This window comes from Dipodomys merriami, unplaced genomic scaffold (genome assembly GCF_024711535.1).
Source record: "Dipodomys merriami isolate MVZ:Mamm:240054 unplaced genomic scaffold, mDipMer1.0.p SCAF_628, whole genome shotgun sequence".
Lineage (NCBI taxonomy): Eukaryota > Metazoa > Chordata > Mammalia > Rodentia > Heteromyidae > Dipodomys > Dipodomys merriami.
Genome location: NW_027206211.1, coordinates 554 through 72642, shown reverse-complemented (window position 1 = coordinate 72642; position 72089 = coordinate 554). Strand labels below are relative to the sequence as shown.

The window sequence follows — 72089 nt, the reverse complement described above, 5'->3', positions numbered from 1 at the left end:
ACATGGCGCTGCTGGCTCGGACCCGCCGAGCTGGTGCACCCCTGGCCTGCTTTTGCCCCTGACTTGATTCCAGCCATCGGCCCTCAGACTCCCGGCCCGCACCCGGAGTCCCAGCCTACAGCTTCTCGCAGCAGCTCACGTGAGTGGCCAACCTGCACTCCCGTACTCCACGACACCCCTGTAAACCCCGTCCCCCAATCTACCCTTCCTCCCCACTCTCTCGGACCTGGACCCTTGCCTCTCCCCTCCCAGTCCAGTCCTGCCTGCGCCTCCCCCATGCGCCATAGTATGTCCTGCCTCTGCCAAAAATGCACCCCAAGGGTGGGGTTTGGAGGTGGGTGTCCACCCAGGTATCCCACTCTCATCCCTAGTGGCCAGTGTCCCGGAAAAGGGGAGTTGCAGGGATGGGTGAGGAGAGGGCACCACAGAGCCCCAGGCCTGGAGCAGTGGGAGCCACACAGCCTTTCATCTGCATCCTTTCTCTCCCTGGTGGGAACCTGGGGGATTTAGTCAGAGGTGGGGAGCAGCACCCCACATCTGCCTTCTTAGGTCTTTTCCTTTTTGCTGGGGAGGGGGGTGTTGGATACAGAAGATAGGCCCCCCTTGCTGTGTGAGCCCTTGTCTTCTGTGCTCAGTTACCCTTTCACCTGAGGACATTCCCAGAAGAGCCCACTAGAGAGGTGAGGGCACTGGGGTCAAATAGAAGGTGGATATTTGGGAGAAAAACACACCCCCTCTGACACACATACAACTGGCCTGTACCCCCAACCCCAGCTGTCAACAGTTCTGACTGGGTGATCACATTTCCCAGTTCTGCCAGCTTCTTCTAGTGCTCCCAGTCCATCTGGTCTCCTTGTCCTCCCCAAGAATCTGCCAAGTCTCCCAGAAGTATGTAGGCTGGAAGTAGGGAGTCCATCCATGTCTATAGCCTTTAGGACCCCATCAAAGTCCCCAACAACGCCCCCACCCCAGGTCAGATACCTCTCTGGAGGCACCATGACCCCCTGCTTTGTTTTCTGTCCAGGCTCTGAGGAGCCACGTGTCTCAGGACTCCTTCACCCAGAGTCCTAGCCTAGGGTTTTGGTGAATGGGGAGTGAAGGCTGGTTGTTCCCAAGGGGAAGGGTCTGGCCCTGGAGAAAGGGGGAGGCAGGGTAGTTCTACATTATTAGAGCATTGTTCCCCTTGGGTGGTTGCCCCTGGTTCTGACAAGGGAACCCCAGTGCTTGAGCTGGTATATTGCCTAGATGAGAAACCAACAAATTCAGGAGAGGCACTGCTCTGAGTCTGTGTGTATGAGAGAGAGAGAGAGAGAGAGAGAGAGACAGAGAGAGAGAGAGAGAGAGACAGAGAGAGAGAGAGAGAGACAGAGAGAGAGAGAGAGAAAGAGAGAGACAGAGACAGAGAGAGAGACAGAGACAGAGAGAGACAGAGACAGAGAGAGATCATCTTTCTCATTGTACAGTCAGCATGTCTAAAAAGAGCAAAAGCATTTTTTTGGGGGGGTTCTGGTTGTGGGATCTGAACTCTGGGCCTGTGCCCTGTCCCTCAGGTCTTGAGCTCAAGCTAGCACTCTACCACTTGAGCCACAGCACCACTTCCGACTTTTTCTTTTTGCTTACGTGGTGCTGAGGAATCGAACTCAGGGCCTCGTGCATGCAAGGAAAGCGCTCTACCACACAGTCACCTTTCTAGCCCAAGCGAAAGCATTTTATTTGTGGGCATGTGTGTATTTGTTGTTCTTTTTTCATTTATGCCCAGTATGAGCCCAGCCACAATTTTAGTTTTCTCTTTCACAGTGTCATGGCTCCTTTAGAGAAGGTTTCAATAGATATTCCTTCCCACCACTTTCTCCCCCTTTCCTGCAGCCCAAAGTAACTGCTGGGCCTGCGTGGGTCTCTTCTAAGAGGCCTGTGTGAACCGCAGACCAGCGTGGATACCTGCCCTTCTGTCTTTAGCCAGAAGGCTCATGAGGCTACTGTGACCACAGCCACACTCTTCCAGCCAGAGAGTCTGCTCTCATGTGTATAGTTGGAGCTAATTCAAAGTTGGGAATGTGTCTGCCAAACATAAATAGGGAAGGAGATAGGGGGAGTAGGACAGGGGCTGTGAAGCTACGAGGGTCTAGAAAGTGATGAATGGTGTGACATGGCAGATGGTTCACCACAACCGAGGATGAGAGGGGAATCTTACGCAGGGCATTGATGGTGTCCATGGGCATCAGAGCAGGGGGCGTTGGGCTGCCAATGTTGGCATGGATTTCCTCCCAGGGCAGTGCACTGGTGGGCAGTCCTCCCTGGAGTCCTGCAGACTCCAATCTGTGTCCCTCCTGAGCTGTTTCCAGCTGGGCAATGGTAGGCAAGTGTGTTCCCCCTGCTGGAGCCTGCTTGGGATCAGGACATGGCAGTTAGCTAAGGCTCTCTGAATGCCATTTTCTGTAACCTGCTGTAGGCTGTCTGGAAGGAAAAGGGGACTACTGATTTTGGAACTCATTAAGTTTGATTGGGACAAGTGAAATGCCAGCTTTTCCAGGTTTTTTTCTTGAAGCTGGCAATTTCTACTAACGCCGGGGATTCTGGGTCAAATTAGATGGACCATTTCAGCCACCAAACAATGACTTTCAAAGCAGCACAGGCAGAGTTTCCGAGCCAGATGGTTTCCTGCTACGAACGTCGTGCCTTGACTACCTTTCTCCAGCAGCTGCTGATTATCCCCCCGGCTCTCTCTAGGGTGACCACCACAGTTGAGGATGTCTTGGGGAGCAGAGATTGTGACCTCACCATCCACAGCCAGCCAGCTGAGAGCAGAGAATTCCCAGCACCTGCACTGGAATCTGGGAGATTCAGAGACCTAGGATGCCTCAAGGATCCTTTCTCTGCAACATGAAACTTGGGGGCCGGATATAGTGGACCATCCTGTCTGCCCCAGGGAGTGGAGAGGAGGTCCCTTGAGCCTGGTGTTTACTTCTCAGCAACCTTGTTCACACCTGAGTGGGGAATGGAGTGCCACAGAGCTGGTCAGTGGCTGGACAGAGATCCTTAAGAAGATAAGCATCCCAGAGGCCCTGGAATCCAGGGAGGACATCATGGCTCATGTCCTTGGAACCAAAACAGTTAAGTGCGGTGGCACCAGGAGGGTGGGAAGAGGGAGGAGGAAGAACTGTTGGAGAGCTACATCAGGCTTTGCCCCCACCCAGGATGCTTACCTGAATTAGACGGGACTTTTCTGTAGTATTGTCATAGACAGATGTTCATTTATTTATCCAACAAACCGTTATAGTGTGTGCCAAGCCTGGGGGGGGGGGTCATACAGGATGAAAGGTTCCAATGCTGGTTCCACAGCACATGAAGAAATCTTGGTTTGAGCTGGATACCATTGCTTCACTCCTGTCATCCTAGCTACTTAGGAGGCTGAGATGGGAGGATTGAGGCTTAAAGCCCATGCAGGAAATCCTATAAGACTCTTATCTCCAACTAACTACCAAAAAGAAAATGCCAGAAGTGGATGAGTGGCTCAAGCCATAGACTGTTGGCCTTGAGTAAAAAGGCTCATGGACAATACCCAGTCTCTGATTTTAAGGCCCAGGAGTGACACGAATAGAGTAAAGAGAAAGGAGTTAAGGATGGAGGGAGAAAAGGAGGAAAGGAAGGAAGAAGGGATCATGCAGGCCTTGGTTTGGAGTTCTTGGATCAAGGGAGCCAACCATTCACAATCTCTGTGGGGACATTTTCAGAGCCTAAAGCCAGTATGTAGGAGCAAGCCACTGTTCCCTCAGCAACTTCATAGCATCCAGGATCTGAGTGGTTGCTGACTGCAGAGGGAAACAGCCTGGGGTAGACCCTAGTGCCCAGGGTGGGCCATGGAGTTTCAATCTCCCCTGGCTCACTGAGTTTATTTTCTGATCAGATAAGAAGAAAGTGTCCAAAGGCTAGGGAGGATAGGGAGAGGGAGTGTCCAAAGGGGGGTGGCAAGGGATAAGCAGGAAGATGAAGAGGGAGGACAATCTCAGATCAGGTGTGTCAGGCCATTGAAGCCATGACCTCACCTGATAACCTAGACCATCAGTGATAGAGCTTTTGACCCAGCCACATGGCTATTAAAAGTCCTGGCACTCTGAGTTCACCGTTGACGACCTTGCTGTCATCCACTGCAGTATGCCTGTGCAGTACATCCTTGGGGACTGGAATTTTTGCTGGGTCAATCTTAAGATGACACCCCCAGAGCTCATTCCTCGATCAGAGACAGAGGTAACCAGGCCACTGGCACAGGACAGCCTGTGAGGGCAGGAGTCAGATCCGTGTTGCCCCCAGACTTCTTCTAGGGGACTCTAGGGCCCCGTGACTGCCATTCTCAGAGGTAGAGGTGGGTCTCCTTGCTGGCTCAGCCTTTAGTCTAGAGGGCATATGTGGGATTTAGAGAAGGTCGACTGAAGGTCGAGGCTGGTGAGAAAACCAGAGGCACTGGGCTCTGAGCAGGGTTGTTTCTTTGAGGATACTCAAACCCAGGAATATTGCTGAGATGGATCAGCCCTTTTCTCCTTCCCAAGAGAGAGGGACCTAGAGCCCTCCAGTCTGCATTCCTTGGCTGAGAAATTCATTCATTCCTATATCCTTTGGTTGGATAACTAGATCTCACCTGACTGCCCAGTGTCAAGGCAGGACAGTGAGAGTTCTTGAGTCTTTGATGAGGTCACGGGATTCTCAGTATGAGATTGTACTTGAATGTCCTGACTTGGTGCATGGTCAGTCCCATTTAAGACTGCCATGACCTAGGACATAGAATCTATAGACACAGAGCAGGATGGTGTCTATTCTGTGAGTCTGGAGTATTATGTGTGAGCTTTGAGCTCCCGTGTGCTCACCTTCTTCCCTTTTTTGAGTGGGTCTATGCTAGAAAAAGCTTAAAACTAGGGCCTGGGTCCCATCCCTTGTTTCATGCTCAAAGCTAGCACTCTACCATTTGAGCCAGAGCTCCATTTGCAATGTTTTTGGGTGTTTAATTGGAGATAAGAGTTCTCAATGACTTTGCTGCCAAGAGTGGCATTCAATTGCAGTCATCAGATCTCAGTCTCCTGAGGGGATAGGATGACAGGCATGGAAAAGCATCTTTGGCTGGGTGCCAGTGGCTCATGGCTGTCATCCTAAGTACTCAGGAGCTGAATCTTAGGATCATGAGTAAAATCCAGCTTGGGCAGGAAAGACCCTCAACTCTTGTCTCCAATAAAGCACCAGAAAACCGGAAGTGGTGCTGTGGCTCAAGTAGTAGAGTGCTGGACTTGCGCTGAAGAGGTCAGGGATAGAACCCAGGCCCAGAGTTCAAGCCCCACAACCAACAAAAAGAAAAAAAGTAAAACATCTTTGCCTGAAAAGGATGGTGGAGGTGTGTTTGTGTACGTGTGTCATCACTTTAGATGGATTGTCCCAACTCTTAGTTCACGGCAGCCGATTCTTCACCACAGGTGAAGCTCTGGGTTGGATGTCGACCATCAGCCCTCAGTCTCCTCACGGGACAGTTGTGAGGAAATAAGGAGGGATCTTCAGAGCAGTGCCAGGCACAGAGGGAGCAGGTGTCAGATACAGTTCTCAACAATTCTGTGATTATATGACAGGAAGTTACCAGAAAGGACTCAGATGGGGTCTGTTTTTAATAGTGCAACAGGTGTGGGAATATGAAACAAAACATGTCTGTCTTTCATCATTACCCCATTCCCATGAGGAAGGGGATCCTTCACTGTATTCAGTCTTGCAGCTGGGGAAAATGAGTCATAGTGAAGCCAGGTGAACTACTCATGACCCCCAGCTGACAGGAAGCTTGGCCTGATTTACCTGCCATGCTTCCTAGGACAGTGGGTGTTATTCAGTCCACTTCTTTTCGTGCAAAGTCCACTTCTTGTCATTTGTGGGGTTTGAATTCTGGATCTGGATGCTGTCCCTGAGCTCCTCAGATCAAGGATAGCGCTCTACCACATGAGCCACCGCATCACTTCCGGTTTTCTGTTGGTTCTTTGAGGATAAGTGTCTCACAGATCTTCCTGCCAGGGCCAGCTATGAGCCATGATCTTCACATCTCAGCCTCCTGTGTAGGTAGGATTATAGGCCTGAGCCACTGGCACCTGGCTTAAATGTAATTCTGGTACTCTCTCTCTCTCTCTCTCTCTCTCTCTCTCTCTCTCTCTCTCTCTCTCTCTCTCTCTCTCTCCCTCTCCCTCTCCCTCTCTCTTCCCCTCCCCCCTCTCTCTCCCTCTCCTTCTCTTTCTCTCTCTCCCTCTCTCTTTCTCTCTCTCAGGAACTGGTTGAATGTGTGCTGGAGGAGGTAGCCCAGCATCCCCATGTGGCTGGAACCCACAGTGACCCTCTCATTCTGGGGGTGGGCTGTGATTCAGGAGTTGTTTTGCTCAGCCTGTTGAACCAGCTTCATGAGGTAAGCCCCTCCATGCCCCGGCTAGACCATGACAGTTATTCATTGTCTATCTCATGAGTCATTCCCCACATCCCTCTGCTACACCATTGAAGGAAAGTGCATGAGAAGGTGTCAACTTGTCCCCCTGCCCAGCACAATCCCGGGCCTCTGACCTATACCCCCACTTATCTGACAAGACCCTGGCTATAAGACAATAAAAACACTCTGTGTGTACTACCCTTTGCTGGAGAGTGTCATTTTGGTTAGGGGGGAGGGGTTCAGAGGAAATACCCCAGACCTGACACCTTCCAGGGGACATTTGTTCTTGTGACAGAGCCAAGTCATTGCTGTGGATAAGGATAAAGCCTCCATCAGACTGACCCAGAACAATGCTCAAAGATAGGTAGGCTGTTGAAGTATCAAACCCACTCATGTCTGCTTCCTACTCCCACAAAGGAGGTGTAGTGTGGGTGGCCCGGCCCTGGGCCTAAGGGATTATAAATGGATGGTGGCAGTCAGGAGCTCATGGCTCCGACCCATCATCCTGGCTCTTTGGGAGGCTGAGGTCTGATGGTTGTGACTCAGAGCAGCCCGGGCAAGAAAGTCCATGAGATTCTTATCTCCCATAAACCACCTCCCTCTCCAAACCCACACATAATCCAGATGTGCTGTGTCTCAAGTGGTAGAGCCTCAGCCTTGAACAAAAGAAGCTCAGGGATAACACGCAGGCCTTGAATCCAAGTCCTAGGACTAACACAATCATAAAATAAATGAACAGTGTACACCTTTTATCTGACTACGAAGAAAGATGGATACAGTCTTCTGCTGGTACTTGTAGCCAAAGGTAAGGGGCTCCCCTTGTTGTTTCCCTAAACCTCTCCTTTTCTCCTTTATCTGTCCAGGCTTAGGCTGCAGGACAGAATTCCGATCATCCCCCTGGATGTGACCTTAGGTACCCTGCCCCCCCCCTTCCTTGGGGTCAGGATCCTGGATGCACTCCCTACTAGGAGGATGAGGCACCGCAGAGATGAGGGTAGGTATTCTGGACACTTTTACACACACACACACACATACACACACACACATACAAACACATACGAACACACAAACACCCCTAAGCCAACTCAGACTAGCCTTTTTCAAAGACACTTTATCTCCTTGGATTAACTGACCTAGGAGAGAGTTTTGATCCCCTGTAACTGATTATTTTAAATTGGGCTTGCTAGTTGACAGGAGATAAACAGGAGCAAAACAAAAAGCCTTTGGTGCCCATCACCTGAGGCTCAGGCTCATGCCTGTCATCTGGCTACTCAGGAGGCTGAGATCTGAGGATCACAGCTTGAAGCCAGCCATAAGCTGGAAAGCCCGTGGGACTCTACTTTCCATGGAACCACCAAAAAGCTAGAAGTGCAGCTGTGGCTCAAGTAGTAGAGCACCAGCCTTGAACAATAAAACTCAGAGAGACAGCTCCCAGATCCTCAGCTCAAGCCCACATGGAGAAATGGCCCCATCTTATGGCCCACAGATTGCCCTGGCCACGAGCCCCCACTCATGGAGTGTGATACAACACCTGTCCCTGGGTGGTGTATCAGGGCCTTCAGAAATCCAGTGATGGAATCCACGCCTTTCCCTTCGTGCACTATCAACCCACACTGGCTGGAAGGCAAAGCCTGACAAGGCTGGCAGCTCTGCCAAGGTGATCAGAATGGTCTTCTTGGAGGCAGCACTTGAAAAGGGGGTCTCACTTAACAAGGAGGATCTGCCCGGAAGCACAGAGAGCAAAAGTGCTGAATATGATGGACAACACAGCAGAGCATGCTCATTTCCAGCCAGGGCTGCTGGTGAGAGACTCGGTATAGATGTGTGACTTGGTATAGATGTGTGAGACTGTCCCGAGATAGGTCTAAGGGGTCATAGAAGAACAGCTATCCAGGGCCGGGTTTGTATCTTAGAAGTAGAGGGCTCACCTAGCACGCAGGAAAGCACAGGTTGGATTCCAAGGTCCTGCATACACAGAAAAAGCTGGAAGTGGCACCACGGCTCAGGTGAAAGAGCACTCCCCTTGAGACAAAGAAAGTCGGGGACATCGCTGGGCCCCAATGTCAGGCCCCAGGGCTGTCACCATAAAACAGTTCTCTCAGGGACCTTGGTGACAGGTGGATGGCTATGCCCTGAAGCTCTCAGTAGATCCATCTGTGCTTTGTGTCTCCTTTGACAGAAGGGAGATGGATACTCCTTTTGCCCTGGGCACCCCTGGGCCCGGTTATCAGCAACCCTCCCAAGGTCTTCCACCGGGACATGGAGCAGGTGGCCCTAGAAATCCTCAGGTATCGGTTGGGTGGGGCAGTAGGATATAGGGCAGGCCCCAGAACTCCTTGTGGGTCTGATCTGCCCTGGAAGACCAGGCAATCAGGAGGAGGCAGATGGGAGCTTAGAGAGAGCTAGTGATGTGAGGGGGCCCTTTAATCCCCATGGCCCCACCCAGATTCTGAGCCTTCCTTTGCTGTCCCTGAGGGAGGTAGAGGGGTGTCTAGGTGGTAGCTTCTAGGAGGAGTAGGTGGAAATTCTGAAGGACTAGACACCTTAAGCCAGTCGCTCACCCCTCTTCTCCCACACCTGTCATCCTGGCCACTCGGGAGGCTGAGATCCAGAGGATCTCATTTCCCAACCCAGGCAAGAAAGTACCATGAGAGGCTCATCTCCAATCCAACTGGATGTGGCACTGTGGCTCAAGTGGTAGAGTACTGGCCTTGAAGAAAAATCAACCTCAGGGACAGTATCCAAACCCTGAGTTCAAGCCCCTCAACCAAGAAAGAAGAAAAATAAAAGAAAACAAAAAAAAAAACAGGAAAGAAAGAAAGGCATCCCTTCCTTGCTTGCAAGAAATGTTGAAGCAGTGGGGTTGCTATGGTTGGGAGACCAGATGCTGGCCTCCCTGGGTTTGCTCCAGTATGAAGCTGTAACAGGGTGGGTGGTGCCTTACCAAGAACTCCAGAGGTTGTGGCCTGTGGCAGGCAGGGAGTGGGTGAATGGGAGCAGGCGTGGGATGGCAGTGTCAATTATATGCTCTCCATTCATGGTTTTGGATGCTGGTGACAAAGTCTGAAGTGTAGGGTTACATGTGGTTTATGTCTTGATGAGTTGGGTTTTCCCTTGGTATTAGAAGGTGGCTGAAGCCGGTCGTTGCCCGTGGCTCACAACTGTCATCCCAGCTACTCAGGAGGCTGAGATCTGAGGATCATGGTTCAAAGCCAGCTTGGGCAGGAAAATGTGTTTGACTTTATCTCCAGTGAACCACTAGAAAGCCAGAAGTGGTACTGTGGCTTCAGTGGTAGAGCGCCCACCTTCAGCTCAAGAGCTAAGGGACTGTGTGCAGGCCCAGAGTTCAAACCCCATGACTGACAACCAAAAATAATGTAGCTGAGTTTTCTGCATAGTGGTATGTACATTTAGGAAATACCAAGATGTGTTATGAGCCATTCCAGATGTGTGAGATGTCCTCAGTTTTGTCTACACTTGGTCTGAGAATGGTAGTGCCATTTTCTTGGGTGTGGGATGTTCAGGGTGCTCAGGGACTGCTGAGGCCTTGGGCTGTGTGTGTGTTTGTGTGTGTATTTTTCCTTCGTCTCTCTCTGTCTCCTTCCTGGGTGCCTGTCTGCCTCTTTCTGACCTTGGATGGTGCCCCTCCTCCACACTGACCTTGCCCTTTAGCCCCCTATCAGGGTCTACAATGAGTCCTAAATTGCCAGAGGCCTGCATTCCAGTTTTTCTTTGGGGCCCAAGTCCGGCCTGTCCAAATCTTTGGGCACCTCCAGGGGATTCTGGATTCTGGATCAGCATGGCCAGCTAGCATAGGGTCTCTCCTGCCTCTGGGAGGCCTCAGTCATGCGATGTCTTGCCTTTTCCTCAGCTGGGTCTCTGGCTGCACGTCCCTCCCTGCACGCTGGCAGTAGAGTGTGGGATGGAAGTTTTCCGGTGGCTCTGGCCAACTCGAGCTTGATAGCTGACTGAAGGCCATCCAAGCAAGGAGGATCCGGGGCTACATGTGAGGTGAGGCCAAGGTGGCTTGGAAGTATCCGTCAGTGTCTAGGAAATGTCAACATACCTTGTCACAGGAAAGTCTATTTCCCCCTCCCCCTCCCCACAGCTTGGCTGCTCAGGTCCTTCTAGAGAATTCTAGATGCCCAGAATACAGATGCACACATTTAGATTCTAGGTCCAGGGAACTGGGGCATGAGAGACTAGTATGGCCAATACCTCAATGTTCTGGGTCATTAGCCTTGACCTGGCTATGCCCCCCTTGTTGTACGTTCACTCCTTTTTTTTTTAATTTTTTTATTGTAAAGATACTATACAGAGGGTTACAGTTACATGAGTGAGGTAATGAGTACACTTCCTCTTGAACATTGTTACCCCCTCTATTATTTTCCCCCTACCATCCCTTCCCTTCCCTCCCTCCCTTCCCCGAGGTTCTTTTTTTTTTTTTTTTTTTGATTGTGATTAAGTGATTACATAATTTCCGGAAATTCACAGTATTGTGGAATAATGATGCTCATTTAAAGTCACAAGTTCATTCTAACTTTCCTGGAGCAAATTGTCTATCACAGTCTGTAATATATAACGGTGCTCACATGTTATATACCATATATGTGATCAGCAGCATGGGGATATTTGGTTGGGGTTCAACCAGTTGAGTGGGAGTTATTTGTTTCTTAAGTCCTGTTAGTTTTGTCATATCACCTAACATTTTGGATTTAGCATCCACTTAGGGAGACCATGTACTGTTTGTCTCTTCGTTCTTGGCTTACCTCGCTCAACATGATTCCTTCTAGCTCCATCCATTTCCCTGCAAATGCCATTATTTTGTCATTTCCAATGGCTGCATAATATTCCATTGTGTATAGATACCACAATTTTTGGATCCATTCATCTGTGGTGGGGCATCTAGGTTGTTTCCATATCCTAGCTATTGCGAACAGTGCTGCAATAAACATGGAGGTGCACGTGTCCTTGTATATTGGTTCCTGTTGTTCAGGGTAGATGCCTAGAAGTGGTATGACTGGGTCGTAAGGGAGGTCAATCTTTAGCTTTCTAAGGACCCTCCAGACTGCTTTCCAAAGTGGTTGTATAAGTGTACATTCCCACCAGCAGTGTAATAGCGTTCCTTGTTCTCCACATCCCCTCCAGCATTTGTTGTTGGCTGATTTGTGGATGTGGGACATTCTGACTGGGGTAAGGTGGTATCTCAGGGTTGTCTTTATTTGCATTTCCTTCACCACCAGAGATGATGAACATTTCCTCATGTGTTTCTTTGCCATTTTTATTTCTTCATTTGAGAAGTCCCTCTTTAGTTCCCTTGCCCATTTAGTAATTGGTTTGTTAGGTTTGGGAGGGATTAGTTTCTTGAGTTCCCTTTATATACAGGATGTTAACCCCTTGTCTGATATATTGCTGGTAAATATTTTTTCCCAATTAGTTGGTTGTCTTTCTAGCTTGGTTGTGATAGCTTTATCTGTGCAGAAGCGTTTTATTTTAAGGTAGTCCCATTTGTCGAGTCTCTCTCCAACTTGTTGTGACCCTGGGACTCTGTTCAGGAAGTTCCTTCCTGTGCCTATTAGTTCAAGTGTCCCTCCTACTCTGTCCTGCAGTAGTTTCAGAGATTCAGGTTTAATGTTAAGGTCTTTAATCCATTTTGAGTTGATGTTGGTGCATGGTGATAGGCTGGGGTCCACTTTTAGTTTTCTGCATGTGGCTGCCCAGTTTTCCCAGCACCAGCGGTTGAAGAGGCTGTGTTTCTTCCATTGTATGTCTTTGGCTCCTTTGTCGAATATCAGCTGGCTGTAGGCCTGTGGATTTATTTCTGGATCTTCTATTCTGTTCCATTGGTCTTTGGGTCTGTTTTTGTGCCAGTACCATGCTATCTTTGTTATTATAGCTCTGTAGTAGAGTTTGAAGTTCGGCATGGATAGCCCTCCCATATTGTCTTTATGCCCTAGAATTGTTTTGGCTATTCTAGGTCTTTTGTTGTTCCATATGAATTTTTGGACTGTTTTCTGTATTTCAGTGATGTACGTCATTGGGATTTTAATAGGAATTGCGTTGAATTTGTATATTAGTTTTGGAAGTATTACCATCTTTACTATATTAAGTCGGCCTATCCAGGAGCATGGGAGGTCTTTCCATTTCCTAGTGTCTTCTGCAATTTCTTTCTTTAACTTTTTATAGTTCTCATTAAATAGTTCTTTTACATCTTTGGTTAGGTTAATTCCTAAATATTTTATTTTTTGGGAGGTTATTGTGAATGGGGTTGCTCCCTTTATTTCCCTCTCTTCCTGTACATTATCAGTGTATGGGAAGGCAACTGATTTTTGTGGGTTTATTTTGTATCCTGCTATTTTGCCGAAGTGATTTATGATTTCTAAGAGTTTGGGGATGGAGTTTTTGGGATCGTGGAGGTATAGTATCATGTCGTCTGCAAAAAGGGATAGTTTAACTTCTTCTTTCCCTATGTGGATCCCTTTAATGTCTTTTTCTTGCCTTATTGCCCTGGCTAAGGGTTCTAGGACTATATTGAAGAGGAGTAGAGACAGTGGGCATCCTTGCCTTGTTCCTGATTTTAGGAGAATTGGTTGTAGCTTTTCCCTATTAAGTATAATATTGGCTATTGGTCTGTCATAAATGGCTTTTATTGTTTTTAGAAGTGTTCCTTCTATTCCTATTTTCTCCAGAGCTTTTAGCATGAATGTATGTTGAATTTTGTCAAAGGCCTTTTCTGCATCTGTGGCGATAATCATGTGATTCTTGACCTTGGCTCTGTTGATATGTTGAATTACATTTATTGACTTACGTATGATAAACCATCCCTGTGTCTCTGGGATGAAGCCTACCTGGTCATAGTGAATTATTTTTTTTATGTGTTTCTGGATTCTGTTAGCTAGAATCTTGTTAAGGATCTTTGCATCTGTGTTCATCAAGGAGATTGGCCTGTAATTCTCCTTTTTGGTTGGGTCTTTGCCTGGTTTGGGGATGAGTGTGATATTGGCTTCGTAGAATGAGTTTGGGATAGCTCCCTCCTTCTCTATTTCTCTGAAGAGCTTGAGGAGTATGGGTATTAGTTCTTGTTTAAAGGTCTTATAGAATTCTGCTGTGAATCCATCTGGTCCTGGGCTTGTTTTTGTTGGAAGACTTTTGATAGCTTCCTGTATCTCATTGTAGGATATTGGCTTATTTAATTGGTTAACTTCTTCTTTGCTCAGTTTGGGCAACTTGTATTTCTCTAAAAATGCATCCATTTCTGCCCGATTTTCTTCCTTTAGAGAGTATAGCTTTTGAAAGTAGTCTGTTAGAATTATTTGGATATCTTGAGTACGTGTTGTGATGTTTCCCGTGGCATCCCTAATCCTATTAATATGGGTTTCCTCTCTTCTTTTTTAAATTAATCTAGCCAATGGGCCATCAATTTTGTTTATTTTTTGAAAGAACCAGCTTTTTGTTTGGTTTATTTTGGTTATGGTTTTCTGATTTTCTAATTGGTTAATCTCTGCTTTTAATTTGGTTATCTGGCTTCGTCTAGTAGCTTTAGGTCCCATTTTTTCTTGTTTTTCTAGCTGTTTTAATTGCAACATGAGATTATTTACTTGGTTGGTCTCCATTCTCTTGATGTGGGCACTGAGGGCAATAAATTTGCCCCTCAGGACTGCTTTTGCTGTGTCCCACAAGTTTCTTTGTGAGGTGTTTTCATTTTCATTGAGTTGTAGGAAATGCTTTATTTCTTCTCTGATCTCTTCTGTTATCCAGGCATTGTAAAGGAGTGTGCTGTTCAATTTCCATGTATTGGAGAAATTTCTGCGGTATGCTTTGTTATTGAGAGCTAGCTTGATTCCACTGTGGTCAGATAGGATACAGGGGATTATGTCGATCCCTTTGTATTTGCTTAAAGTTCCTTGCATGAACTATGATATGGTCTATTTTGGAGAAAGTTCTGTGAGCTGCTGAGAAGAATGTGTACTGTGTTGTTTTAGGGTGAAATACTTGGTAAGTGTCAGTTAATTCCGCTTGGAGTATGGCCTCTCTTAATTCGGTGGCTTCTTTGCCAATCCTCTGTTTGGTAGACCTGTCCTTTGGTGAGAGTGGTGTGTTAAAGTCTCCTAGTATTATCGTATTGGGATCTATTTTATTCTGTAAGTTTGAGAGCATTTGTTTGACATATCTGGTTGCACCAATATTTGGGGCATATAAGTTGATGATGGTTATATCCTCCTCTTGGATTGTTCCCTTTATTAATATGTAGTGTCCATCCTTGTCTTTCTGTACTGATTTTAATGAAAAGTTTATTTTGTCAGATATCAGGATAGCTACACCTGCTTTCTTACTGGGGGCGTTTGATTGGTAGATCCTTTTCCACCCCTTCACTCTGAGTTTGTTTGTATGTTTGGCTGAGAGGTGGGTCTCCTGAAGGCAACAGATGGATGGGTCTTGTTTTCTGATCCAGTCCTCAGTTCGTTTTCTTTTAATTGGCGAATTCAGCCCATTTATATTAAGAGAAAGTATAGAGAGATGCATTGTTGTCCCTGTCATTCCGTTTTCCTAAGTTTTTCTTCTTTCCTTTCCTCCTGTGCTTGCTCAGTTAGACTTTGAGTAATGCCTGTTTGGGGCAGGCCCCAGTTCCTGGTTGCTTTCTTCAGGTTGTGTCCCCCCTCTTAGAATTCTTTGTAATGCTAAGTTCACTTCTTAATCCAGTGCTGGCCCCACACCGACCACTTGTGGCAGTGCTGTGAAAGTGGCAGGAGTGGAAGTGAGATCCAGGGTGCCCAAAATCTGGATTTATGGCCTGATTGGGGGTGGAGTGGGGGCAAAGGGTGTCTTAAAAAAATCTTAGAGCTGGAACTCAGGGCCTAGGCACTGTCCTTGAGCTTCCATTGCTCAAAGCTAACACTCTACCACTTGAACCACAGCTCACCTTTCATCTTTTTTAGTAGTTTAGTGGAGAGAAGAGTCTCACAGACTTTCCTGCCTGGGCTGGCTTCAAGCTGCCATCCTAAGAGCTCAGCTTCTTACGTAGCTAGGATTGCTGGTATAAGACATTGGGACCTACTAAGGATGTTTTTGTGTGTGCTTTGTGTGTGTGTGTGTGTGTGTGTGTGTGTGTGTGTGTGTGTGTGTGTGTGTGTGTGTGTGTGTGTGTGAATTTACCGGGGCTTGAACTCAGAGCCTAGGTGGTATCCTTTAGCTTGTTTACATAAGATTGGTGTTCTACCACTTGAACTACAGTACACTTCAGCTCCCAGAAGCCCCTGACTATGTGGAGAGCATAAAGCTCAAACCTGATCATATTTCTTCGACCTCAGGGAAGGATATGACTCCTCTGCAGCCTGGAGGAGTAGGGGTGGAGTAGGAGTGATAACTGTAGATGGGTGCTAGGCTGGTAGAGAGGTACTCTGTCTTTTGCCAAGAAGGATAGTGATAGCTCAAGCTCTCATTTTCCTAGCTATTCAGGAGGCTGAGATCTGGGCCAGGAGGGGCAAAAGCTGCAAGATGGCACGGCAGGTAATGCCTGCTCATGCAGGGATCACAAGAGTGCAAATCTGTCAGGCACACCTCGGGGGAGGGGATATTGAGTTGGGCTCATGAAAGACTTGTGTGCTTACAAATCCACAGCCAGCTAGCTGCTACTTCTAGCAGCAACCTGGAGTCCCAGGACTCAGAGCCCTTCTTTCCTCACCAGTGTTTGGGGGCAAATGAAGGTCTGCAATCATGGGCCAACTACAAAGGAGCATTTGAAGTGTTCTTTTCCTTGGTCCTGTGGCCCCATGCATGGATGGAGGGGCGGGTTCCCTGGAACTTACTGCCTTGGCCCAGACCCCTCAGCCCAAGAAAGACTTAGGGAGAAACCACATGATCTGGCTTGAGAGTTTACTATGACTATGCCTCAGGACTTCCCCCAGTTCTGACTCAGCTCATCATTACCACCTTCCTGTGTGTGTGGGTGCATCTTGGTACTAGGGCTTGAACTCAGGTCCTGGGCTCTGTCCCTCAGTTTTTTTTCATTCAAGGCTAGCACTCTACCACTTGGGTCCCAGAAGAATATGTCTCACCAGGCTCACTTTTTTTTTTTTTTTTTTGCCTGTCATCAGGCTTGAACTCAGGGTCTGGGCATGCTCCTGAGCTTCTTTTGCTCAAGGCTAGCCCCAGTGCCACTTTTGTCTTTCTTTGTTTCTGTGGTACTGAGAAATCGAACCCAGAGCTTTGTGCGTGCTAGGTAAGCACTCTACCGCTAAGCCACATTCGCAGCCCAAGGCTGAATTGTAACAGGAGTTATGAGGGTGGGATTTATTGGCTTACCCCATTTGGCATAGAAATCGCTGACTATTTCATATCTTTGCCGAGATTTGGGACCAGTCTGTGACTCGGCAATGAGCAATGATGAATGAATGAGAGCCACCAGACCCCACAGTTCTAGGCTCACATACTACAGAAGGATAGAGAATATAGATCCAGAACCTTCGACCATTCCTACAGCCTAGGAACTCTGAGGGCTTGTCCCAGCTTGCCCAAGTTGGGTGGGCTGAGCATGGACAACCTGCTGAATGCCCATCATCCATCCATACACAGAGACATGGAGTTACTGCTGCCTTTTTTTGGACAGGGGGCAGGTCTGGGGTTGAACTATGAACCTAGGCCCTGTCCCTGAGTTCCTTTTGCTCAAGGGCAGTTACTCTGCAACTTGAGTCACGATCCCACTCATGTTTTTTTTTTCCCTGTGATCTCTTAGAAATAAGTGTCGCCTACTTTCCTGCCCTGGCTGAATTCAAGTTGGCATTCTCTACATCTCAGCCTCCTGAGGAGCTAGGATTACAGGCAGAAGCCACTGACACCTAGCTTTCTTTTCTTGTTCTTTTTTAACCATGATAATCTGAAATCTTCACCGTGTCATTCCAATGGTTTGCATACGATGTAAACAACCCTGGAGTTCGATTGCTAGGATTGCCACCCACAAATGGAGGGAGATCCTGACAAACTCATTCTTATTCGTGTGAATGCTAATGAAATATTATAAAAGTAATAATTAAATTTGCAGCTAATTCATGATTCTATTTTAGAATGCCACACAAATATTATTGGATTTATATCTTCCATTCTAGCACCATGGTATGATTCCCCTAATTGAAGGATTTTGACTAATTTTTAAGTAATGTGTATATAAGTATTCAACCATGATACTTCATTAAATGGTGGCATAATGTAATAACTAATAATCGATAATTATATATATAATTTAATATCATCACATTCCCTCTCTCTCAGTATATATCTATATCTATATACATACATATACTCACACACATATATACATATACATATCTATTAATGTATATATTGGGCACTACTGTGGCTTGATCAAAGGTCTTCAGAATTTCCTGGCAGCTCTGTTTTCTGGAGGCTGGTGTGCTAAGACTGTGACCCCATTTATGGATTGGGCATTGTAGGCCATGAGTTAAAATCCCAGCATGGCCAAATATTTATTCGTGGAGTAAGAAGCCAACTTTGACACATTTTTTTTCCTTTTGTGTCAAAGTCCTGGGTCTCAGTATAATGTATAATCCATATGCAAATATAATCTAGGTGATATGATGTAATAAATGAAGTGTTATATGTGTAACAATACTAAATAAATAAGGGTAGTAAACGTCATACGCAGTAAACCCATGTATGTAAATAGATCTCACATATGAATATTATTTTTTCCAGTGCTGAGGCTTGAATTCAGGCCCTGGGACCTGATTTGAATTTCTTATCTTCAAGGACAATGCCACAGAGTTACCCAGGCCCTGAGTGAAAATCCCAGGCCTGCCAGAAAAATGGTGTAAATTCCAAGCCAGGGCCTTATTATTTATTTATTTATTTATTTTATTTTATTTTATTTTATTTTTTTGGCCAAGCACTTAGGTCTTGGCACCTCTGCCACAGCTGACCCTGGGATCCTAGGACCCGAGTTCAAATCTGAGGCTGGCAAAAAAAAAAAAAAATAAGGAGAAGGATAAAACTGAGAAGTTCAAGGAGGTGGTTTTACTAATTTTTTTCCTTTGTGTTGTGACCATCCTGGGTCTAAATGACAAGGCCCAGAAAGTGCACATGACCTTGCATTGCTGATGTTTGGCGGGCTATTAGGGAAGCCATAGCCAAAACTGGCAACCTAGGCCTGGAGGTCAAATCCCAGGACTGCCACTAATGAATGGTGGGAGGTTCAAAGAAATACATTCCGATGATACATCCGTACAAATGGAATGTTATAAAAGCAACAATTAAATTAGAAGTTAGTGTATGATTTTCATATTATAAGATTATACACAATTATACTACATTAACTAATTTTCAATTACTACTTTATTATATATTCAATCATGATACTTAAAAAAGGAAGGAATAATTCAGTTGCCAATAGTTAGTAGTAATATCATATATGCAATTTCATAATATACAGGCATCACTCTTGTTTTATACATATACATCTATCTATCTATCTATCTATCTATCTATCTATCTATCTATCTATCTATCTATCTATCTACCAATCTACACATTTATTTGTTTATACACTTGTCACTCCTGGGGCTCAGTGGTAGAGTGCTCCCTAGTACATACAAAGCCCTGGTTTCTATTCCTCACTACCACATGCACAGAAAAATTCAGAAGTCGTGCTGTCGCTCAAGCAGTTGAGCACTAGCTTTGAGCATAAAAGCTTAGGGACTGTGTCTAGACACTTACTCAAGACCCAAGACTGGCACCAAAGAAAAGAATGTTCTGAGCACAATGATATAAGGATAGGACTGCAAATACCTCACCACAGAGCAAGCTGGCAGTCTGGTGTTGAGAGCTGCCATCTAACCTGACTTAGCCAGAGATAAACCACTGCAACCCAGCTCCATGGAACCAGATGCTACTGGCTCATTCACTCCTGTCATCTAAGATACCCGGGGTCTGAGATCTGACACTGGTGGGTTTAAAACCCAGCCCTGGCAGGAAGTCTGAGAAACTCTGAGCTGTGGCTCAAAGTGTTAGAGCTCTAGCCTTGAGCTAAAGATCTTAGGACAGTAGCCCCAACTTTGAGTGCAATCCCCATGGCTAACTCCCCCCCACACAAAAATCCCCACCACTTTAAACCATTAGATGTGAACTTTGTGCAGTTTGTGACATGTTTCTGAAAGAATGGTGATACTGATGAAAACACCCTAATTCTAATGACAGCTTATGGGATACAGCTATGTGATGAGACCTTCATGATGTGTTTTGTGCTGAGTCCTTCATGGGGTGCATTCTTTCATCTGGTCCTTGTAAGAGCTCCACAAGTAAGATGATTGTGCACATGAGAAAGTTGAGGCTCAAATATGTCCCCATGTCAGGGCCAAAATTATGTATGTATTGAACTCTAATGAGTTTTCTCCTGGATTATTTTTCTCGGTTGTGAATGTTGAACTCAGGGTCTAGGCACTGACCCTTCCCTATTGGGCTCATGGCTAGTGCCCTATCATGTAGAGCCAAGGACCCTAGGTATCTGTAGCTGGGGTCTGTCATCCTGCCTACTCAGGAAGCTGAGATCTGAGGATCTGGGTTCAAAACTATCCTGGACACAAAAGGTCCCATGAGACTATTATCTCCTACTCACCACTTAGCAACTTTAAGTGGAAGCCAGCACTGCTGACTCGTGCCTGTCATCCTAGCTACTCAGGAGGCAGAGAGCTGAGGAACACATTCCAAACCAGCCTGGGCAGGAAATTCCTTGAGATGGTTATCTCCAGTGAACCACCAGAAAGCCTGAAGGAGTGCTGTAGCTCAAGTGGTAGAGCTTGAGCTGAAGAGCTCAGAGACATCACCCAGGCCTGCCATGGGAGGTGGCACAAATGAAAGCTTCCTGTCAAAACACAGCACTGGGGAGAGAAAGACCTTGGGGTACAAAGAGACCTTTTTCTCCTGGACTTCAGAGCCCACCCACATTCATCCTCACCAATTGCCCCCAGATGAATTGTTACAAAGCTGTACAGGAGTGAGGCTTTTTGTCTGCCTGTTCCAACAATGAGGCAGACTTCCTCCAGCAGCCTGGGGTGCACAGAAACATTCAGGCTACACTGGGAACAGTGAGGGGAGCCCCGGCACATGCACTGTTTTGAAAGCTCTCTCTGTGCTATGAAATCATTCTATTCAAAGCAAATTTCCTAGCTGGGTGCTTTTCTTCATAGAGAATCTGGATGTTCACCAATAGAAATACATGCATTCATACACAGACACATGGAGTTACTGGCTCTTTTTTTGTGTTGCAGGTCTTGAGGCTTGAACTGTGAACCTAGACATTTTCCCTGAGCTCTTTTTGCTCAAGGAAGCATTTTATTGTGCCTTAAACCATGATTACTCTAGGCTGGGGTGCAGCTTTTACACCCACAGATGATCCAGGGATCCTAGGACCCAAGTTCAACTCCCAGCACTGGTAAAAAAAAATCAAACCAACACAAATTTAGGAGGAAAAAACCAGGAGGTTTTACATAACTGTTTTACCTTGTTTCCTTTGCACTGTGACCATCCTGGGTCTCAATGACTTGGCTTGAAAATTGAACGTGACCTTGCATGGCTGAAGGCTGGTGGGCTGTTAGTGAAGCTCAACTCACACACCTAGGCCCTGAGTTGGATTCTGGGACTTGCACCTACACACTGCTGAAGATCCTAGGAAAATTGTTCCATGTATAGGAACACTAATAGGATGTTTGAAATGTACTAATTGAATTACTGATTAGCTAGTCATTCTATAAGTTTGTATGCAATAAATACAGGTCATTGATTAATTTAATATTTATTAAGTCTTGTACTGTGATTAATTAATGGAGGCATAATTTTAGACCAAATAATTGGTAGTAGTAGAATATATAAAAGTAAAATATAGACATCACTTTATATAGAGTTATACACTAGAATCTACATAAATGTCTATCTGTCTCTGCATACATTTATGGATGCATATACATACGTAAATACACACATACACTGAAATCTACACATCTATGTGTTTATATAGTGGCCACTCCTAGGGCTTGATCTCAGGTCCTCAATGTTGCCCGATAACTTCACTTGCATCAGACTGGTGTGCTAATATTGACCCATTCATAAAGTGGGCCTTCTAGGCCCAGAGTTCAAACCACAGAACTGCCAAAAACTTAATCCTGATGGAAGAAGCCAATTGTCCCACTTGTTTTCCTAATTGGTGAAAATCCGGGGTCTCAGGAATGATGTCTAATACACAGGCAAATTTATGTCCGATGTAATAGGATGTAAAAAATATTATATGTGTAATCATACTCACTAAAATATATAATAAATAAAACAAAATAAAATGAATAACTACACTAACTGCAATATGCAGTAAACATGTGTATGTAAATATAAATCATGTATTTAAAATGTATACGAGTGCTAGGACTTGAATTCAGGCTCAGGAGACAGGCCTGATTTTCTTGTCTTCCAGCATGATGACCTCCCCCTTCCCCCACAATGCTGCAGATTTACCCAGACCCTGAGTTCAAATCCCAGGCCTGGCAGAAAAAAATGGCATGAATTCCAAGCCAAGGAGCCTCAAAAAATATTTTAGATATTTTTAATGTATGTATGTATGCATATATGTATGTATGTATGTATGTATGTATGTATGTATATATGTATGCATTTTTATTTTGTCAAGCACAGGGCTTGAACTCAGGTCGCAGCAACTCTGCCTCAGCTTCAATCACTCTAGGCTAGGGTGCAGCCACTGGACCCACAGCCAAACCTGGGTTCCTGGGCCCCAAAGGCTGACAGGAAAAAAATAAAACACTAGGAAAAAAAAAACTCGGCAACTTGCATATGGCTGCAAGTTTTACATTTGTTTTCTTTGCAAGGTGACCTTCCTGGGTCTGAATGACACAGTTGAAAAGTGTTGGTAACCTAGCATTGCTGAAGGCTGGCGGGCTATCAGGGAAGCCATAGGCCAACATGGCAACATAGGCCCTGGGTGGGAAGCCCGGTCCTGACCCTTACCAATGGTGGGAGATCCTAAAAGTCTCGTTCCTATTCATAGGAATACTGATGGAAGGTTATGAATGTCAAGGTTAGAGTGATTTTAGGAGGCCAATGGAGTTTAATGAATATTTTTGGCACACTAAAAGAATACTATTAATTACATGGATGCAATTATTTTGGGACAGTGGTTGATTTAATTAATAATTCAATAAGGATGAAAACAATATTAATTACATGGAGGCATAATAAGTACCCAAGAATTGGTAGGAATGTAGCATATATAACTGAATATTGTATAGACATCTCTGGCACTCTATAAAGATCTATATTTATTTGTGCACTACCATCTACATGTTAATCTGTTCTTATTTTTCAAACCCTGGGGCTCGATCTCAGGTGATGGAAACTACTTGTGGGCTCAATATGCACCAGGCTGGCATGCTGACACTCACCCATTCATGAATTGGGCCTTGTAGGCTGTGAGTTCAGATGCCAGCACTCACAAAAATTGAATCGTGGAGTAAGAAGCCCATGGTGACACATGTTTTCCTTTTCTGTGAAAGTCCTGGATGTCAGATGTGAAGTTTCATACATAGGCAAATCTATATCCTCTGTAATAAATGTAATAAATATTCCATGTGTAATAACAGTCAATAAAATAAATGGCAAATAGATGAATGAAACAAAAAATTTAATGAATAGCTACACTAAGCACAATATTGAGTCAACAGATGGGGCTGTATTTCAGGGCCTGGAAACTGGCTAGGAGCTGAATTGGCTGCTGTGCTTACTATCACCCATTCATGAACTTCTAGGCCCTGAATTTAGATCCCAGCACTGCCAAAAGTATAATCTTGGAGTGAGAAGCTAAGCATGACATGTTTTCTTTTTCTTTGAAAGTGCTCAGTGTCAGGTAGGATGTATAATTTGGATGCAAATCTATATGCTATGTAATAGGATGTCATAAATGTAATAAATGTCATAGGTGGAATAATTGTCACTACAATAAATGATAAAGGGTTGAATTAGTGAATCATTCTAGATTAAATTAGATGCAACAATTATAGGAAGTGTATTAAGTTTTATTAATATTTTATTAAGCATTACCAGAATAAAAATTACATGGAGACATAATTAAATATCGAATAATAGGTAGTGACACATGATGCATAATTTAATTATATAAGACATCTGTCTCATTCTATAAAATATGTAAATATATATGTGTATATGTACATATATGATAAACAATAATGGGATATTGAGTAATTATTAATTAATGCTTTATTAATTGTTCAACTGGGACACATCATTAAATGGAGACATAATTTAATATCTAATAATTGGCAGTAATCCCTGCAACTACTGCTGCCTCCTTCTTGCCCTCATCGCTGGCCTGTCAGTGCCAAAAAAGGCCTCCAGGAGAACCCCTCCACCCCTGCACCAATGTGTCCTGTACTTCCAGTGACTCCTGGTGGTCAGTATGATCTACATGACCACAGAAGAGCATGAGGATATATGTTACACACAGACATGAAGAACTAGTATGATGGCTTGACCTTCATGGCCTCTGAAAATGGAGGTTTGACCTGCATAAGTTTTGCTTCACTATGAATTTTCTATTTTCACACTGAACACCATATACTTTCATTGTGATTCCTTTATTGGTTTTTGTCTTATTCTCTCAAAACAAGTCTATTATCATAGGCTGATACTATGTCTCTGGTGATGGCACCAGCAGATCCAAGTGGAAAGGGAAGTGGGACATAGAGTACCCATCCTTTCCAAAAGAGTCCACCACAGGTCAGAAGAACAAGTCTTAGGAGAGTGGGCACAGCTGATGCTTCCCTCTCTGAAGCATGGCTCAAGTTTGGAGAGGGATTTCAGGACATCTGAAATATTGAATTATTGAAATATTGAATTATCTCCAAGACCAAAGAAACAACCACATCTAGTAATTGAGCTCACAAGTATACCATGGAGATCCAGTGAAAATGATCAATCAGATGAAGATAGGACACTGTTTAAAATACAGAGAAACAATGGGATTGGCACTATTGGCAGGAACAATTTGTGTACAGAAAGAAGATAGGGCCAAGGGAGATGAACTGCAGTTGATTGACTAGAAAATGGACAGTGACAGAGAAGAAACCAGTAAAGGCAATGAATGTGAAGATGGAGAGGGTGCCATGGAAATTTCAGATGGTGCTTCTAGTGCAAGTAGTTATTCTTTGGCAAGTGATAGTAGGAAACCTGAGCTTCCTAAGGCAGGACCTGACTTTATTGCCTAGCTGGACTAAAAGTGAAGATCCTCCTGCCTCACATTCCGGAGTTCTAGGATTACAGTCATGCATTACCACATTCCTGTTTGAAACATTTAACTTTCATGTTAGATTATTTATTTTTCACCTGTGGCCTTTATAAGCCTGACTTCGACATTTTTGGACCTTGGCGTGAACATTTGTCTGGATTATGAGGAAACAATAATTATTCCAACAGTTTCCCATATTGAAACACCCACTCCTTGGGTACTTGTCAACTCACTGTGTTCATCTGGCCTGTGTGGAGATTGTCCATTCTGCTCTGGTCCTTAAGAGGTCTGCAAGATTCTCAGCTGTGTACTAGAAGAACACAGAGATGGAGAGTTTTAGATAGCAATGAGAAAAAAGAAATTTACTTCACTGAAACTCTATTATTTGCCTTATTTTTGCCTGTCATATTTACCTTGCTCACAGTTTACATTCTTTTATGGTATAATGAAGTAATAACATTTATTTTCCTCAGCATTTAAGTTTAATTCTTTGTTTTCATTGAGACAAACTTCTAAGAAAGAACAACTAATCTCATGTTCATTTCCACAAATGGATGTTTTTATTTTCATATTCCCTTGTAAGACAATAATTCTTGGTGTGGCAAGTCAGGAAATAGAAATAGATTAAAATTTTAAACATGATACATTTATTTGTGATGTCAGTAAGCTTTGGAATTTTAGTCACTAAAATGTGTGTGACTACTACGTTTACTCTTGCCCACTCTGGTGAGAGCATCCTTAATTACTAAGTTATTAACAAGTGAATGGATTGCCAGACAAACTTTGAGAGTTTTTGTTTTCTTGGCAGACCATTAAACATTTATTTAGAGGAAAAAATACCACACTATTTCTGCTCTTCATAGAGTCTACTATACTTCAGTTAATTCATCTGTAACTATTAGCATACAACTGAATGTATTTGCTTTTGGGTTTATTGGAACATTCTAGCAGCCACAAATAAGGGAAACCATGCAGCTTGTGTTCTCTGGGTCTGGATTACTTCCCATAATATAATTCTTTCCCAGTCTTTCCACATTATTACAAATGGTAGTCTATCATGCTCTCTGACAGATGAGTGGGATTTCTCTCTGTTTGTTTGTGTGTGTGTGTGTGTGTGTGTGTGTGTGTGTGTGTGTGTTCATACATACATTTATATATATGTATATATGTACATATACACACATATATGTATATATATTTATATCTATATATACATATATAGATATAAAATGTGGTATACATGTATGTAACCTCATACATACATATATATATGTATGTATGTATGTAACCTCATACATATATATATATATATATATATATGTAACCTCATACATGTATACCACATTTTATTGATCCATTCACCATTTTAGGGTTTTCTGGGTACTGGAAAGTGAGAGACAGGAGCCTTATCCCTCTGTTTGTGGGAAGACATAAACTCTTGTAGCAACAGTCCTGAGCCTTGTTACCCTTTTTTATGGCCTGAAGTGGTAAAAGCTGATCGACAATTTGTTCACTTTTGCAATTCCTGGGGCCTGAACTCAGTGCCTGTGCACTGTCCCTAAGCATTTTTTGCTTAAATCTAGCATACTAACACTTGAGCCACTGCAACACTTCCAGCTTTTTCTGGATATGTGGTTACTGAAGAATCAAACTCAGGGCTTCATGCATGCTAGGCAAGCACTCTACCACTAGGCCACCTTCCCAACCCAATATTTTATTTTTTAAAAAACTAACATGTAAAAGAAACAACTACATGAGCAACTGTATTACAGGAGGCAAGCTCCATGACTAGAACCATGACTTCCCTGGCCAGAAACCTGGGAGACCAGGCCTTTGCCACAAGTCTCCTGTGAGGTCAGCTTCCAACCACTGAGCATCATTTCATTGGCCTGAAAGGAAGGAGAGTGTTGAGATGTGAAACATGATGCAAGCAGACAGAGGGAGCCTCATCCCCCAATGTCAACAATGAGGATGGTTACTCACAAACCCCAGATCCTGTGGCACATGTGCTAGTAGACACTAATTATGAATTGTGTAGAGTCATGATCCAATGGGCAGATGGGTTGAGCTATTATGAGAAAGACATAACCTCATTCAGAATCATATGGACTCCAAAAATGTGAACTAGAAAAGGTCTACTTTGTGTTTGAGGTTATTGTTTTAACTTCCTTTATCTGCACTCTGTCCTCTAAAGTCAGCTCCCATGTGTGAACTCTTCATATGCAAGAAAATGAGCCATAAATAAGGCCAAGTAATTGTTAATCTTATGGAAGTGAGCCAGGCATAGAATGGCTGTCTGGGGTTTCTTTTCCTCTCTGAGTTACAAAAAGTGATTTGTTCCTGAGACAGAGCCCATGTTCTAATGGCTGAGCTATTACTGCTGGATATCACATTTCACCATGTGGATATAACTATAAGAGACAAAGCAGCCAGGACTTTGATGTTCCCAAAATTATTGCCATGCTGAGTGAGTCTGACACATGACTTCGAATGACTGCATGAAGGAAGTGAACATTCTTTTGTTTTTACAACATGTAATAGTGTATAAATCAATACATGCTTATTCACTTTACACTGACTTTAATTTTGTCCCAGGTTTTCATTTTGGTTTCAGAGGAAAGTGTCTGGATTTACCATTCCAACAACAGGCTCCCAGATGCTCATGCAGGGTGAGGAGGGGAGAATGGGTCGAAATGATGACTTCCTTCTGTGTTTCCCTGGCAGTGCTGAAAACCAGACCCAGAGCTTCTGGGCTTCAGGTAAACAAGCAGTGGGTAGAGTCTCCCTTCTCAAGAGATGAAATCTTCATGAAAATTGCCCACAGGACACTACAGTTTCCACTGCTTTTTTACTTCCACGCAGTGCACATAGCACACGAACTAATGCTGGAGGGCACAGGTATGGCTGACTCACCACCCTTCAAGAGAGGCAAGAAGGATGAACACAGTGGCAGGGGACCTGTTCCTCAGCAGACAGCCTTGCAAGGTTCTGAACATCACCCTAAGTGAGGCTGGCATTTGAGCACAGTCTTGGACAGATCATAAGCATCTGAAGAGTGTGGAATGTTCTGCTAATACACAGGTTGACTAAGCAGCCTGTCCTTGGGGGAAAAGGATCTACTATAAGTAAACATTTATCAGAAATCTCACTAAACCTTGTTCTTTATATTAAGTCAGTTCTTCAAGGCAGACAAGTGAGAGTGGATAAAGGAGAAGGGCCCTAGGACCACTGAATTTTCCCATCTTAGAGCATCATTTTCTTTCTCAACATATAGTAGGGAAGCCACAGCCTAGTCCTGCTAGCCAATAGAAGTATATTCTCAATAGTATATGCCAATATGTTCAGGTCCAGATAACTCAGTGATAGTGGTTCCACTCTGTTCTCTCAGTAACTTCTCTTTTTTGAGATAGGGTCTAATCTAAGTAGGACTTTGGGCTAAGCTACCTTTGTATGCAGATCATAGGCATGTACCACCATGCCTAGTCTCATTACTTCTTTTTGTTTTCTGCCCTTTGAAAGTCAGCCAATAGCTCTAACATCGTTCTCTTCCATTACATTCTATTCATGCCCTTATCTGGTTCTCTCCATCTGGTCTAACTGGAGCCATCTGTCTCTAGCCAGCACACTGTCATGGTGGTCCATCTTCCCAGCTAGCTCCATACACATCTGTTTGTTACTAGGGAGTCTTTCCTGACTTGTGCTTTTCACTTTTCCAAATGACTGGATGTGCAAGACAATAAAAGGAGTTCCTGAATTTTGCCAAGAGTGTGAATGACATGACTGATTCAAGGCTGTTAACCATTTTCTTTTCTTTTCTTTTCTTTCTTTCTTTTTTTTTTTTGGTCCGGTTGTAGGGCCTGAACTCTGGGCCTGGGCGCTGTCCCTCAGCTCTTCAGCTCAAGGCTAGTGCTCTACCATTTGAGCCACAGCACCACTTCTGGCTTTTTTTCTTTTTGCTTATGTGGTGCTGGGGAATCGAACCCAGGGCCTCATGCATGCAAGGCAAGCACTCTACCACTGAACCACCTTCCCAGCCCCCTGTTAACCATTTTCCACTTAAACACACAAGCAGTGGGCCAGGATTGGTGGCTCATATCTGTGATCTTAGCTAATAGGTAGGCTTAAATCTGGAGGATGGTGGCTCTGAGACCAGTCTAAGCAGAAAAGTCTTGAGATCCCACCTTCAAAATAATCGCAAAAGAAGGGCTGGAAGTATGGCTTACGGTGAGCATACAATATGAGCAAGAGCTGTCATAGTATAGGTCACCTTGTGCTGCTTGTAGCACAGGTCCTTTAGTCCCAGGTCTGTACTAATAACATCTCTTCAATTCCAACTTTGTGTATGTGTGTGTATGTGTACAACTTCACGTACTCATGCACTTGTTGTGTACACTGATAATATTAAGTTGCACGTGCTTATGTTGCAGAGACTTCAAACTAATTTTTATCTTTCCAAACACAATGAACCATCAAGAATTCTACCACTGTCAACATTCATTACAAAGATTCCACTTCCAAAATGCCATTTGGTTAGATGGTGTTTACCTATCCATATTTACTTAGTCTTTCCTCTAGTTGACCCTCATCCTCCCATACCATTGCACCTCCACACATTCCCCCAGATTATTGTTTACAATGATCTTAACATTTTCCTGGAAATAAGGATTCTTTAGTGGTAGAATTAGCATTTAATTGCTAGCAAGTCAGCTTCTTCAGTAATAACTCACAATGAGCTTAAAGATCTACCCTTAATCAGGTAGGGATACGTGGACACAGCATAGTAAAATGGACAAAAAAGCATTTCAATGCCAGGTGGACCACTATGGGACCTGATGCGATACCATCATGTGCTAAACATGGACATCCCAGGTGAGGGCAGAATACTCTCTTGTACGTGTGGGACTCCTGGATATCAGGAAAGTAGGAGGCTGAGACCTGAGTCCAACCCTTACTCTTCTCAAATTGCTGGCAAAGTTTCAGAAAAACTCAGTATTCTGCCCAAGGAAGGTATGCTAGGCTACAGGTGAAGAAAGACAGGAGCCTAAAACGTGGCATGCAATTTCTGAGAAGACACCTTCATACTTACTAAGAACTTATGAGCTTATAGAAATTGATTTGTTGTGGTCAGACAGTGTGGGTATGCAAGCCAAGGAGGGGACTGGCCACTTCCTTACAGTATCATCCTATAGTGACAAGAAGAGGAAAATAACCCCAAATGGGACTGCACTGGTCATCTACTTGATGTCAAAGTATTGGGGCTGAACAGTACTGAGTGTTAACCTGGACTGCTGGTCAGAGAGCTGGAAAAGTAGGGAATAGGATGTGAATTGAATGATAAATAGAGGGATGGGTTGATGGAAAGAATTGTCAACTGCAACATCACATTCAGATCTACCAGAGATCTCTCATAAAGGGCCAGTACAGTCAACCATATGAACCCATTAGCACTGGTCATTCTTGTTTGCTAGCAATCACTTTCTGACTTATCAGACATACACACACACCCCAAATGGCCATGGTTTGGTGGACACAGAGGGCTAGAATATAAATGTCAGTAAATGCCTGACATGTTAGCAGAGAGTATCAAAGTTTAGCCACCCTGCATTTTTCATTCCCAAGATTCTCAGCCTGTTAGGTCCTTGTGGCAAACTCAGTGCTCCAATGGGAAGAGATGCTGCCTCCAGGCCTCCCTTTCTTATCCTCCAGGTCTCAGAAGTCCCCAAAAGGCTGGTCTGGAGGTGTGGGGGAATAATGCAGGCAAAGCCCAAATGTTGGAGACTCCAATTCATAGCAATGATAGGGTGCTGCAGAGCTCTGGATTGTGTTGTGCCTCCAAGGGAAGGAGGCACTGTTGGCACATGAGTGCATCAGGGCTTCCTGATCCTCCCTGCCCAACAGCAGCTGTTCTGGATTGAGCAGCACACTGGGATGGGGTATGAGGCACCCTGAGGACAAGTACCCACCAGTAGAGGGATGGATAGGGCAGGTAAATCTACAGAGAACAGTGCCAGTACTGGGCAGCTGTGCTCTTTTATCAACTTCTCCACATTTCAGTTTTCAAAAACAACTTAGACTTTAGAGTAAGTTTCAACCTATGGAAAATTTACACAAGTGTGTTTCCCTCACTGCCCTAGCTCTCCCTTGATTCACATGTCATAAAACATGTTAATCAAAGTCAGAACATTTCCACTGAAGCCATAGTAGTCATTAAACACAAACCCCGTACCAACCTCAACATTGCCTCCTTCTGCCCTTCTCTCACTCAGGAGTCCATCTGGTCCTGCAGATCGTTGCTCTCCTCTCCTTTGAGGGGCCAAAGTTCCAACTAAACCTCCATCCTTGGCCATTGTGAGGGGTTCTGCTCAGCATTTGCTGTCTTGGTAAGCATAGATTGAGGGATGTCGATGGACTGTTCCTCTTTGGCAGGAGCCTACAGAGCAACAGATGCTGCAGCCATCTCAGTGAATCACACTGGGGCACCGAGGTCACCATGCTTAACCTTGTTCATGGTACTCGTGTTAGAACTCAGAGTATTGTACTTGCTAGGTAGGTGAGCTATATTCCTATTTTGTGCTGGTCATTTTTTAGTTATGGTCTTGCTTCCTATCCAGGTACATGCCTGGGCCTGGACTCACCTATTTTAAGCTTCCTGTTGTAGTGAAGTTGATATTAATTGATAGCTTAAGAGGAGATGTCACCCAGTTTTTGGCTTGGGCTGGTCCTGAATAATGATCATCCAAATCTCAGCATCTTAAATAGTTAGGATTACACATGTGACTCCCAGCTCCAATGTGCCTTCCTTCTCAACCCTACCAACTCAGCAGTGACTGACAGCTTCCTCTCCTCAGTTACTCTTACCCTCTGGAATTTCAGAGAGGAGACACACATTTTCTTCTTCATTGTACTCTAATTGCTCCCAAGATTGCCTGAAATTGTACTATCTCCCCTCATTGTAGGCTCCCCAAGGAAGTGATACCCTTGGATACTGGATATTTCTACATGAGGAAGTAAACTTAGCTGTGAACCCCAAAGGGAGATCCTGTTACTTCAGCTGTGGGCTGTCAGTTCCTTCCGCAACTCCCTCAGCTACAGTCATTTTCCATGACACAATTGTCTTCCTGCACTGATGGGTACAAAGACAGCATCATGCCAATTGGCCAGGTCAAACTATGGGACACTCAGTGGTGGAGCTGGAGGAGTTGCACTTGTCCCCTATCCAATCTGACATCCAGTCCCTCTCTTCAACAGAATTCAATCTTTGTGGATTCTCCTCTCTGCCAACACTCTCAGTCTGTCTCTAGAACTAAGGAACAAGGTATATGTAATTGAGAAAACACAAACACAATCTCTCATCATGAATGGACCAATTTAAATAGTGAAAAAATGAACCACAAAATTATACTGAACCCCTCTCCCTGCTTCTTGTATTTGTGCAAGTTTGCTCCCTAATTGCTTTTGTGTGTTTGTTGGGGAAGGTGTGTGGGTACGGGTGCGGGGGATATTGTGTATAATAGGACTTGAACTCAGGGCCTATGGCTCTTAACCTAGCTCTTTTTTGTTCAAAGCTGGCACTCTACCATTCCAGCCACTGATCCCTAGTGGCTTTTTCCAGGCTAATTGAAATAAGAATCTCTTGGGTTTCTCTGCCTACAATGGCTTCAAACTTCAATTCTGGTATCAGCCTCCCAAAAGGCTAGTGTGTGAGCCACTAGTGCATGGCCTCCCACTGCCACTTTAAAAGGGCAGCTTTTAAAGTGAAGTAAAAGAAAATTCTTGATTGAAAACTGGGTATCAGTGTGATTTAGGTAAATCTGGAGGCTCCTCATGGGAGGAAAGGCCTTCTCCTTGGAAGTACTACAGCACTACATGAACCAAGTGGGTTTGATGAAATGTCCCCAGAGAACACACAAGATACCCTGAGTGAAACAACACCCAAAGCACAGGTTCTTAGGACATTGTCTAAAATAAGTTTTTAACCAAGGTGTTCACAGATGTGCCTCTCATATCCTTGGGAAAGATATCAGTAGAGCAGCCATCTGGATTCTGTCCTACGGGGGTACAAGGTGTTTGGAACCAAGCCTTTTCCTTGGTCCAAACCACATCACAAAGAGGCCATGTGGATGCTCCTAGTCCAATGGCTGGGCCTTTTACTGCTACAAAATTAGGCTTCTTAAACTGGATGAAAGTATTCACTAAGTTTCTAAAGTTAAAAAAGTACACAGGGAACAAGTAAAAACATTGCATATGTGAGCAGATGACAAAAATCTATTCTAGATTGGAAGTTGCCAAGCAGAAACTATGCAAATCATAAAAATTAAGATTTCTTAAAAAGCCTCCTCCCAGAAAAGGTAGATTGTGGATCTACCTGCTGCAGGTTGTAAAGGCTTACCTACAGCCTGGATATTACACAGGTGTCGCTGCTACCACCAGTTGTAGGTGACATAGCCAGAAGGGCTTTCATATTTACAGTGGCTCTTGGCCACTCTGACTATTGCATATAGCATTTCCAACTTTCTCTCTTTGAAGACCCAAGGATCATACTGACTTTAGGGAGTTCTTGTATCCAAGAAAAGGGAAAATTCAGAGTGAACTTGGCACTAAGATTGTCTGGTACTGACTGAAGGGTTATTGACTAAGCGATATAACCTGCCCCTGCAAGGAGACTTTACACATTGAATTGGAAACACGTATTTTCTAAGGTCTTATAAACTGGACTAAATTAACTTATGGACATGGAGATAAGCTAATTTAAGACATAAGGTTGGAAATAAAGATCAGCAAGCATCTCAATGCCTGTATCCCATTATGTGTTGTTGGATGCTACTGCCACAGGAAATTTGAGAGCAAAGCAGACATGGGAGAGGGAGGCCTTTGCAGGGAACAAGAACTTGCCATAAAACACAACCAATGCTGTGCTGGAGTTTGTTTTATAGGCTTTGTAGTTCCAGGGAGGTTGATGCTATACTATATAGGGAATCTGCTTCTTCCTCCCCACCATACAGCTGATTCTGTTTTCAGAGGTAGTCTCTTGTTCTGATTTCACAGAGTAGATCAAAGCATAAACTTATACCTACATACATATAAAGTGACTCTTTATAGGTAGTTTGAGCCTGACCTTTGAAGAATAACTAAAACTTTTCATATACAGAGTTCTAAGCCAGAGCTTGACTGACAACAGCTATTGAGGCACTTCCTACTAGTTCCTCATCCTCTGAATACTATCAAGATGGAATATAGTGCTGCATCTCCCCTCCCCCTCCCTTCCCCCCCCCCACCCCTGTGCAAGTCCTACAGTTGAATTCAGGGTCTTCTGCTTAGTTGGCTGGCACTTGAATACTTGAATCACACTTTCAGTCCTGTTTGTACTAATCATTGGAGGCTCAATTTTAACAGACTTTTCTAATTGATCTGGTATTAACACAAATCCTCTGGATGTATCTCAGACTTTTGAGTAGCTAGAATTACAGATGTGAGTCACTGCTTCCAGCTAGATTATATTGTAAGGAGGGAGGTTGGGAGGTTTGTAAGGAACACAGGAGAACAGGGCTTGCAGATGCAGATTCCAGCAACTGGTGTGAGGTGTAGTCCATTAGGTGAGGCCTACCTCATCTCAGCCTTGCCAATTGCCCCCAAGGTAAGTAATGTTTTGCATTATGCAAGAATTGATCCTTTAAAAGAATAAGCCACACTAATATCTAAGGTTTCTAAATGAGATGGCCCAAGGCATTATTCGAAAGCTCACAATGGAGTTTAACAATAAAGCTGTGGTACATGAAAACATAAGAATAAAAAAACTGTCCATGATTCCATGCTTCTCCCATGATATATTTGTACATACATAAAAAATTCTCATCTCAAGCCCAAAGAAACACAGGTCCCATGGTTTCCCTTATTTGCAATGACTAGTATATGTCTGAGACAAGCAGAAATGTTCAGAGGAGTTGATGTTAGGTGAAATGAATCCCAAGATAAGGACTCATATTTTTTCTTTCTTGCTATTGTTTTAAACATATTTATAAGATGATTGTTTTGTGGTTTTTTATGTCCCTCCTCCTCAGTATAATCCCTGTTTTCACTGTATTTGATGTTGCTATAATTTGTGGAGGGGAAGGGAAAAAACAAATTGTTTAAACAGGGATACAGGTGGACCCATTGCAACAATGAGATGTACAAGACGTTATGTCAAAAATGAATTTTCAACTCTGGCATGGTATGGGGAGGGAGATGGGAAGGGATGGTAAGGGGAAACAAAGGAGGAGGGAACAATGCTTGATAAGAAATGTACTCATTTGGGCTGGGAAGGTGGCTCAGTGGTACAGAGATTGCCTTGCATGCATGAGGCCCTGGGTTTGATTCCTCAGCACCACAGAAGCAGAAATAAAAAGCTGGAAGTGGTGCTGTGGCTCAAGTGGTTGAGCGCTAGCCTTGAGGTGAAGAGCTGAGGGACAGCGACCAGGCCCAGAGTTCAGGCCCATGACCGGACTCCCCACCCCCCAAAAAAAGAAATGTACTCATTACCTTGCTCGTGTAATTGTAACCCCTCTGTACTACATTTTCAAGATTTAAAAAAATTCTGGTTTCAAAGTCTTTGAGGAAAATCAATACCAGGATTTCAATAGGATTGATACATTGTTTTATAACTGGAATTTCAATTTTTGCCTGGAATGATAATAATGTCAAATGAAATTATGTCTCTATTTCAGAGGTCCATGCTAAATTCATCAGCAGCCCTGCTCAGAGGAAGGGTGCAATGATGATGTGTAAACTCATTTGTAAACATGAGTTGAACAGAAACTCAGTTTGTTAAAACACAGCCACCCACCAAATCTTTGTAGAAATGACCTGTCAGGAGAGACCTCTCCAGTCCACAAAGCTGTATGATCATGAACTACAAAAATCCAGCGGCAGTGTGGCTAGTGGTAGGAGATCATGATGGACCTAAAGAGGAAATGTGTACAGTTTTGTTAAGTATACATGCGGTTGTGTTTGCTAGCCATTGGACTTGACATAGGGCCTGTGCACTGTCTCTGAGCCTCTTTGTGCTCAAGGCTAGTGTTCTACCAACTAAATCCCAACACCACTTCCAGCTTTTTCTTAGTAGTTTATTGGAGATAAGAGTCTCATGGACTTTCTTGTCTCAGCTGGCTTCAAACTGCAATCCTCAGATTTCAGCCCCCTGAGTAGCTAGGATTACAGGCATGAACCAGCAGGCTCCTGGTTTTTATACTTATCTTTTAAAACTTAATATTAAAGCCCATAAACATTAATAGGTGTACAATGCAGCATACTCAATTTGTGTTTGTTCCCACTGGATTATCTGTGAACTGAGTTAAAGGCTGTCTTAGATATGGAAGGGAAGGAAAGATTTTCCACAAAGTTAGTTTTTGAAGATATTATTATTCAATAGAATTCCTTCTGAGAAGACACTTGACAAGATCAGATATTAGGTCAAACCCTCATGGAAGGGTGTAGGAATTGTCTGGGGAAACCAGGCAACAAAATTTGAATTAGGAGGTAGTGTGCTTCCTTCCTCAGCTTACTCAGCTTTATTATCTGAAGAAAGGAATGAGTAGGAAGAGGTCAAGTTCTAGGGCCAGTTTACGGGTTTGTTTTGTTCTCTCTCCAAATCCTGTAATATAGGAGTGCTGAGTAATAGCCTCTTCCTTTGGAAAGTCCGCACATTATCTCACTCTATCATGAGAGGAGACCTCACTTCTGTGGAGATAAGCTTGCTCTTGGGTCCTTCAGACACATAGTATGCAGACATCAAAAGTCCAATGCTATAAAGGGAACCCAAGATACTCAGTTTTATCAATGATGTAAGGGCCATTTCATGACAATGAATCTGCAAACTGGGTATCATCAATTCCAATAGTGGAAATAGCAGCCCTGGACAGTGGATGATGTAAGATGTTAATTGATCTCCATTATCACTTCCCTTTCCTTCCATTCTGAATATTTGCCACAATGAAGATCTTTGCCTCAAAAAGTTTAAGGAATTTGAGTCATGATACCACAGAAACAAGCAAAAATACAATACATAGAAAGATTGTTTTGTGTAATGTCCCTCATAGGCATATAAAGTTAATTTAAATAAACTGAGTAAGAGAAAGGTTAAGTGAAACTGCTTTAAATAAGTAGTTTTTTCTGATTCTCCCATATTCCATTAAGCAAAATTATCGCTGATAAAAATACGTTTACTCAAAGCAGCAGCAATGCAGGTTTCACAGAAGCACAATGTTTCAGTTTCCTATAATATCAGCTGAGCCTTCTGTGGGATCTAGGAGAAGGACATGGCATAGGGAGGCTGGGAGAAGTAATAGGAGTGAGGATCTGATGAAAACAATCATCTAAAATCACCTAAAAGTGCATGAGATGAGGTTTCTACTTAAATATCTGTATCTATCTTTTCTCTTTCTCTAATCCCAGTACTACAAGCCTCAGCCACTGTCAAGGGCAGAGACTGGACACCTGAGGAGGGAGAAGACTGGAGAGCAGCAAGATTGGTAAGAAAAGCTCTAAGATACATAAGAGAGGACTCAGGTGGTCTCACAGAAGATGTACAAAGTCACCACTGAAGACAATGGTATGTGTGTGTGTTTGTGTGTATGTGTGTGCATATGTGTGTGTGTGTGTGTGTGTGTGTGTGTGTGTGTAAAAAGTGAGGCTTAAAGACATGCAACATATCCTGAACTATGATTTAACAATGAGCAGTGTCTACACTTTGATATGAGGTTCTGATAGTCTAGAGCAGAATTATGTCCACTGATGAAGGTTTATAATTTCAAGTCAAGTAAGAAGGCAATGCCTTCTAGCACCACATCTGAGAACTCAGAATAATAATGGGATTATAATATTTCAAACCATAGGTATGTTATTTTGGGGAATAACAGAGATGGGGGGGACTGAGATCCAAGGCTAGTCTAGGCAAAGTTTTAGCAAGCAGACCTTATCTCAACAAATTATTCTGGCTAGGTGGTTCATTCCTGAAATCCCAGCTCTATGGGAGGTGTATGTGAGGGAAGAGCAAAGCCCAAAAATTACTTAAAATACTTAAAGCAAGATGGGGGCAGGAGGTGTGGTAGAATGCATGCCTAGCATGTATGAGGCTTTGAGTCCAATCAAACCATAGTACTATTAAAACAACCCAACAGATGTAAGATGTGTTCATTAGCTGATTCAGCTTTTTTCCTCTCTACTAGAAATATTTAGAATTCGGGGAAGCATAGGAGAAGTGTACAGCACAAGTACCATGCAGCTGTACATTATCTATACAGCACTCTTAGCCAACATGCCGAGCACTTGCTGGGTTTCAGTTGTTGGCCTCTGATAAGCAGTCATTAATGTCAGACTCATAGAGCAGATGAGTTAATTGAGTCAACTGACTTAAATGACTGACATTGAAGCCTATGCAGGGCTGTGATCTTCAGTTCTAGTACTTGGAAAACTAACCCCAACCCCGATGCAAACACATTGGCTCTGCAAACCTGATTGCATCTGCCATCTTGGTGCCTTTTCTCTTTCTATCATCTGTGAGATGGTCTATGAAGTAAATTAAGTCCAGGCCACAATAGAAGATGCTGCCGGGTGCACTGAGATAGACCTGCTGTCATTGGCAGTGGCTGTTTTCAGGGCACTCAGGACTTCTTTTATCACCGGGAAGTCACCATAAGTTCCAATGATAAGGACCACTTTGGGTACAGACTACTATAAGCATTTTAAAGACCCCTCTGTATGGTATTTTCACAATAATAATCATAATAATAAAAAGAAAGCCTTTGTTTCTCTGAAGGTTACAAGAAATGGGTATTTCTGCAGTTTGAACAGCAGGTGGCACTTTTAACTACTTTACAAGTGAGTCCAGTCTGTTGTTTTTGTTATTGTTGTTGCTGATTTAGCTTAGGATAGAAACCTATGTGATATGGTGAGAGGGCAAAAAATCATTTAAAATGATCTTGGAAACATTAAAAAACCTCACCAGTGAAGAGATTGCAGTCTAAAAATGTACCAAAAATCAAGCCCTGAACTGCTTGTTCTGTATGAGTGTAGCTAGCACACAGACCTTCTGTAGGTAGCTTTCCTTGTCTGGAACAACCTACTCAAGCTGTGTACAAAGGAAAAGAAACAACACTAGAACTTAAAATTTGGAAATGCCCAGTGCAAGTTGAGATGTATGCATTTCCAGAGCCTTCCTAGCACTAGGGGCTTTTGAACAACAATCTCTTCAACAACAATCTCCTTGGCCTTTGCAAGCTGCCTTTTCAGGTATTAGTCAATATGCATACATAGAAAGCCCCCTTGCTGTGTGCTCTGCCACAACACTAAGACCATCAGTGTTGTAGGATGATAGGGAAACTTTTCCCAGGACAGAATGCAGCCATTGTTATGTTTAGCAAATAATTAACCTGTCAAACTGGGCGCCAGTGGCCCTTGACTATAAACCTAGCTACTCAGGAGGCAGAGATCTGAGTATGCCAGTAAAAAACCAGCTTGGGAAGGATAGGCCTTGAGACACTTATCTCCAAGAAACCACCAGAAAACTGGAAGTGGCACTGTGGCTCAAGTGATAGAGAGCTATACTTGAGCTTAAGAACAGAGAGACAGCCCCTAGGCCTAGAGTTCAAGTCCCATGACCAACAAAATAAAGAAAAAGAAAGAAGGAAGGAAAAAAGAAAGAAAGAAAGAAAGAAAGAAAGAAAGAAAGAAAGAAAGAAAGAAAGAAAGAAAGAAAGAAAGAAAGAAAGAAAGAAAGAAAGAAAAAGAAAGAAAGAAAGAAACCTGTCATGATGAGAGATATGGCAAAGCTCAAGCCTTTGCAGATAAAGACATCCTGACCTGGGAGATGGCTCAAAAACAGAGGCACTGTTACCTTCTCCTGGTAAGAACCAAAGTTCCCACTGGAGCCCATACCATTAGAATAGAGCAGATGCCCAGCACATGCCTACAGCCCCAAGTCAGTGTGACCAGAGTGATTAGCAGCCAAGCTTCCAAGTCCCCTTTGATTCCTGCCTCCTGGGCACATTGTGGGCCAGCTCAGAAGGAGGTTTCAGAAGAGCATAAAGAGCCATGAAGCAAAGCAGTCGTGTAGAAACGCAAAGCACATGACTCTCACCTCTGGGATTCCAGAGTTATTCTCAGATTATTTTGTGGATAAGAAGATGTGAGTGAATCATCTTGCTTCCTGAAAAATATCTCTGTATAGGTAGGCACTCTTTGCCTCACACTGAAATGCAACCACTTGTCCAAAGGCTGGTCTCATCTGTGGCCAATAAATTTCCTTTTCCCAGCCATCACCCCTTTAACAGACATCTGTATGTTGGCTGATAGCACATCCATGAATGGAGATGTACCTGTGAAGGGTTTGAAACCATAGTGGTCCATGATGTCCTATCACCATTTCTCTCCCACTGTCATCTCAGAATTAGACCAGAAGCTGGTTGCAATCACAGCACATATCAACACAAGACTGTCAATACCAGAACCTTGTCAAAGTCTACTTTAAAGATACCTTTCAGTTTCAATCTATGTCTGACAGAGTATCTACCCCCTACTTTTTTGGTCTAGGATATGTGTAGCTATAAACTAGGAGACTTTTAGAGAATAAGATTAGAGAGAATGGGTCTCCTGGACAGGATCTGCTATAGGTATGACAAGTTGGAAGGAAAAAGGAAACAGCATAAGGAAATATCATTAACATGGCCAAAGTGGTCAAAAGACACCTCTCCAATGCAAGAATGTCTGTTCTTGTCAGGCCATGGCCTGGTATGGTGGTGCCACTATACACTCTGGTCCCATTAGAGTAACATAAATGTCATGGCTTCTTCCTTCCACGGCCTAGGCTGACTACCAGAGGTTAATTCCCTGTTTCTACCTCTGCTTTCTAAAAGGGTACACACATCAAGGGGCTTTCTTCTTCCCCCCTACAAATATTCTACCAATGTTCCCTCATTTCACAACTCCTCATTGCCAATCTGGGTGCTGCTTTTCTATGAGTCCTAATGTATCCTCTCCTGAGCCTAACATTTGTTGCCTTTCCTCCTTTTGGTGCTGGGGACTGAACTGAGAGTCATGTGTTTGCCAGGGATGTACTCTACCACTGAGCTGCATCTTCACCTCTGAACTTTGTTTATCATACTTGTCAAGAACTCTATTAAGTATTTGATACAATTACTAAGGTACATGAGAATAAGGGAGATGCTACACTTAGCAATTGGACAAAAAATCACCTATCTATAGGAATCACCTCCACATTAGCTTGTGTGGCAATGAATGCAGAGCTCTGGCTAGGAGAAAACAAAAGTCATGCCTGAAAAATACATGGGGGTCTACTGGTAAAATTATCAACAGGAGTTTTCTAAGGAGTGAGGCATGAGTCATTAATTATGAACCAAGAACTACTTCTTCAAAAGTGTAAAGAAATAAGCCAAAGCCACCAGAAAAGACTCATGAAAAGACTCATAAATGAGTACTTAAGAAAAAACAAAAATGTTCTTAGTCAAACACTGGTAGATAGGATGGGTGGTGCCTCCATCACAGCTTGGCCTCAATCCTTAACCCACTGAGGAATGAGAGTGCCTTGGCCAGGCCTGCCTTCAGTTCTGACCCAGCAACCTTAGAAGATTTGGGGTCATCCAACCTGGTCAGTTCTAGGACTAGAGTCCTAGGGGAGTCAACACTTACTCCCTAGGACTCCCACAATGGAAGCTATTTGCACTTTGATCTCCCTGGGGCAAGGACACAAAACCTGCTTCTAGTCATAGATCACTCTCTGGGACAGTTTTACTTTCTAATGAGTGAGACCAGCTTGGCTTAAAGACCTCTATCCCATCCCTCCCTACCCGACCCCAACCTCAGGCCTGGTAGAGGAAAACTTACGGAACTTACCATCTCCCAACTTTACTAGCAACAAGGGACTTGCACCTCACCCAGAAGTACCTTTTCCTTAGAGCTTTCTATAATTTGCCATATTCCCATAGCCCTGTTTCTGAAGAAAAAGGTGCTCTTACAGGTTATTGGTGGCCATGGAGGAATGCTTGGCACAGACAACCTGCCTGGAGCCTCACTGAAAGAAGAATGAAAGATTCTGGCAAAAAGAACCAGTGACTGATTTGGCCTCCAGTGAAAACAGAAGTGTTTACCTTTTTCCTGGCTATTGTAGGTTCTAAGCAATTGAGATTTCTGTTTCACTCACGTAAAGTAAACATACCCAACAGGCTAGATCCAGCCATCCCTTATATCCTTACAACACCCTGTGGGCCTCAGACAGCTTTGACTGCTGGAAAAGTGAACGTGAGAATGGGTCATTGGGACAGGCCATGTCTCCCCTCCTCTCCTTGACTTGGAAGTACTGTGTCAAGCAGTTCTTGATACACTATGGGACTGGTCAGCTTCTCAGCCTCTCACTCCCTCAAACAGCTAGAGTCACTTCTGTACTTAAAGCTCCAGACACCTTGAGAAACTACCCTGGAAACCAGGAACTTGCACTCATCCTGTGAGTGCTGCTTCATTGCCAATTGAACTCTAAACACAGGGATCAGTGTTCCTGATACTGTTTCTGGGGAATGTGACTGAAATCCCTCTGATGGGACATGAGACAAGAACCTGTGGTTGTCTGAAGGAGAAGTAGCATCTGGATCTAGTTTTCTTTCTCTTCAAACTGCTTTTTTGCTACTTGCATGCTTTTGAGAGATTGAAAACTATAAAACTGGGCCAGGGGGAAAAACAACAACATTGGCACTTGTCATCCTCCTCTTCAAAATAGCAGAAAAACCATGAATTTAATACTCCTCTTGAGTACCAGTCCTATATTGTTAAGATTAAATCCTTCTGGCCAAATTTATATTTCAAATACACTGAAAGAATAAAAAGGATTCTAAAGAAGAATAAGGGCTCAGGGTATAAAATGTATACTTCTTTATTTATACAAATAGGGTTTTAAAACAATCATATTTAAAAGAAATCTGCATTTTTACATTCACCGTCAGTGAGTTCCTGACAGAGAAGGCTGAGCATGATGATACATAGCAAGGTCCCACTGCAGGACAACAGTAGCTCAGGAAAGCACCATTTATTTGAGAAGCCGTAGGCGGGCTCTGGCATTCCTGTTGCACTGCTAGCAATGGGAAGTCTTAAACCTCTTCTTCCACAAGACTTCTTCAAATTCCCCCTGTTTATCAGCAGTGGCATCTTTGCATTGCTGGTACTTGGACACCGGGTTGTTGATGTTGCTCTCAGCCTCAGTGAACTCCGTCTCATACATACCCTTGCCTGTATACCAGTGCAAGAATGCCTTGTGCTGCAACATGGCACTGAACTGCTCTGAGGTGTGCTTGAAGGGTTCCTGGATGGCCGTGTTGTTACCAATGAATGTGGCCAACATCGTGAGGCCATGTGGGGGGATGTCACACACAAGTGTCTTCACGTTGTTGGGGATCCATTCTGCAAAGTAGCTGCTTATTTGTTCTGCAAGTTGAGCATCTGCTCATCCACCTCCTTCATGGACATGCGGCCTCAGAAGATGGCAGCCGCTATCAGGTAGCAGCCATGGTGGGGATCACAGGTTACCATCGTGTTCTTGGTGTCAAACATCTGCTGGGTGAGCTTGGGCCCTGAAAGAGCATTGTACTGCTGGCTGGCATGGCTGGACAGGGTGCAAGGCCAGGCATGCAGAAGTTCAGGCAGGGGAAGGACACCATGTTCACAGCCAGCTTGCTCAGGTCTGCATTCAGCTGGGCAGGGAAGCACAGGCAGATGGTGACCTTGCTCATGGTAGCCAACACCAGGTGGTTCAGGTCTCCATAGGTGGGCATGGGCAGCTTCAGGGTGCAAAAGCAGATGTCATACAGGGCCTCGTTGTCAATGTAGAATGTTTCATCTGCATTTTCCACCAACTGGTGGACAGACAAGATGGTGTTGTAGGGTTAGGTGAGGATGATAAGGGTTAGGTGGATAAAGGCTCAGCCCAGCACTGGGAACTAGTGTCTGGATGTTAGGGAGGAGGGGTGCCTGTTAGCCATCTCCTATGGACTATGATGACATATCAAATATGAAGTTGTCTGGTCTGAAACTCTGGCCAAATGGTTCCGATCTCACTGAGTCTAAGGTGCCAGTGTCCAACATCTTGGGCAAGGGTATGACACTGAAGGTGTTCATGATGCTGTCTGGGAACTCCTCTGGGATCTTATTGAGAATCAGGGTGCCCATGCCTGACCTGGTGCCACCTCCCAGGGAGTAGTGCAGCTAGAAACCCTGGAGACAGCCACACCTTTCTGCTCACCACTTCCAACACTGACTCCACCAGTGCGGCTCCCTCTGTGTAGTGGCCCTTGGCCCAGTTATTGCCTGCCCTGTTCTGGCCTATCAGACACAAAGACATGATGAGACACATACTCCAGGAATAATGACTGTGCTATATGCATTGTGAAGACTATAGGCTCCTCTGAGCAACTTTGGCTATTATTTTAGATACACTTTGGTGAAATAAAGGAAATGTTTTCTTTTTTTGGGTCCAGTCATGGGCCTGAACTCTGGGCCTGGGCGTTGTCCCTCAGCTCTTCAGCTCAAGGCTAGTGCTCTACCACTTAAGCCACAGCACCACTTCTGGCTTTTTTTTCCTGCTTATATGGTGCTGAGGAATCGAACCCAGGGCCTCATGCATGCAAGGCAAGCACTGTACTGCTGAGCCACCTTCCTAGCCCTCAGGAAATGTTTTCAATGTGTCTGGGACCCTACAAATCACCCAGGTTCTAAAGAAAGTAAAGACAATGTGGAGGAAGATACATTTTAACCCAAACCACGTGCGTACTTCTAAAAATGAGCAGAGCCTGGGGATGGGAAGGGGTCTCAGTGGTAGAGTGCTTGCCTCACATGCACAATGCCGTGGGATCGATTCCTCAACACCACATAAACAGAAAAAGCCAGAAGAGATGCTGTGGTTCAAGCGGTAGAGTGCTTGCCTTGAGCTGAAGAGCTGAGGTACAGTGCTCAGGCCCAGAGTTCAAGCCCCACGACCGACCAAAAAAAAATGAACAGAGCCTGCCTCAATACTGGAAAAGTACTTACTTTCACAGGAGGAACAGGAGAACAGAATGGTAAGAGGGAAGCTAAGCTGCAGGCACTTGTCTGCACCTTGCTCATACATAGCTGTGCTTTGATTTCTGGTGTCCTGAAGTGGTTCCCTGTTATTGCCAGGTATTTGAAATGGCCAGCAGCGCTGAAACCTTGTTGGAGGCATTCCCTGCTCGCTGTTCATTCCCTTCAGAGGCTGTTTGCAGACTGGCATTTATCTGTGCTGATTGAGTGGCCAGGGACATGACTCCCATGGACTGAAATAGGTAGGTTAGGTGAGGATGATATCTAGATGGATAAAGGCTCAGCTCAGCTCTGGGAACTGGAGTGCCTGGATGTTAGGAAGGAGGGGTGCCTATTAGCCATCTTCCATGGACCATGCTGACCTACTAAATATGAAGTGTCTGGTCTGAAACTCTATGGTTCCAATCTTACTGAGTCTAAGGTGCCAGGCTCTACGTCCACCATGATGGCCCGAGGAACATATTTGTTGCCTGTGGGAACAAGAGTTGACTTAGGCCTATACTTGACAAGGAACTTAAGGGCAGAGCTTATGATTCTAAGTGGCTCTCAGCATTCATTACAGAAATTACAGCATTTCAGACATGGAAACAGAAAAGATATCTTGAGAATGAATCACCATGCAAGAGGCTTCAGCAACTTTAAGGACGTTTGCAGTTGTCTATTTCCATGCATTTCATTCCTTTGCTTTGGGCATGGTGGCTGAATTCTCAGCTACTCAGGAGGCAAAGATGAGCATCAGGCTTTGAGTCTAATGGGGCAAAAGAAAGATGACAACACCTTTTCTTGTTGTTGTTGTTCATGGTGGGGCTTGAACTCTGAGCCTGGGCTGAGTCCCTCAGCTCTTCAGCTCAAGGCTAGCACTCTATCACTTGAGCCACAGTCCCACTTTCAGTTTTCTGAGTTGTTTATTGTAGATAAGGGTCTCAGGGGCTTTCCTGCCCAGGCTGAATTTGAACCATGATTCTCATTTCTCAGCCTCCTGAGTAGCTAGGATTACTGGTGTGAGTCATCATTGCCTATCAGCAAGAACCTTTCTCTTTTTTTTGTTAATTTTATTTTTATTGTAAAGGTGCTGTATAGAGGAGTTACAGTTACATGAGTAAGGAAATGAGAACATTTATTGTTGAACATTGTTACCCACTCCTTTGTTGTTCTCCCTTTCCTTCCCCAATTAAAAGTAGCTAGGTGCAGAGCACCATTGGCTCATGCCTATAATCTTAGCAACTGTGGATTTGGAGATCAAAGGATCGCTGTTCAAAGCCAGCCTCGGCAGGAAAGTCTGTGAGACTCTTATCTCCAATAAACTAATAGAAAACCAGAAATGGCACTGTGGCTTAAGTGGTATGGCTGCTTGTCTTGAACAGAAGAGTTGGGGCACAGTGCATAGGCCCAGAGTTTAAGCGCCACTGCTGACAAAAAAACAAACAAAACAAAAGAGCCAGGTGTGGCTCTTCAGCAAGTAAATGTAGAGGAATTCAAGTATAATGCTTTCCTGGGGAAAATACATAAAATACATATTTCTTGTGTTATAATGTTTCAATAATTGTTATCAAATAGCACATTTCCCTGTATTCAAATACTCAGAGCAACCTTGGGCAATTACTTGCAATTTGCCATTTAACCTGATTTTTCAAAAGGGATATCAGTTAAAATGATATAAACATGAGTTTGAGATTGCCCCCTTCCTAAACAATCACATGAAGAAAACTGGCCATCCTTCCTGATATGCAGGATCTAATAAAGACACAACATAAAATACTGCTCATAGGAGTGACACAATCCCACACAACTCTCAACCAAGGAACCACAAGATTAAAGTCTTATATCTTACTTAAGCAATATCAACACAAAATACCAAGGTGAGGACATCCCCAAATGTAGATCCATAAAACTCAAATACATTAAATAGCTCTGTCCTTTTGTTTGCACTTTTTCATTGGTTTATTACACAGGAAAACCAATTATCTACGATTCTGTTTGTATACAATAATGTAGAATGGAAACTCTTTATATAAAATTAAATGAATTTCACATTGACATTTACAAAAACTGAAAATCTACTCTGTAGACTTCAGTAAGGTTGTTTGTATTAGGAAAGACAATATGAATCATTTAAAAGCAGTGTTTACACATTATTATTGGGTTTTTCTACATCACAACAATGTTTTTTACTTTAAAAACCTTAAAAAGAATTTATTGTTGGCTAAGTATTCATATTCAAAATGCTGAAGTCCAGAAGTGTTATAGATTTCAGGGTGAGACACTTTATTTATGCTTTGTGATTTGGACTATTCACATATATATTAGTGACTGAACATCCCTCTTTAAAATTTTCAATTTCAAAAATTTTCTTTTTAGAAATTTAATCTGTATTTTAAAGAGGGCAATGCAACTGGGCTCTGGTTGCTGAAGGGTGAAATTCTAGCTACTCAAAAGTCTGAGATCTTAGGATCGCAGATTGAAGCCAGCTGGGGCAGGAAATTCTGGGAGACTCTTATCTCCAAGAAACTACCTGAAATAGTTGGTGCCATGCCACCTCCTATGCCACCTCTGCATGAGATCGTGTTAGACAAAGAGCTTTAAGGAAGCATGCCTGCAGGAAGAGGGTGTTGGTTCAAGGCATCCCATACACTTGGCTGCACCTTTATAGCCTCTACCTTTATTCTTACTATATTCTTCTTGACTGTACATTCGTTGCTTTTATTCTCGTTTTGGCTATTTTTCTATTGATCCGTGAACAGAGCATGTTGTTTCTTTCCAGTCCAATGGAGATGACTTCTCTAAATAATAAAGACTAGGACCAAAGATTAAATGTGGGTGATGCCCCAATCAATCTATCATCTGATGTGACGCTGCCTCCAAAAACTCCTACAACTTCACAAGCGGTTTTGCAGCTCACGCATAGTAAACATAAAAACTTAAAATTTCCAAATATGTTACAACAAGCAGAATTAATGAATTAAACAAAGCTAGAAGGAGTTATCCCAGAAGCCCAGAGAGTTCTAAAAAAAGGAACCCCTGATAATAAAAGGAAAAGAAAAATTGAAGAGATGAAGGACAATGCCTATGCCCAGAGTTGAAACCCCATGACAAGAAAAAAAAATCCAGGTGTGGCTAGTCAGCAAGTACAGGTAGGGGGAATTCAGTAAAAGGCTTTCCTGAGGAATTCACAAGTGTATACTCAAAAATTAAAACAAAATATATGGTGGAGTGGCTCAGGTGGATACAGCACTTGACTTACAAGATGGAGGCCCCAAATTCGAACTACAATACCACCCTAAGAAAGGCAGGAACTCCTTCCTTGTCATTAGTATTCCTAGGGACCTATTCTGCCACGGTATTGGAAGCCAGTTGGGAGACACTCACTAGCTGCCTCATTGTAATACACCTCGATTCTCTGCAGCTGTAAGCTGCTGTCTACATAGTAGTTTCCAGTGCAGTCAATGTTGTGCTCATTGCTTAGCATTTCCCAAAACTGAGATGGAAATAGAAGTGTATTATGGCCTAGAATGTTAACTGTCCAAACAATGGATTTTAAAATAACTATAAGAAACCCAAGTCCTGTTGACACAACTATTTTTGTAAAAAAATTAGATTTTTTAAATTAAAAAAGCACAAAAATTGATAGTATTTTAGTTTTGTTAATCTCTTTGCTATCTTGCTGAATAGAAGACATCTGGGTTCTCCTATGAGTATTCTATCTTATGGGATACCATATTCTGTTTGGATTCTATGACCAGAACCTGGTCTTATATGGACATTAAGTTGCCAAAGCAGTAACTTGAAGACTCAGCTAGAAGGGTCTCCAGAACCCCAAGGGTCCTCAGAGCATACACTGATTTAGACAACCACTGATTTAGAAAACACCCAACTTAAGGGAACTGAGTTAGGGCATGAAAACTCAGAGAAATTTGCATTAAGGTGGACGAACTGTTCTCAATTATCTGATACTCATCAGTTGACAAAAAGGGAATCCTCTGTATCTGTCAGCTCAAAGACACTGCACTCCTTTCATTCAAATCAGACCAAAAATGCATTAGTCTATTCCCAGGAAACTAAGTACAATGACTTGAGTCTCAGGTAAGACAAAGACATGCAAGCCTTGCTTAAAAAACCACACCCACCTGGGCCACACAAATTAGGGAAATTGGGGAAACTATCTGGGGGACTTGATTTCCAGGAGGTTAGGGACTACTATGGAGCCCCACCTACCTCAGCCTAGACATGACCACCACCACCTGCACCCTCCAACCCCATCCTCTTCCTCCTCATCCCCCTAAATTTGAGACTAGGATCCTAGGCCAGTGTCATGCTCCCCTTTGCGCCAATCTGGTTGCCACAGTGGCTTGCCGGTATGTACATGATCTCCCTCACGGTGTAGGGCTGCAGAGCAGTTGGATGCGTGTCCTCAGCAGTGGTGTACACAGAGGCAAACAGGTAGGGCTGGGGAGCAGGAATCTGACACAGCCAACTCAGATCCCCATTTAAACCTCTGGTTGTTACAGGGGCAGAGGAGATGGGGTGGACTTGATAGGCAGAGCCAGTAGGTGCTCCAGCTCATTCTCCCTACTGCTGGGTAATCAGAGATAGCTACCTGTTATCACTTAGCCCTGGCATCCAGCTGTCAGCCTCAAGTCAATTAGCACAGCTGCCACTCTATTTGGAACCTCTTGTCACACTGCCATCCACGTCCCACCCTGACTCACAAGAGAGGCTGAACCCTGGGATCCAGGAAGCAAGAGGAGGGGCTTCCTTTACACAAGGTACTTGTGCCAGAAGCCAAGAACAAGCCTACCTTCTATTTTTGATAGGAGGGCCTAGAACTGAAGGGGCACGTTCAGCTGTGATCCCAAGAACAAGCACAAACTGTTGGATTCCATGACTGATTTCCATTCTGGGAAGAGTCAGGGGCTTAGGGCCTTGCCTTCATACTCAGGTTTTCTTTTCTTTTCTCTTAAAAGCAGCTTGCTTTATTACTTAAGCCATAGGTCTACTACAGTCTACTTTTTGTTTCATTTGGCTTTTGCTCCAAGCATGAGAACTCAGCTCCTGCTCTGTGTGTGTGTGTGTGTGTGTGTGTGTGTGTGTGTGTGTGTGTGTGTGTGTGTGTGTGTGTGTGTGTGTGTGTGTGTGTGTGTGTGTGTGTGTGTGTGTGTGTGTGTGTGTGTGTGTGGCCGGAGTTAGGCACGTTGGTGTTAGGGCTTGAAATTAAGGCCTGGTGACTCTTTTTGAGATTTTTACTATTATTGAGATTAGGTGATTACCTAAATTTCTCTTATTTCAGAATATTGTGGAATAGTGATATTTAGTTGAAGTCACAAACATATTTTAACCTTCACAATGCAAATTGTCATTATTATGGTTGTTAAAGTTTGTGAATTCTATAAGCTTTGACAATACAATTCTATAAGCTTTGACAATACAATTATTTCTTCCAGGTGATATATACATTTCTTTCCTTTTGCTTATTGTAAGACGTTCTGTCTTTCACTCTCATTCCTCTCCTCTCTTTCTGAGGTTTTATTGATTTACTTAGTTAACTGAAGGGTAGGTGGCTCTACTACTTGAGCCACAGCTAAACTTCTGCCTTCTTTAAGTGATTAATATGAGGCAAGAATTCCATGGGTAGTCCAGGGCAGTACAGAAAGGCTTGAAATCTGATGATCAGAGTTCAGAGTCAGCCTGGGCAGAAAAGTCAATGGGACTCTTATCTCCAGTCAACCTAATAGGTGGAAGATAGTAGAGCTGTAGCCTTGAGCAAAACACTTCAATTTTAAGTCCCTCAACTGAACACACTGAAGCAAGTTTCATGGACTTTCCTGTCCAGTATGGCTTTGAACCATGACCTACAGATTTCCGTTTCCTTAGCATTCAGAATTATAAGTGTGAGTCAACATTTACAAATCTTTAATTACCTCTTCTTTCACCTTTTCAGTTATTTATTCTTTCTTTCTTTCCTTTTGACATTTGTTATTAGGCGCTAGCTCTTATGCTGTTTTTTTGTTTCCCTTGAAACTACCATGCCCTACAACTTTGACCACAGGTAAACTACAGGCTGTTTTTCTTTTTTGCAGCTCTTTTTCTAGGGCTTAAACTCAGGTCACAGTGACTGAGGTTCTATTTTTTTTAATTGAGTGGTGGTTCTTAGGTCTTGAAATTAAGTCAAGATGACTTTCCTTGAGGTTTATTTATTTTTACCTTAATAGTAGCTGGTTTCACTACTTGAGCCACAGCTCAACTTTTGCATTTTTTGTGGTTAATAGGAGATTAGAATATCAATAGAAAGTCAAGAGCATTACAGAAAGGACTGAAATCTGAGAATCATGGTTCAATGCCAGTCTTGGGCAAGAAAGTCAATGAGACAATTATCTCTAACAACCACCAAGAGGTTAGAAGAAGTAGACCTGTAGCCATGAGCAAAACATAGCAAGTTCAAGCCCCCATACTGAACACAGTAAAATATGTCTCCTGTACTTTCCTGCCTGGGCTGGCTTTGAACCACAGTCCTCAGTTTTCAGTAATCTGAGCAGGTAGACTTACAGTTTTGATTTAGAAAGCCTTAATAGCTCCTTTTCCACCTTTTCATTTATTTGATTGTCCCTTCCCCCTTTTTCAAAGTTTATGTCCTTTATTATTAGGGCCTACTCATTTATGCTCAGTATTTAATTAATTAATTTATTGATATTGTCAGTTGGGGGCTTGAACTCAATGCCTAGGAACTGTCTGTCAGGGACACAGCAGGTACACTACTATTTTCAGACACAGTGCCACTTCTACTTAGTTGGAAAAAAAACAGTCACCAGGGGACTTTTTAGCCGAGGCTGGCTTCCAAATGTGATTCTCAGATCTAAGCTTCCTGAGTAGCAAGGATTACAGGCATGAGCCAGAGGCACCTGGCTTGTTTTTTTAGATCAAAACTAGCAGGCTCTACATTTAGGCCACACTACTTCACTGTCCATGAGATTTTTGGCCTTTTGTTTTTTGCTCAAAGCTAGCAGGAACAAAAACTCAACTCCTGAGGGTTCTTTTGGGGGGGAGGGGAGGCTTGAATTCAAGGCCTAGTGACTATGAGGGTTGTTTTGTTTTATTTTGGGTATTTTGTTTTTCATTTCAAAGCTAGCAGGCTCTACTACTTGAGCCTCAGCTCAACTTCCGCCTCTATTTTTCTTTTAGTGGTTAATAGTAGATAAGAGTCCCATGGGAACCAAGGCACTACACAGTATCCTAAAATCTAAGGATTACAGTTTAAAGCCAGCCTGGGCTAGAAAGTCCATCAGACTCATCTCCAATTAACCAGATGAGACAGGAAGTAGTATTTTTAAACTTGAGTAAAAACCCTCAAGTTCAAGCCCATGTCTAGCACACTCAAAAAGAAGTTAGTTGGACTTTCCTGCCCAGGCTGGATTCGAACTGTAATCTTTACATTTCAGCTTGGATTAAAGATATGAGTCTATATTATAAAAAACTAATTGGCTCTTTTCTTCTTCACATACATTTATTTATTTGTTGGTTCTCTCTCTTGTTTTTAGGGCCTCACCAATCTTGCTGAAGGATAGAATGCTCTAAAAGTTTAGTAACAGTTGCAATTTGGTTCATTTTTTGGTTTTGGTGGTTAGTAGGAGGGAAGTATAGACACTCCCACAAGGTCCTGAATTATACTGATTGCGGTTCATTGTCAGAGGACAAGGAAAGTTCATGAAATTCTTATCTCAAATTAACCTCCAAAAGATTGGAAATGGTCAAGCAAAAACTTGTAGATCATATCCCAGAAAGGAACACACACACACTCATACACACACACACACACACACACACACACACACACACACAATGGGCTTTTTACACACACATACACACACACACACACACACACACACAGTGGGCTTTCCTGTCCTGGCTGGCTTGGAATAGTAATGCTCGATTTCAGTGTTTTGAGTAGCTAGAATTTCAAGTGTGAGCCACCAGTTTCTTGTTAATTTTTATCATTTCTAAGACTCTTTGTGCTCTCTTGTACTTTTTTAAAAATTTATTTTGTGGTTGTCTTAGTGCTAGATCTGTTTTTCACTTACCTTTTTATAAAACTTTTTTTTCTTAGCTTTATCTTAGCTTTTTTTAGGCTCAAGGTTGCTGCTCTACCACTTCAGCCACAGTTCCACTTCTTTTTGCTGATTAGTTGGGAATAGGAGGCTCATTGACTTTCCTACCCAGGCTGGCTGTGAACCACAGTCCTCAGATTTGAGGATACTGTGTAGTGCCCTTGAATTCCTGTGGGACACTTCTGTCCTATTTACCACCAAAAGATAAAGAGAGTGGGGCAGAAGTTGATCTGTGGTTCAAATAAGAAAGCCTGCTAGCTTTGAATTTAAAAAAAATACTTGGAAGTCTAATTCTGGTACTAATTGTACACTATTCAAACAAAACAAAACAAAACAAAAAACAAAAACAACTTATGCGCAGTGACCAGGTAATTAGGATTCCTAACTGATAATCTGAACTCATTTCCCAAAGCCTTTTTAAGATATATATGGTCATTTGTGTCAGCTGAGGAGAGATTAAAGAACAAGGCTTTACAGGCCAGTTACTCAGGACTTGGAAATCAGGATCCATTGGCAAAGCTTTTCAGAAAATGACTAAAAACTCACTCTTCACAATTCCAAATTGTTCTTCCTTCTGTGCAAGGGAAAGAGGGATGAGAAGGAAGAAATATGGGAACTAAGAAACCTCAAACAAGGTAAGTTATGTTAACTTTATTAGATAAAGTAAAACATAGGTGTACGATGTGCATTCCAGAAAAGGACATGTCACCTCTGTGTGGATCCCAGTTAATTTAGTTAATCGATGGTAAGAAGTAAAACCCACTATTGTATTTATAGAAAGGAGGTACATGGCAGGCAAGTCAGTTCACTAACTTCAAGGATTTTGAACATAAAGGAGTGAAAGTGTTTGATTCTGTTTGGGCAACAGGAAGGAACAGAGCTGAGGAGGACTGAGATGTGCAGACATTCCCCAAGAAAGATCTCACTGACATCAGTTCTTCAGATGCATGCTGGTTGCCAGTGGCTTATGCCTGTAATACTACTCAGAAGGCTTAGATCTGAGGATTGTGGTTTGAAGCCATCTGGGATAAGAAAGTTTGTAAGTCTTTTATGTTTTACAACTCAAGAATATTCATATTTGTTGCTAATTGCAACCCAAGGCAGTGCAATAGGATACCAAGCTGAAGAAAATTAGAAAATACCAGACAGGTATAGAGAAAAAGAAAAAAAAAATCAATGAGGACCTTGGGTACCAAGGCTTACTGGCACCTGGGCCCCAGGTCACACAAGCAATTATATTTATTTGAATTCATGCTGGGAATGTTACCATGGATACATGCAAAAATGAAGCTTCTATATTGCAATCAGAGCCACCACAGTGAGTGAGAAACACTGGTTCCCTTTTTGTTTTGAGAAAGGAGAATGCAACCCAGAGAAAATCCAGACATTTGGTCTATTTTATCTAGCTTCCTAGGTTAAGTTGTCAATTCTTTTACCTCCCAGGCTTCAAGGCCTTTAAAGCACTATGGAAGGGGGCAATAGCTTAACCCTCTCCAGAGCTGTGCTTTTTTGTAAAATTGTGAAAATACCATACAGAGGAGTACAATTACATTGGCAAGATAGTGAGTACATTTCTTATCAAGCATTCTTACCTCCTCCTTTGTTTCCGCTTACCATCCCTTCCCCTCTCAACCCCCCTTCTCTCCCTCCACCCCCCACCGAAGTTGTAAAGTTCGTTTTTCAACATAACATCTTATACATTTCATTGTTGTAATGGGGTCACCTGTAACCCTATTTATATATTTATTTATTGATTGATTTTTTATTGTGAAAATACCATACAGAGGAGTTACAATTGCATGGGCAAGATAATGAGTACATTTCTTATTAAGCATTGTTGCCTCCTCCTTTGTTTTCCCTTCCTATCCCTTTCCATCTCCCATCCCTCCCCCCATCCCTCCCCACACCCCTCCCTCCCGCTCTTCCTACCCCCCCCCAAAGTTGTAAAGTTCGCTTTTCGACATAATGTGTTGTACATCTCATTGTTGCAATGGGTCCACCAGTATCCCTATTTAAACAATTTGTTTTTCTTCCCTTCCTTTCCACAAATTATACCAACATCAAATACAGTGAAAGCAGGGCTAATACCATGGGGGAGGTACATATAAAGCAACAAAGAAATCATTTTATAAGTATGTTGGAAACAATCTCAAGAAAGAAAAAAACTTTGAATCCTTATCTTGGGGTTCATTTCACCTAACATCAACTTGTCTGACAGTTTCTGTTTGTCTCAGACATATACTAGTTATTTCAAATAACTTTGGGCCTGGCTTACTTCACAGAGCTGTGTTTTAACCTTTGCATGGTCAGCTCTCAGCTTTCTGAGTACTATTGAGGTGGTGTTCCAACCTCTCAAACCTTTTCCAGGTTCAACAGCTCAGCTCGAGTCTCCTACACCTATTAATATTAATAGTATAGATTACAAACAGTAAAAAGATAAAAATAACATTATACATTTAAACAGAAATAACTGACTGCATTCATTTATCCAGGACAAAAAATTTAGCACTGCTGTTTAAGTCACTAATAACACTTTTTTAAGATATACTTTCATGGATTTCATAAAACTTCCTATATACTCCTTAGAGTGTCTTTTTACCTCCCATTTTTATTTATTGCATTTGCATAGTAGTATATCATCCTTAAAATCATATCACCTCATAATTAAAGTTTATCTTGTAAGTAAATACTTATGAGACTCCAATAAAATATCAAAAAAGCTGAAAGTGGATCTGTGGCTTAAGAGCTATAGTACAAGCCTTGAGCAAAAGAGGCTCAGGGGCACTGTCCAGGCCCAAAGTTGAATCCCTAGTGTCCACACATATACCCCCCACCCCCACCCCAGACCCCACACACAATCAGATGATAATGTCTATGAAGTTCTTCCTTAGGATGATCTTGGTGATGTCAGCAACTGTATGAAGTTTCTATCTCTCTTCCATGCATTTGTGGTAGTAGACAGCAGAGTCACTGTAGTATAACATGTGTCTAAGATGGCATTAGCAAAGGCTATCATGTAACATATGCAACATAATGTCCAGCTCTCTTGATGGTAGATCTGCACATCTTGAGACTTGATGTGACCCATGTACTCCTAAACTCGCTTTCCCATCCTCTGTGCCACCTGCTGCAATGATTCACTATCCACACCAAATAGGCTTTCATAACCTTTCCCTAATTATCTGAATACTGGATGCCAGAGATGTCATGGAGACACTCTGTGGCTATTCCCCTCCCCTGACAGTCCATTTTACCTCCTATGCTCTCCTCACAGATGTGGGCAATGGTCTCTGAGAGACTTCGTGCCTCATCTTGGAGAGATTTAGTTTCATTGTATCCATAAGCTTTGGGAAATCATGCAGTGAAGGGTCCAGGTTAGGAACATAGCTCCTCCTTCTGCAGGTTTTCCTGTATGTTCTCTTGGCCATTGAACAGAAGGGGGGTCTCTGAAAGGGAATTTATATGGTGTTCTCTGTCTGTCTTGGTCCATATAACATAGAACCACTTTCCCATCCCTTTAATGATTTAGACATGCTCCATGTGATTTGTGCTGCACTGCTCTCAATGTAGTAACAATGTAGAGGACACAACTGGATGTTGTATGGATAGCTGTCCATACTTGGGCATGAGTCCCCTTCCAGCCAGGGCCCATAACTCCATGCTGGGAAAGTGAGAGGAAGATTAGCTGGCTTATATCTATGTAGTCTGAATGACCCCAGGAGGCATTGAGGCCTCCTTTTCATGTCCATGGCCCCTCAGCATATTGATAAAGAATGACACACCATGCCCAATCATCACCAAAATGCTCACCTGGTCCTGGGCATTATCACCACCATCTCACCCACTTCTAGAATATTCCCTTTTTCAAGGCATTGCCAATCCTCCTTGCATTCTCAGTTAAAATACTGCTGTCCATGAGTAAAGAGCAGAAGACAAGGAAGCAGCTACCCTAGGGAAAGTAAATACTGGACCTCTTCCATGGTGAGAAGATAATGCAACCTGCAACTATAAAATAGCGAAGGACTTAAGATGGTTGTGCACACAGTTTGTGTAGAAAAAATGCCAGACCTAGTATGCCCTGTTCAGAGTTTCAGTCCATAATCGTCTCTAACAAAGTCATCTCAGGTACAGATAAACCAAGTTCATAGTGTCTTTCCTTCTTTTATTCTGTGCCTTTCTGGGGCTTGCAATCAGGAAATGGGTACTATACCTGTAGTTTGTTTTTCCCCTCAAGTCTACTGTTTTACCACTGGAGCCACAACTCTACTTCTAGATTTTTTTTGTACATAATTTGAGATAAAATTCGTATAGGCTTTCCTACCCAAGTTGGCTTCAATCACTGATCCTCAGCCTCATGAATAGCTAGGAGTACAGGCTTGGCCACTGAGCCTGGCAGCAATACTCTTCCTTTTTTATTTCCTTTTCTTTATTTTTTTTGTCAGTTATGGGCATGAATTCTGGGCTTGGGCACTGTCCCTCATCTCTTCAGATCAAGGCTAGTGTTCTACCACTTGAGCCACAGCGTCCCTTCCAGCTTTCTTTCTGCTTATATGGTACTGAAGAATTGAATTCAGGGCCTCATGAATGCAAGGCAAGCACTCAACCATTGAGCCACCTTCCCAGCCTCATTTTCATTTTCTTAAAAAATATTATTAGGAATATGATGTTCAGAGGGGTAACAGTTAAGTCAGTTAAATTAAACAGTTGTCAGGTAATGAATACATTTTTGGGGGATAATTACACCCCTTCCCTTGCTCTCAGTTTATCCCTCCCACTGTGGCTTTTTTGTGGTTAACTGGAGATAAGGGTCTTCCAGACTTTGCTGCCCAGGGTGACTTTGAACCACAATCCTCAGACATCAGTCTGCTGATGAGCTAGGCTTGAGCTTTAAAGTCAGGATGACTATTCTGAAGGTTGTTCTATATTTTCTATGGGCTGTGGGCCTGAATGGACTTAGGCAGTGAATGCCAGGCAGGTCTGTCATCTGGAAGCATGTGTCCTACTTAAGCCTGACTGGCTCTCAGAACAGATAGGTGATGCTTTCAGAGCAAGAACCAGTGTGTACTAGCTCAACAGAAGTCCTCACTATATTTATCTCATTCAACAACTACTGGGTTGCTTATCTTATCAACACTTTTTCTTTCTTAAGAATATATGTATTGTAAGATTGCAGTAACTACAGATTTGTAATGGCCTAAGAATATATGTGTGTTATCATATTTAATATCCAAACTACATAACTGCTCCAAATCATGTTTTATTTATCTTAAAGTAGTTCTTGAATAATACTCTTTATTAGTAATGATATTATTAATATAAGTATTAAAGTTCTTCAAACATGTTTCTCTTATTAGATTAATCCTTACAGTGACATTGAAAACACCTTCTGGAGCAGCAATGGAAAAGATACTTGGTGAATACTAAGAATGAGGGATGAGAAGTGTGAAAAACTAAGAGACTTACAAGTGTGACTGGGAAACATCTTCCACAGAGCAGAACCCCAGACTTTTGAAGGTATGTCAGTGTGAGAATAGGTCTTCAACCAGTTCACATGACCACATGGGTGAGTCTCAATGTTGCCACATAGATTCCTATATGAAAGACTCATGTCTGATGGGCTTTCACAATGCCAGATTTATGAAAGTTTGCTGTCTTCTTTCCTTCAATATTACTTCATACTTTAGTATTGAGTGCATTTTTTCTTTAAAGCATGAAAAAAACACCATCTTTTGGACTGAGGTGTTTCCTGTCTCCCTAAGAATAGCTCTGGTATTTAAGAGGATTCCTGACAGGTTCCAGTGCCTCACTTCTTTAATACCAGCTACTCATGAGGCTGGGATTTGAATATCACAGTCGAAGCCTGCCTTGGTAGGAGAGTCCATCAGAATCTCATCTCCAATCAACTACCAAAAAAGCCAGAAGTGGAGCTGTAGAGAAGCCTGAGCCCCTGCCCAGCCTTCAGGCACACACACACACACACACACACACACACACACACACACACACACACACACACACGTGTCTTCCTGCCAGGCTTGTCCATGGGGTCCCATGAAATTGTTGGAGACCTCTCTTCAAAGGGACTCACCCTTGTATTCATGCCATTAATGTGGAAATTGACTCTCAGTCACCTATAGATCTATTGGTTCAGATTGTGTATTTTGCATCCCACTTCCTCTGCTTGTTTTCTGAGGTGAGTCTTATAGCTCAATACAGCTGTCCATACACTTCAAGATGCTGCTTATGATCTCAGGGCCTGCATTCACACTCCAAATGGAAAAATAAAATATAACCTGAGGGTCTTGTTTAAATAGGGATGCAGGTGGACCTATTGCAACAATGAGATGTACAAGTCATTATGTCAAAAAACGAACTTTGCAACATTGCTGGGGGGGGAAGATCTGGTAAGGGGTCAGGGAAGGTATGGGAAGAGATGGGAAGGAAAACATAGGAGGAGGCAACAATGTTTGATAAGAAATGTACTCATTATCTTGCCCATGTAATTGTAACCCTTTGTACAGTATTTTTACAAAACAAAAACAAAAACAAGAACAAAAAACAAAAAAACAAATCAGCAACTTGCAGATGGCTGCCGGTTTTACATTTGTTTTCTTTGCAAGGTGACCATACTGGGTCTGAATGACATGGCTGAAAAGTGTTTCTAACCTGGCATTGCTGAAGTCTGGCAGGCTACCAAGGAAGCCATAGGCCAACACGGCCACATAGGCCCTGTGTTCGAAGCCTGGTCCTGACCCCTACCAATGCAGGGAGATCCTAAGAGTCTGGTTCCTATACATAGGAATACCAATAGAAGGTTATGAATGTCAAGGTTGAATTAGTTGTTCCTTAATGATAATACTATAAAATTAAACAGAGTGATTTTAAGAGGCCAATGGATTTTAATGGATATATTTTGACACATTAAAAGAATACTATTAATTACATGGACACAATAGATTCAGGACAGTAGTTGATTTAATCAATATTTCATTAAGGATGGAAATGAAAATATTAATTACATGGAGGCATAATAAATACCCAAGAATTGCTAGGAATGTAGTTTATATAACTGAAGAATGTATAGACATCTCTGGCACTCTTTAAAGATCTATATTTATTTGTGTAGTACCATTTGCATGTCAATCTGTTCTTATTTTGTCAATCCCTGGGGCTTGATCTCAGGTGCTGGGAACTTCTTGTAAGCTCTATATGCCCCAGGCTGGTGTGCTGACACTCACCCATTCATGAATTGGGCCATGTAGGCTATGAGTGCAGATGCCAGCCCTCAGAAAAATTGAATGGTGGAGTAAGAAGCCTATGGTGACACATGTTTTCCTTTTCTGTGAAAGTCCTGGGTGTCAGGTGTGAAGTTTCATACATAGGCAAATCTATATCTTATGTAATAAATGTAGTAAATGTTTCATGTGTAATAACAGTCAATAAAAATAAATGGTAAATAAATAAAATAAAACAAAAAATAAAATGAATAACTACACTAAGTGCAATATGGAGTCAACATACAGGGCTCGATCTCAGGGCCTGGGAACTGCCTGGCAGCTGAATTGGCTAGAGGCTGCTGTGCTGGCAGTCACCCATTCATGAACTGAGCCTTCTAGGCCCTGAGTTTAGATACCAGCACTGCCAAAAATGTAATCATGGAGTGAGAAGCTGAGTGTGACACATTTTCCTCTTCTTTGAAAGTGCTCGGTGACAGGTAGGATGTATAAATTGTATGCAAATCTATATGCTATGCAATAGGATGTCATAAAGGTAAGAAATGACATAGGTGGAAGAAAAACAGATTGAATTAGTAGTGAATCATTCTGGGATAAAATTCAACGCAATTATTATAGGACTTGAATTAAGTTTAATTAATATTTTATTGAGCATTAAGAGAATAAAAATTACATGGAGACATAATTAAATACCTAATAATGGGTAGTAACACACGATGCATAATTTAATTTGTCTCATTTATAAAATATATGATTATATGTATGGATGTGTGTACATTTATGATAAATAATAACAGGATATTGAGTAATTATTAATGCTTTATTAATTGTTCAACTGGGACACATCATTAAATGGAGACATAATTTAAAACCTAATAATTGGTAGTAATATTATCTATAATTCAATAATATACAGACATCTATCTTTTTGTGTATATAATACTTATATACAGGAAGCTCTACCTATTTATACCTCGTTCACTCCTGGGGCTCGGTGGTTGAGTGCTCGCCTAGTAAGCAAGAAGCCCTGGGTTGGATTTCTCAGTGCCACATAAACAGAAAATCCAGAAGTTCTGCTGTTTTTCAATCAATTGAATGCTAGCCTGGAGCACCAACACTTAGGGACATTTTCTAAGCCCTTACTCAAGACCCAGGACTGCCGCCAAAAAAAGGTAGAATGTTCTACCTGCAATGATATAAGGACAGGACTTCAAATACATCAGCACAGAGCAAGCTAGGAGTCTGGTGCTGACAGCTGCCACCTAACCTGACTTAGCTATATGTAAACCGCTGCAACCCAGCTGCATGGAACCAGACACTGATGGCTGGCTTAACCCCATCATCCTAACTGTTTGGGAGCTTTAAAACCCAGCCCTGGTAGGAAGTCTGTTAGACTCTAAAATGTGGCTCCTAGTGGCAGAGCTCTAGCCCTGAGCAAATGTTATTAGAACAGTATCCACATGCTTTGAGTTCAAGCCCCATGGTTAACCCCCCACAAAAAAACACCCCTCTAAACCATTAGATGTGATCTTGTGTGGTTTGTGAAATGTTCCTCAAAGAGGGGTAATACTGATGAAACCACCCTAATTCTAATGACAATTTGTGGAATAGAGCTATGTGCTGAGCCCTTCATAGGGTGCTCTGTGCTGAGTCTTGCACAGGGTGCTATGTGCTGAGTCCTTTACAGGTTGCAGTGTGCTGAGTCCTGCATTGGGTGCTGTGTGTTGAGTCATGCAAAGATTGTCACGTGCTGTGTCCTTCATAGGGCACATTCATTCATCTGGTACTTGTAAGATCTCCACAACTGAGATGATTTTGCAGACAAAAAATGTGATATATATATATATATATATATATATATATATATATATATATATATATCACATTCTATGCCTCCATAAGAAAAAATGACATTGCCACATTTGTTAGGAAATGGAAAGACTTGGAAAAAATTATATTAAGTGAAGTAAGACAGGCCCAAAGAAACATAGGTCCCATGGTTTTCCTTATTTGCAATAACTAGTATATGCCTGAGACAAGCAGAAAATGTCAGATATGTTGCTCTTAGGCGAAATGAACCACACCATAAGGATTCAAATGTTTTTTCTTTCATGTGGTTGTTTCTAACATATTAATAAGATGATTTATTTGTTGCTTTGTAGGTCTCTCCCCCACAGTATAACCCCTGTTTTCACTGTATTTGATGTTGGTATAATTAATGGAGGGGAAGGGAAAAATCAAATTGTTTAAATAGGGATACAGGTGGACCCATTGCCACAATGAGATGTACAATTCATTATGTCTAAAAACGAACTTTACAACTTGGGGGGTGGGGAGTGAGGGGGAAGGGATAGGAAGGGGAAACAAAGGAGGAGGCAACAATGCTTACTAAAAATTGTGTTCAATACTTTGCCAATGTAATTGTGACCCCTCTGTACAGTATTTTCACAATAAAGAAAAACAGGAGTTTGATTAAAAAAAGAATATTGTGGCTCAGATGTGTCCCCATGGCATGGACAAAATTATGTATAACTGAAGGCTAGTGAGTTGTCTCATGCAGACAATTGTTTTGTTCTATTTTTACTCAGTCATGTACATTGAACTTGGGGCCTAGGCACTGACCCTTACCTCTGGGCTCAGGATAGCCCTCCACCACGTGGAGCCAAGGAACCCCTTGCAGCAGAGTGCCACTGCCTAGGGGTCTATAGCTGAGGTCTGTCATCCTGCCATCTCAGGAAGCTGAGATCTGAGGATCTGGGTTCCAAACTATCTCAGACACAAAAGGTCCCAGGAGACTATTATCTCCATTGACCACTAAGAAACCTGAAGTGAAGTTTGGTGTTTGTGGCTCATGCCTGTCATCCTAGCTACTTAGGCAGATGAGATCTGAGGATCATGGTTCAAAGCTAGGCTGGGCAGGAAAGTCCTTGAGACACTTAACTCCAACGAACCACAAGGAAACCTGAAGTGGTGCTGTGGCTCAAGTGGTAGAGCACAAGACTTGAGCTGAAGAGCTCAGGGACAGCACCCAGGTCCAGACTTTAACTGCTACAACAGACAACAACAACAACAAGAAAAACACAGAAACAAACTAACCAACCTGAAGCAGAGGGCTGGGAACGGGCCTTAGGGGTAGAGTGCTTTGCATATATGAAACCCTGGGCATGATTTCTCAGGACCACATCACTAGAAAAAAGCCTGAAGTGTCTCTGTGGCTCAAGTGGGAGAGAGATATCCTTGTACAAGAGAAACTAGGTACACTGCTTAGGTCCTAAGTTCAATCTCCAGGACTGGTGTATGCACGAATGCACATGGACACACACATACACACACACACACACACACACACACACACACACACACACACACACACACAGACCAGAAGTGAAGCTGTGACACCAAATGGTAGAGCACTGGGCTTCTGCACTGAGCTCATGTTCAGCACTCAGTCCCTGTGTTCAACCCCAAAACCTAGCCACCCAGTGCCCAACTAGGAGAGGTCAAATATTTCAAAACCTGATGAGTTTCACCAGCCCTAGATGACAAGAAGCGTTGTGATATCCGACATGTGCTTGATTTCCCAAGGTTCCAGAAACTTAGGAGAGGCATCATAGGCCCATCATTGCCTGCAATTAAACATTTCAATAGGTTCAGTGCCCTAGTTGTCCACCAGAAGGACTCCTGAATTATATTGAACAATGTATCTGAACACCGGAATTTAGTCTCACAAAGGCAAGATAAGTGCAGGAAACTTGGCCTGCCAAGGGTGGTGGCATAAATGAAGGCTTCCTGTCAAAACAGAGCACGGGTGAGCGAGATAGCTTGTGGTACAAAGAGGCCTTTTTTTCCTGACTTTCAGAGCCTACCCACACTCATCCTCACTAATTGGCCCAGATGGAGTTGTTTGTTACACAGCTGTACAGGAGTGAGGCTTTTTGTCTGCCTGTCCAGACAATGAGAAACTTCTTCCAACAGGCCTGGGATGCAGAGAAACCCTCAGGCTACACTGGGAACAGTGAGGGGAGCCCTGGAACATGCAATGTCTTGAAAGCCCTGTCTGTGCTATGAAATCATTGTATTGAAAACAAATTTCCTAGTTCAGTGCATTCATCATAGCTACTCTGGAGATTCACCTATAGGGATACATCCATCCATATACAAATACATAGAGCTACACTGTCTTTTTCTTTTTTGGTGGGGGGCAGGTCCTGGGGTTGGACAGTAACCCTAGCCATTGTCCCTGATCTCCTTTTGCTCAGAGGTAGTGCATTAAAATTCACAGCCCCATTTCTGGGTTTTTCTCTGATCTCATTGATATAATAGTGTCAAATTTCCTACACTGGCTGGATTCAAACTAAGGTTTTCTACATCTTAGCCTCCTGAGGAGCTGGAATTACAGTCAGCAGCCACTGGCACCTGCCTTTCTTTTCTTCTTCATTTTTTACTCTGGACATCTGACTTCTTAACAGGGTCTTTCCAATGGTTTGAATTTATAAGTAAACTACCCAATGTTCTTTATAGCTGCCTTCTCTGAGAAGGATTTTCTCTCCTTATCTTCCCCTCTGGCTACAGGTTTGAAGCCAAAAATGAGAAATGAGTGTCCCAGGATTTTGGAGCAAATGTCCACAGGCCATGCCAGTTCAGTCACTTAGCATTGAGCTGCAGTGAATTTACTGTCTCAGGACGAGAGGACTGAAAACTTGAGCGATTTTCATACTGTCTGCATTGCTCCTTTTGTCTATAAAATTATGAATGTTTTTTTTTGTCTACACCCTTAAGTATCTAGAACACACTAGAAGCATCTTTCTGTTTCTGTTTTTCTCTAGAACCTCTTGAGATTTAAACTAAATGTTTGTGTGGAGCGGCTTCTCAGTGAATCCCTAAGGAAAGCCGCTTAATCCTCCTCAGGAGATCACCATTCAAAGCCAGCCTAAGCAGGAAAGTCTGTGAGCCTCTTATCTCCAATAAACCACCAGAAAACCAGAAGTGGAGCAGTGGCCCAGAAGGTAGAGCTCCAGCTTTGAGAGATAAAGCCAAGCAGGAGATACTGTCCAGAGCAGGCAGTAAAGCCTGGGATGCGCTTATGTTCAATTATCAACCAGATGGCTGGAAGTGGAGCTGTGGCGGTGGTAGAGCCTCAGCCTTGAGCAAAACAGCTCAGGAATGCATTGGGCCCTGTGTTTAAGCCCTGGGATGCCCACAAAAAAATTCAAAAAGAGAAGGCCAAGTTATGTATCAGTGTCCTCCTACCAACTTATGTGTGTATATTACTTCCCTGAGTGCAAACAGACCCTATGAAATGCTTCTGCTTTTACTTACTGATTTATTTTTCAGATATGCTCATTGCGCATACTGCAGCATTCTCTTCATTTCAAGCCCACATCACTTTTCTCTTCCGGGGCTCCATGCCTGCATCCTTATATGATGCACACTTAAGCTCTCAGCAGCCTTTATTTACATTTTATTATGAGGCCAACACAGGAACAGTCACAAATCAGGCAGGGGAAGAGAAGATCAGGGTTCATAGTTATTACAGCCATTCAGAAAAATTAACTTGGGGACGAAAAATGGTAGCATACTTATGTAAAAACTACCATTAAGAAAAAGATGAGGGGGCTGGGAATGTGGATTAGTGAGAGAGTGTTTGCCCAGCATGCAAGAAGCCCTGGGTTTGATTCCTCAGTAGCACATACACAGAAAAAGCCAGAATTGGTGCTGTGACTCAAGTAGCAGAGTGCTAGAGACAGTGCCCAGGCCTTGAGTTCGGCCCAAGAACTGCCAAAGAGATACCAGGTAGGTAGATAGGTAGGTAGACAGACAGACAGACACATAGACAGACAGACAGACAGACAGACAGACAGACAGACAGACAGAGAGATAGATAGATAGATAGATAGATAGATAGATAGATAGATAGATAGATAGATAGATAGATAGATAGATAGACAGACAGACAGACAGACAGAGAGAGAGAGAGAGAGAGAGACAGACAGACAGACAGACAGACAGACAGACAGACAGACAGACAGACAGATAGATAGACAGATGATAGGTGAATCTGGTCTTGGATGTCAGTAGGAAAGAAGGGAACACTTCCCTACCATGAGGCCTTCTGCAGTATGCCAGGAAACCAGCATCGCCTTCACATAACCACAGAGCAGGAAGACTGTCTCTCTCCCACTTCTCAGGCAGTGGAGGGCCCGAGAGTCAAGAGGGCAGAACCAAGTTTTAACTCACATGCTTGGAGGCAGAAGAGAAAGGGCCCTGCCTCTCTTTGGACTGGGGATGTACATTAATGATGTGGAGAATGAAGGAAGGAGAATGGACTGGCAGAGGTAGAAGGGCCTTTAAATCTGACAGATGAGAGTCAAGAACCTACTCCCTAAGATCAAAAAGCAGTATTTTTCTACTCTGTTCCTCCCCTCTCCCCTACTAAACTGGTTCTCTATTGGTAACCTAAAGATAGCCTGAGGCTCCCTTCACCTGAGGGAGGAAGGATAATTAGTCATTGTTTGAAGAGGCTGAGAAAAGCCTGACCCTGGTGTGACTCTAACAAATATTTCAGGTTTCCCCCCATTGCTGGCTGTGCCTGGAATGAATGAAGTGGTTTTGCAGCTCACTTCCCTGTTGAGTGTATACATTCTGCCTTCTAATCCTGCAGGCCTAGGTCTCTGCACCTAGCCTGTTTTTTTGAAACTGTTTCCTGTCCTTCAAATAGAGTTACATTGGAGTTCTTCCTGCTAGCAGGGCTAGGTCTTGGATCCTGAGAACTTCATTTATACCCAGGATGGGTCAATGATGTTTCTTTCCTGCTTTTATAGCTTGAGAACTCTAAGAACATTTAGAATGTAAGTAACTTCTCATCACCAAGGGAAACCCAGGAATTCTTGAACATGTGATCTTTCGGAAGCCCACTGGAGGACACAAGATGATTACAATCTTCACGTGAGTGGCTGGGCAGATGGATCTGCTACACTTGAACCTTGAACTCAGCCTGCTCTCCTAGTCCATGTCCTTCTTTGGTCCTTGTCCTGCTAGCTCCTCAGGAGCTTCCAAGATAGAAATAGATTGATCAAACCCAAAGGAAGTTACTGGCTTTTTCCTTCTTTTTCTGGGGCTTGATCTCAGGTCCTGGGAACGGCAAAGCTCCTTAGTAGCTCACAGACTGGTGTGCTCACCATGTCCCATTCACCAATTGGGCCTGCTAAGCCTTGAGTTCAAATCCCAGTACTGCCAAAAGCTTCACCCTGATGTGAGAAGCCAATTGATCCATCTGTTTTCCTGTCCTGTGAAAGTCATGGGTCTCAGCGCAGATGGAGAATACTATATAGTCAGCTCTATAGACATGGGGATAGGTTGTCATCCATCATCACAGTTATATCTGTCATCATACTCAATAATCATGAATAAGACACAAAATAAAAAGAATAACTACACTGAATGCAAGTTGCATAACACACCTGTAGGTAAAGAGAGATCCTATGTTTAAAAAAGGTGGGCTTATTATTTTGTCCAGTGCTGGGGCTTCAAATCAGGCCTGGGACCTGGCCTGACATTCTAGTCTTGAAGGATGGTGAGCTTCCCTTTCCACCACAATTCAACAGAGCTACCCAGACCTGAATTCACATCCCAGCACTGACAAAAGTTTCATCCTGATGTCAGAATCCAGTCATTGCAAATATTTTCCTCTCCTGTGAAAGTCCTGGGTCTCAACTAGGATGGAGAATGAATTCATAGGCAACCCTATAACCATGGGAACAGCTTGTCATCCATGTCAGCACAGTTATACCTATAAGCAATAAAATACACAGTACCTCTATGAATTAGGAACAAAATAAGGAGAAATGCACTGAATGCAAGATGCTGCCCACACATGTATATAAATATAGATCCTATGTTTAAATTATGAATTTATGACTATCTGGCCCTCTCTGGCACTCGATGTCAGGTCCTGGGAATGGCCTATCTCCTTCATTGCTCACAGACCTGTGTCCTCACATTGACCCTTTCCTCAATTGGGCCTGCTAGGCTCTGAGTTCAAACCCCAACACAGCCAAAATATGAATCCTGATGTGAGAAGCCAATCGATTCACATATTTTCCTGTCTTGCGAATGTCCTGGGTCTCAACTAGGATGGAGAATGCATAAGAAACCCTATAGACATGGCAATATGTTGTCAGCCATGTAAACACTGTTATATCTGTAACCATACGCAGTAAAATATACAATACCTCCATGGATAAGAAGTAGACCGAACACGAGATGCTGTCCACACATATATGTAAATATAGATCCTATGTTTAAACAATGAATTTATAACTATTGTGGCCCACCCTGGGGATCAATGTCATATCCTGGGAATGGCCTTCCTCCTTAGTTGCTCACAGGATGGTGTGTTCATATTGACCTATTTGCCAATTAGTCGTGCTAGGGTCTGAGTTCAGATTCCAGCACTACCAACAATTGGATCATGGAGTAAGAAGCTGAGTGTAAAACTTGTTTTCCTTTTCTCTGAAAGTCCTGGGTGTCAGGTATGATGGAGAACACGTCTACAAATCTAGATGCTATGTGATAGAATTAATGTAATAAACGGAATGGGTGTCATCATAGACAGTAAAATCAATGGTAAATAAATGAATACAACAATAAATACAAGGAAAAACCACACCAAACTTGTATGGACTGAACATCTATAGGTAAGTACAAAGCCTATCTTTATATAAATAGTATGTTTTCAAAGGCTGGGGCTTGAATTCAGGCCTAGTCAACAAGCCTGAAGTTCTTATCTTCAAATCCACTGCAGATTTACCCAGACCCTGAGTTCAAATCCAAAACCTGGCAGAATAAATGGTGGGAATTGCAAGGCAGGGAGCTAAATTTATTTTATTTTATTTTTTCCCAGAGTGGGGCTTGAACTCGGGTCGTGGCAACTCTGCTTCAGCTTCGATCACCCTAGGCTGAAGTGCAGCCACTGGACCCACAGCTGATCCTGGGATCCTAGATCCCTAGGCCTTGAAGGGGAAAAAAAATCACAGGAAAAATGTGGCAAGATGGCCTTTTTATGTTTTCTTCCTTTGTGAGGTGACCTTCCTGGGTCCAAATGACACTGTTGCAAAGGGTATTTTACTTTCCATTGCTGAAGGCTGGTGGACTATCGGGGAAGCCATAGGACTACGTGGCAACATAGGCCCTGATTTCAAATCCCCGTCCTGACACCTACCAATGGCAGGAGATACTAAGAGTCTCATTCCCATCCATAAGAATGTTATCAATGTCACGGTTGAATGAGTTGATCGTGAATGATTCTTCTATAAAATTAGACAAGATGATTTCAGGAAGCTGATTGATTTTATTTAATATTTATGAAACATTAAAAGAATACTATTATTTACAGGAATGCAATAATTTCAGGACACTGATTTAATTAATAGTTTATTAAGGATGAAAACAATAACATTAATTACATGGAGGCATAATAAATACCCAAGAATTTGTAGGAATGAGTCTATATAACTGAATAATGTATAGACATCTCTGGCACTCTATAAACATATATATTTATTAGTGTACTGTCATCCGCATGACAATCTGTTCATATTTGTCAACCCCTGGGGTTCGATCTCAGGTCCTGGAAACTGCCTGTCAGCTCAATTTTCCCCAGGATGGCTTGTTGACACTCACTCATTCATGAATTTGGTCTTGTAGGCCATGAGTTCAGATGTCAGCACTCCCAAACAATTAATCGTGGAGTAAGAAGCTGATGGTGACACATTTTTTTTCCTTTTCTGTGAAAGTCCTGGGTGTCAGGTATAAAGTGAAATACATATGCAGACCTATAATCCTATGTAATCAATGTTCTATGTGTCATAATAGTCAATAAAATAAATGGTCAATACAAGAAAAACAAAAATGAATAACTATACTGAGTGTAATATGGAGTGAACATTTGTATATGAATATAAATCATATATTTAAAATGTACATTAATAGGATGTTTTTTAGTGCTGGGGATCAATTTCAGGCCTAAGGAACACACTTGAATTTCCTGACTTCAAGGAGGCAAGCTTCCCCTTCCACACAGTGCAACAGAGTTATCCAGACAATGAGTTCAAATCCCAATCCTGGCAGAAAAAATTACACCTATGTGAGGTCCAATTCTTAGGTATTTCGTTCTGCCTCCATTTAATGAATGTGATTATTTAAATGTTTAATGAAGTATTAACTAAAATTGATCAGTGTCCTAGGATATAATTGTGTATAATTTGATCCTAGAATCATTCAAGAACTACTCATTCAATCTTGACATTGATCACATTCCATTGGTAATCTTATGGATAAGAATGAGTTTCTTAGGTTCCCCTGCCATTTGGAGGTGGCAGGACCAGGATTCCAACTGTGAGCTCCAGCTCCCACCACTTCAACCCCAGGATAGGGAACTCACAGGTCTGTGCCAGAACATCAGCAAGACCAATGATTAGGCAGGCACCAGTGGCTCTCAGCAGTCCTCCTTCATACTTACAAGGCTGTGATAGGAGGACAATGGTCAAAGTCACCGTAGGCAGGAAAATCCTTGAGACCCCTGTCCAATTTCAATGCCAACAAAGTCAGAAGTAGAGCTGTGTGGCTCCAGAGGTTGAGGGCTAGTCTCGAGCAAAAGCAGCTTACAGACTATGCCCAGATCCTGAGTTTAAGGTCCAGGACTGGCAACAAACAGACATACACAACGATCTAAAGCCGGTCACCCTCTTGTCCCCAACTGAATTAGACACAGTTCCCTGGGAAAGGGGCTGGGGAGCCACTGTCATCTTCACTCTGCCCATTCTGCCTGCATCACTGGATTCCGGCCATACTCCCATTCTTTCATGGTTCTTTCTGACCAATGGGATATAAGAATGGTGCTCACACCCCATTCCATGCTGCCTGATAGCACTGGGATTACTCTGTTGGTTGACACCACTACCAACAGTTGAGGAAGGTAGAGGTGGCTGAGTGGTCATCAAGACTCAAGCTGTAAGAGGAGAGGCCTTGCTCAGCCCTGCCACGCACCTGCCCACGCCCCGGTCCCCTTCAGCATTCCGCAGCACTGCATTTCAAACCTAGCACTGCTTGCTTGGACCCATGGTACCTCTTGGAGTCCTCAGGTGATGGCACACCACAGGCAGGCTTGTGGCCCTGACCTGGTCAAGGCCCCCCTGTCTCTGCTCCAGGCCTGAGTATTTGCCATGCTAATGCCTTCGCTGCTCGAACCCACCAGGAGCTGCCTCCAACAGCTTCTCCCAGCAGCACATGTGAGTGGCCTCCTCCTGGGCCCATACCCTATGACCCCCACACCATGCGATTCCCCCCCCCTTCCCAACTGGACCTCCGGCTCCCCTATGCCCTACAGTCTGACCAGGGCGCTGCAACAAATGTGCCCCAGGGGTGGGGGTGGGAGTGGGTGTTGACCAGGGGATCCCACGCCCATCCCTAGCTGCCAGTGTCCCAGGAAACAGGGAAATGCAGGGATGGGTGAGGAGGGGGCACCACAGAGACCCTGGCTTGGAGCAGTGGGAACCACACAGCCACGCATCTACACCCTTCCTCTTCCTGGTGGGAACCTGGTGGCTTTAGTCAGAGGTGGGGAGCAGCACCTCCACACCTGCCTTCTTGGGTCTTTTCCTTTTTTCTGAGGGCTGGGGGTGTTGGATGCAGAAAATAGGTCTCTCTTGCTGTGTGAGCCCTTGTCCTCTGTGCTCGGTCACCCTTTCACCTGAAGAGAGGGTCCCAGAAGAGCCCAGTAGGGAAGTGACAGTGCTGGGGGTCAGAGCAGAATGTGAATATCTGGGAGGAACACCCCCCCAAACTCACATACACATACACCCAGCCTGTCCCTTCCCCCCAACTGTCAACAGTTCTCACAGAGTGATCACATTTCCCAGCTC

At 43.1% G+C, this 72089-nt stretch overlaps 2 pseudogenes; both read right to left on the bottom strand.

Moving 5' to 3' along the window:
* Nucleotides 1-25045: 25045 nt before the first annotated feature.
* LOC138815152 (chromodomain Y-like protein) lies at nucleotides 25046-40088 on the bottom strand (annotated as a pseudogene).
* Nucleotides 40089-42858: 2770 nt separating this feature from the next.
* On the bottom strand, nucleotides 42859-49280 carry LOC138815161 (tubulin beta-2A chain-like; annotated as a pseudogene).
* Nucleotides 49281-72089: the final 22809 nt, after the last annotated feature.